The sequence below is a fragment of the Mytilus trossulus genome, chromosome 8, assembly GCF_036588685.1.
Source record: "Mytilus trossulus isolate FHL-02 chromosome 8, PNRI_Mtr1.1.1.hap1, whole genome shotgun sequence".
Classification (NCBI taxonomy): domain Eukaryota; kingdom Metazoa; phylum Mollusca; class Bivalvia; order Mytilida; family Mytilidae; genus Mytilus; species Mytilus trossulus.
In genome coordinates, this window is record NC_086380.1 from 73,110,146 (window position 1) to 73,182,234 (window position 72,089).

The following is a 72,089-nucleotide window of genomic DNA, read 5'->3' on the forward strand; positions in this document are numbered from 1 at the left end:
TGCTTGTTAGACCTGAAAAATGATGGTCTGGAAGTTCAAGAAATTACCACTGACCCTGACAGCAGTGCATTTAGAGCTGCAGAGTCTCTCTTTAAAGCTGGTACAACCAATACTCAGCCAATTCATTTTCTAGATACGAGACATGTGTCCGCAAATCATAGAAATTTTATTAAAAAAATGTCAGGTCTGAAGGAAATAATGCCGGCACGATTAGTTTCAGAGAAAGATAAAATGCTAAAAAGGTTTGCATTAGATATGGCAGCACGTTGTCAGGCAGAGTACAATGCTGCCTTTGATAAATTCAATATGGACTCTGTACGGGTAAAAGTTCACCTATCATATGCATGTCATGCTATAGTTTCTTGCTATCAGGGCGATCATAATGGTTGTACAAAATATTCCCTTGTTTGTTCAAATAGGAACAGTTTGAAGACATGGACTGAAAAATCAGCTTATCTGAAAAATAACTTTAAATTAAATAAATCAGAGAACACAGCAGCATTGTTACGTGAATGCGTAAAATATCGCCTTGGACCTACCATGCTAAACTGTACATGCAAAAACACTAACACACAAAAAGCTGAAGCAACTAACCGTGCAATACGTGCAACTGTACCTAGCAATGTAACATTTACCAGAAACTATAAAGGAAGGGTACATACAGCTATACATAACGTAAATAATGGCCCTGGAGAATCCATCGTGAAACTCTGTCAAGCGGCTGGGGTTCCCATCGAACCAGGAAGTCGTGCTGCCCATGGTCTGAAAAATATTCAACAACATAATGAAAAACATAAATCATATAAGCAGTCAAAGAAGTACACAGATCAGAGATGCTCAAAAAAACATGAACTGTATAAAATATATGATGAGCATCAAGAGGAAAAAGACTATGAGAAAAACAAACTTTTACCGACAAAACGACTGGCCGCAAAACAACCTCAAGAGTATTCGTTTGCCAAAAAACTCCGATCAAGACATGTTAAAAATAAATAAATTACCTGCATCAGATAAGACAACACGGTAAATGATTATTTGTACACTGTTTTGCCCGTCTACAGAAAATTCTCTCTATGTTTATACTGTGCGACTCTAAGATCAGGTGCTCCGGTTTAATACATTTGGGGTTATGGCAAAGGTGTGAAATATCTAAAGGATCACCGTTTGGAGAGAAACGGGGAAGATTTTCTTTTAATATTCTTTTATCTAGCATATAAGATAATCTGTGAGCTCTTTCAAGAGTTCTAGTGCCATCAGGCCAATTCATAACTTTTTTCCCATAGACCCCATGCTCCAAAGCTCCAACCCACACTGTACAGTCATAATTTCCATGATTTTTTTCACTTTTCTTAGACAAAGCTAAAGCCAATGCATTCCAAAATGATTCCATGTTGTTTCTGTAAAATGAAAACCCAAAAGGGGTCCGAAATTGGGATCCCAGGGAGGCTGAGGGGTGAATTCCCATTATTTACCTTATAGGTTGCACTTGTGTAAAACCAGCAATGCAATTTTCCATAGGAACTGCCTAAATTGCATATGCAGTCACTCTTCATTCAGGAAGTTTTGAGGAGAATGTTAGATTTCCCTGGAAAGGAGACATGCACTACTTTTTTTTGCACTAATAAAAACATATAGCTGTGCGGCATATTTTCAAGTTTTACTGCCCTCCATTTATAAACATTGCAGGTTCGCACTGAATTTTTCCATTAAATTTGACTCAACACCCAAATGTCTTCCAGTCCTCCTGAAAAATAAGTTAAATAAATAGACATTTTTATTTATATCCATTTAATTCTCCAATCAAGTCTTAATTAAAAAAAAAAAACTTTGCATCCATGGCAACAACTATGTAAACAGTAGCAGTATTTAGTGCACATTCAATTTCTCCCCAAAAGAGGCGTGACTTGCAAATCACACGTGATTTACAAAGTGCAACCTATACTGTACTTTCAAACCCCTTTTAGTATCAAAATATTCTTATATTCTTGTTGTTATATATGTAAGTAATAGAAAATAATAAGTTACAATGGTAGTTTTTTCATTATTGTATTTTTATAGTACTTCTAGTAACTATACCCTGTTTGCGGCAAGATGTGTTTTTTTCCTGTTCACTATTTTTTTTTTTTTTATGCAATTTATATTTTTTTTTGTCTACTTAATAAACTCATTATATATTTGTGTTTTTCTTGTACCTTTGTGTAATAGCTATTTGAATCATGGTTAGTTTTACTACAATCTGTTTATTTTGTAGAATTTTTGTTTTCTTTATGTACTATACCATAAAATGCATAAAAAGTTGTCATACAAGCTTCAAAAAACTATCCCTATAACAAAAACATACACCTTATCTTTACTTTCTGTTTATGTTATAGCACACAAGCCTGTCAGCACTGATAAAAAAATTCAATGAAGAGAGGTCAAATTATATGAACTTGTCAAATTACAAAATAATGAGATTAACCATCATGATGATTTTTATATGATTTATATAAAAAATCTTACATCTGGGGTCACCTTCAGTACCATCTGATATAAACAAAAAACTTAGTCATTCATGATTGTTTAGTTGTAAGGTCCTATATTTGTTATTTAAATATTAAAATACTGGAATAAAGTGCATTTCAAACAATTCTTACAATAACAATGGGTCTAATCCCATGGCGTCTAAGGAAATACACATTTCAGAAAGGAAACAAGCCATATAATAAGGGGAAAAAATACAGAAATAAGACTTTACCTGCTGAAAAAGGCAAATTTGTGAGACTACCAAAAGACTTGTATGACTTAGTGACTAAATCTGTTCATAATAAGAATGTTCAACTCATTCCTGCCTCTACAAAATCAGCTCGCTTTCTAAGGCCGAAGCCTCCGACAAAAACAGAAGTTGAAAAATGTGCTGAAAATGAAACAAAAACAGGGTAAGAATACTTTTTTTTGTTATTAAGCTTTCAAAAATAATTAAACTTGCTTAAAAAAGTCACTTATAAACAACTATGAAGAAAAAGGCATGTGTCTTATATGCCAATTCTTTAAATGTGACAGCTGAAGAAAATGCAAGCTAGGATAATACTTATTTTTAAATTTCTAGTCCTATATATATTTTCAAGAATTAAATAGTGCATGATTTTTATATATAATATATATAAAAACACAGGCAAAGAAAAAAATATGCACTTTTGAGAGTAAATTTGATCAAAAAGCTTATTTAAAGAAAACACTATTGTAAGGGAGGTAATTCAAAATAAAATTATTTTCACCTTTCCAAAACTTAGTTTTTACAAATAAAAAACTAATTCACTTCAATTTTGGCAACATTTTTCAACTTCAGGTCAGAGAAAAATAGTTTTCGACTCCTTCGGATCAATGAACTTGAACAGATGTGGAATGAGGTTTTCATAGAACACAGAAAAATATCCCCCATGTGTACAGGGTTCATATCATGGGATTTAAGTGCAGAACAGCAAAGAGGGGCTGCCTGGAGGGAAAAGGCAAGCTGCAATAAGTGTTCTTACCATTCAAAAATGTTCAACCTTTACAATGAGGTGATCGCAAAGAAACGTGGTCGTCGAACAGCAGCTATTAATCTATCCATACAAGTCGCACTTAATCACATAGCTATCAGCACAACTGGTCTACAGAAATTATTTCTTGGTTCTAATATACCAGCTCCTTCCACTTCAAGTATGCAACACAGTGCTAATGTTGTTTCTGAAATTATAGAAGAGTACAATCAAAAGGATTTGGTTCAGAAAAGAAAATTACTGAAGGAAATAAACATATTAAGAGGTGATAATCCTAATATTATTAACATTCAGGCCGACGGAATGTATAATAACCCTATTTATTCCGGAATGGGTAAAACACCATTTCAACCAGCTACTCAATGTACGTATAACATGTTAGAAAATAATACTTATAAGCACAGTATTGTAAGCACAAGACAAGTGTCTAAGCTTTGCTCAAATAAGAGTGAACATAAAACAAAAACAAAAGTTAAATCTCACAAAGGTCACTGTTCCGCAAACATTGAAATGCATGACAGCATAGGCAGTGAGGAGCGATGGGCTAAAGACTGCTTGTTAGACCTGAAAAATGATGGTCTGGAAGTTCAAGAAATTACCACTGACCCTGACAGCAGTGCATTTAGAGCTGCAGAGTCTCTCTTTAAAGCTGGTACAACCAATACTCAGCCAATTCATTTTCTAGATACGAGACATGTGTCCGCAAATCATAGAAATTTTATTAAAAAAATGTCAGGTCTGAAGGAAATAATGCCGGCACGATTAGTTTCAGAGAAAGATAAAATGCTAAAAAGGTTTGCATTAGATATGGCAGCACGTTGTCAGGCAGAGTACAATGCTGCCTTTGATAAATTCAATATGGACTCTGTACGGGTAAAAGTTCACCTATCATATGCATGTCATGCTATAGTTTCTTGCTATCAGGGCGATCATAATGGTTGTACAAAATATTCCCTTGTTTGTTCAAATAGGAACAGTTTGAAGACATGGACTGAAAAATCAGCTTATCTGAAAAATAACTTTAAATTAAATAAATCAGAGAACACAGCAGCATTGTTACGTGAATGCGTAAAATATCGCCTTGGACCTACCATGCTAAACTGTACATGCAAAAACACTAACACACAAAAAGCTGAAGCAACTAACCGTGCAATACGTGCAACTGTACCTAGCAATGTAACATTTACCAGAAACTATAAAGGAAGGGTACATACAGCTATACATAACGTAAATAATGGCCCTGGAGAATCCATCGTGAAACTCTGTCAAGCGGCTGGGGTTCCCATCGAACCAGGAAGTCGTGCTGCCCATGGTCTGAAAAATATTCAACAACATAATGAAAAACATAAATCATATAAGCAGTCAAAGAAGTACACAGATCAGAGATGCTCAAAAAAACATGAACTGTATAAAATATATGATGAGCATCAAGAGGAAAAAGACTATGAGAAAAACAAACTTTTACCGACAAAACGACTGGCCGCAAAACAACCTCAAGAGTATTCGTTTGCCAAAAAACTCCGATCAAGACATGTTAAAAATAAATAAATTACCTGCATCAGATAAGACAACACGGTAAATGATTATTTGTACACTGTTTTGCCCGTCTACAGAAAATTCTCTCTATGTTTATACTGTGCGACTCTAAGATCAGGTGCTCCGGTTTAATACATTTGGGGTTATGGCAAAGGTGTGAAATATCTAAAGGATCACCGTTTGGAGAGAAACGGGGAAGATTTTCTTTTAATATTCTTTTATCTAGCATATAAGATAATCTGTGAGCTCTTTCAAGAGTTCTAGTGCCATCAGGCCAATTCATAACTTTTTTCCCATAGACCCCATGCTCCAAAGCTCCAACCCACACTGTACAGTCATAATTTCCATGATTTTTTTCACTTTTCTTAGACAAAGCTAAAGCCAATGCATTCCAAAATGATTCCATGTTGTTTCTGTAAAATGAAAACCCAAAAGGGGTCCGAAATTGGGATCCCAGGGAGGCTGAGGGGTGAATTCCCATTATTTACCTTATACTGTACTTTCAAACCCCTTTTAGTATCAAAATATTCTTATATTCTTGTTGTTATATATGTAAGTAATAGAAAATAATAAGTTACAATGGTAGTTTTTTCATTATTGTATTTTTATAGTACTTCTAGTAACTATACCCTGTTTGCGGCAAGATGTGTTTTTTTCCTGTTCACTATTTTTTTTTTTTTTATGCAATTTATATTTTTTTTTGTCTACTTAATAAACTCATTATATATTTGTGTTTTTCTTGTACCTTTGTGTAATAGCTATTTGAATCATGGTTAGTTTTACTACAATCTGTTTATTTTGTAGAATTTTTGTTTTCTTTATGTACTATACCATAAAATGCATAAAAAGTTGTCATACAAGCTTCAAAAAACTATCCCTATAACAAAAACATACACCTTATCTTTACTTTCTGTTTATGTTATAGCACACAAGCCTGTCAGCACTGATAAAAAAATTCAATGAAGAGAGGTCAAATTATATGAACTTGTCAAATTACAAAATAATGAGATTAACCATCATGATGATTTTTATATGATTTATATAAAAAATCTTACATCTGGGGTCACCTTCAGTACCATCTGATATAAACAAAAAACTTAGTCATTCATGATTGTTTAGTTGTAAGGTCCTATATTTGTTATTTAAATATTAAAATACTGGAATAAAGTGCATTTCAAACAATTCTTACAATAACAATGGGTCTAATCCCATGGCGTCTAAGGAAATACACATTTCAGAAAGGAAACAAGCCATATAATAAGGGGAAAAAATACAGAAATAAGACTTTACCTGCTGAAAAAGGCAAATTTGTGAGACTACCAAAAGACTTGTATGACTTAGTGACTAAATCTGTTCATAATAAGAATGTTCAACTCATTCCTGCCTCTACAAAATCAGCTCGCTTTCTAAGGCCGAAGCCTCCGACAAAAACAGAAGTTGAAAAATGTGCTGAAAATGAAACAAAAACAGGGTAAGAATACTTTTTTTTGTTATTAAGCTTTCAAAAATAATTAAACTTGCTTAAAAAAGTCACTTATAAACAACTATGAAGAAAAAGGCATGTGTCTTATATGCCAATTCTTTAAATGTGACAGCTGAAGAAAATGCAAGCTAGGATAATACTTATTTTTAAATTTCTAGTCCTATATATATTTTCAAGAATTAAATAGTGCATGATTTTTATATATAATATATATAAAAACACAGGCAAAGAAAAAAATATGCACTTTTGAGAGTAAATTTGATCAAAAAGCTTATTTAAAGAAAACACTATTGTAAGGGAGGTAATTCAAAATAAAATTATTTTCACCTTTCCAAAACTTAGTTTTTACAAATAAAAAACTAATTCACTTCAATTTTGGCAACATTTTTCAACTTCAGGTCAGAGAAAAATAGTTTTCGACTCCTTCGGATCAATGAACTTGAACAGATGTGGAATGAGGTTTTCATAGAACACAGAAAAATATCCCCTATGTGTACAGGGTTCATATCATGGGATTTAAGTGCAGAACAGCAAAGAGGGGCTGCCTGGAGGGAAAAGGCAAGCTGCAATAAGTGTTCTTACCATTCAAAAATGTTCAACCTTTACAATGAGGTGATCGCAAAGAAACGTGGTCGTCGAACAGCAGCTATTAATCTATCCATACAAGTCGCACTTAATCACATAGCTATCAGCACAACTGGTCTACAGAAATTATTTCTTGGTTCTAATATACCAGCTCCTTCCACTTCAAGTATGCAACACAGTGCTAATGTTGTTTCTGAAATTATAGAAGAGTACAATCAAAAGGATTTGGTTCAGAAAAGAAAATTACTGAAGGAAATAAACATATTAAGAGGTGATAATCCTAATATTATTAACATTCAGGCCGACGGAATGTATAATAACCCTATTTATTCCGGAATGGGTAAAACACCATTTCAACCAGCTACTCAATGTACGTATAACATGTTAGAAAATAATACTTATAAGCACAGTATTGTAAGCACAAGACAAGTGTCTAAGCTTTGCTCAAATAAGAGTGAACATAAAACAAAAACAAAAGTTAAATCTCACAAAGGTCACTGTTCCGCAAACATTGAAATGCATGACAGCATAGGCAGTGAGGAGCGATGGGCTAAAGACTGCTTGTTAGACCTGAAAAATGATGGTCTGGAAGTTCAAGAAATTACCACTGACCCTGACAGCAGTGCATTTAGAGCTGCAGAGTCTCTCTTTAAAGCTGGTACAACCAATACTCAGCCAATTCATTTTCTAGATACGAGACATGTGTCCGCAAATCATAGAAATTTTATTAAAAAAATGTCAGGTCTGAAGGAAATAATGCCGGCACGATTAGTTTCAGAGAAAGATAAAATGCTAAAAAGGTTTGCATTAGATATGGCAGCACGTTGTCAGGCAGAGTACAATGCTGCCTTTGATAAATTCAATATGGACTCTGTACGGGTAAAAGTTCACCTATCATATGCATGTCATGCTATAGTTTCTTGCTATCAGGGCGATCATAATGGTTGTACAAAATATTCCCTTGTTTGTTCAAATAGGAACAGTTTGAAGACATGGACTGAAAAATCAGCTTATCTGAAAAATAACTTTAAATTAAATAAATCAGAGAACACAGCAGCATTGTTACGTGAATGCGTAAAATATCGCCTTGGACCTACCATGCTAAACTGTACATGCAAAAACACTAACACACAAAAAGCTGAAGCAACTAACCGTGCAATACGTGCAACTGTACCTAGCAATGTAACATTTACCAGAAACTATAAAGGAAGGGTACATACAGCTATACATAACGTAAATAATGGCCCTGGAGAATCCATCGTGAAACTCTGTCAAGCGGCTGGGGTTCCCATCGAACCAGGAAGTCGTGCTGCCCATGGTCTGAAAAATATTCAACAACATAATGAAAAACATAAATCATATAAGCAGTCAAAGAAGTACACAGATCAGAGATGCTCAAAAAAACATGAACTGTATAAAATATATGATGAGCATCAAGAGGAAAAAGACTATGAGAAAAACAAACTTTTACCGACAAAACGACTGGCCGCAAAACAACCTCAAGAGTATTCGTTTGCCAAAAAACTCCGATCAAGACATGTTAAAAATAAATAAATTACCTGCATCAGATAAGACAACACGGTAAATGATTATTTGTACACTGTTTTGCCCGTCTACAGAAAATTCTCTCTATGTTTATACTGTGCGACTCTAAGATCAGGTGCTCCGGTTTAATACATTTGGGGTTATGGCAAAGGTGTGAAATATCTAAAGGATCACCGTTTGGAGAGAAACGGGGAAGATTTTCTTTTAATATTCTTTTATCTAGCATATAAGATAATCTGTGAGCTCTTTCAAGAGTTCTAGTGCCATCAGGCCAATTCATAACTTTTTTCCCATAGACCCCATGCTCCAAAGCTCCAACCCACACTGTACAGTCATAATTTCCATGATTTTTTTCACTTTTCTTAGACAAAGCTAAAGCCAATGCATTCCAAAATGATTCCATGTTGTTTCTGTAAAATGAAAACCCAAAAGGGGTCCGAAATTGGGATCCCAGGGAGGCTGAGGGGTGAATTCCCATTATTTACCTTATAGGTTGCACTTGTGTAAAACCAGCAATGCAATTTTCCATAGGAACTGCCTAAATTGCATATGCAGTCACTCTTCATTCAGGAAGTTTTGAGGAGAATGTTAGATTTCCCTGGAAAGGAGACATGCACTACTTTTTTTTGCACTAATAAAAACATATAGCTGTGCGGCATATTTTCAAGTTTTACTGCCCTCCATTTATAAACATTGCAGGTTCGCACTGAATTTTTCCATTAAATTTGACTCAACACCCAAATGTCTTCCAGTCCTCCTGAAAAATAAGTTAAATAAATAGACATTTTTATTTATATCCATTTAATTCTCCAATCAAGTCTTAATTAAAAAAAAAAAACTTTGCATCCATGGCAACAACTATGTAAACAGTAGCAGTATTTAGTGCACATTCAATTTCTCGCCAAAAGAGGCGTGACTTGCAAATCACACGTGATTTACAAAGTGCAACCTATAAGAAGTATATTCTTAAAAAATAACTTAGCTCATACTTGTGTTTGCTATGCTCAATATGGAATTTGTAAAGAATAAAAAAAAAGATGTATGTGAAAAAATATTGGATGAAACCCCAAATGAAAAAAAAATCTTCAAACAACAGCTTAATTCATACTTAAGAGGGGCAAGCACCAATTTTTTAACCGTTGCTAGGCAACATTTCTGTTGCCAAGGTTGTGTTTAAGCATATAATAAACAAAATCAAAGGGTATTTTCATTTGTGACTTCAAGTTCTTCTTGGACAAACAATATCATTTGCAAATATTAAAATTTTTACTGATAAAGCAATTAATATGTGATAATTTTCATTCTTCATAAAAACCGTTGCTAGGCAACCTTCCTTTCACCGGAACACAATAAAATCATTACTTTTTCAAGTGTCTACACTAAGACCATCATTGATATCAATTTAAACTTATTTGGAGAGGGGGCCAAAAATAGCCCTTATCAAAAAACGGCTATATGTCAAAAATACCTAAAATAAATAGCACAATTCATCTAAATCCAAACTTGCCTCAGGGGGTTGAAACCTTAGTTCATAATAATTTCAAATTTATATACTGACAACTTAGTTCAATAATATTTTTTTCTTGATTTGCGTTAAAGATATACGAAAGGATCAATTTCAAATTAATGAATATACACCCGAGGGTCACTTTCAAAAACATTATAAGGAGTTACTTTGTTGTTCCTATAAAATTAAATGATATCTTAAGTACACATTGATAAACATAAATAACTTATTGCAAAATACATACTTTTATATCCACAAATTCTAAAATGCGATAATTTTAACATGTTTGTAAAACAGGGACGAAAGATACCAGAGGGACATTCAAACTCATAAATCGAAAACAATTTGACAACGCCGTGGCTTAAAATGAGAAAGACAAACAAACAAATACATGCAAGTGAGCATTTTAATGAAGTATAATAATGTTTAAATTTTGCTATATTAAAGTACTTACCCGATTTGTTTTGTATAAACGAATTGTACCTCGTAACTCGAAACAATAAACAATGCTTCGAAAATGTTGAAAATAATGTGCACCATACCAAACACGGATGAATGTTTTGTTAAAGTATGCGATTGCAAAAACGTTAACACAGGGACGAAATATGTAAACAACGTACTGGTACTCTTTACATTGTTCAAATCTATAGGCCTTTATATTATATTTAGTATTCAAACAACTATACAGGTATGGTCTATCAGATGATAGATAATTTAACATTTGAAAAGGTTGAAAAGTATTAAGTAATGACCAACCCTGACATGACTATTCAGCTCTGTGTATCTTGAAATTATCATGTCTCTTATTACGCATTTTTAAAATTTATACCCTTTCATATTTAATTTTTCCAAAAAAGTAAACAAAGTTTTTTTGCACATTTCCATATAGCATTTTATAGGACGTTTCATGTAAGGTGATGGCAATATGATTTTGAAAAAAAATGTTAAGGAATATTCATTTTTTTGTGATAAGATTTTGAAATGTAAACAACTTTTCTTTTTTAATAACCCGCCACACGTATGTGCGTGGTATTATGTGATACCCTCTAAATGTGTGTGTGTCCGTCCGTCTGACTTGTCGTCTGACACAGTGTTTTAATCCTATCAACCGCTGGTCCAGTTCAATTTCCAGCTGAATCCAACAAAAGGTTTATGAATTATACTATTTTAAAGGTTTTGCCATATGATCCCCCTTTTTTGACATTTTCCAGATGACAACTGGAAAACAGATAAACCTATTATTTAAAACTTGACACAGGGCTTCAGTATTACATAACAAAGGTCTAGTTTAATTTTTATCTACATCCAACAATTATTTTTATGAATTATGCTATTTTCAAGTTTATGTGCCCACTTTTTTTAACGGAAACTTGAAAATTAATTAACATTTACATAATGTGGCTGGGTCTCATTGTTTTTGTTCATTGTTTAGAAAAATATTTGTCAAGGGACAATGTCAAGCAATTTAAAATGAACTACTTTTTCCATAGAAATATCCATATTTAAGGGCATCCGATACAGTTTCTCGATTAAATGTCATTTTTATAATTTTGTAATATGTTGTAGGCCTTGGCGAGTTATAAAATAAAACACAAAATAAAACGTAGGTCACCGTGCTTGTTTTCGAGAAAATTGAGGCTGAAAATTGGGGATTTGTGAAATTTTGAAAAAAAAAATTAGCAATGTTATAATTTTTTTGGAGCAGATATTTTTCATCGTAAATTATTAAGATCGGGTTCAATCTGAAGCTGTGATAAATGACAAAAAGGAAGAAAATAAATCACTACACGAATAACTGCATTTATTCAAGCCTTGCTTGAAATTGCAGACCAGATGCTCAAAGTGGTATTTTTTTAAACCTAAAAAATGGAAATAAACTGTTTCTGAAAATGTCATTTTTCTGCATAAACTGCATAAACTGCATTTTGTCATGCTTTCTCTAAATCTCAAATAAAAAATATAGGTCACCGTGCTTGATTCCATGATAAACGCGATTTATCCTAAAAATTGCGTCCCCCCTTTGTAACCTCAACGTTAGCGCCAAAGTGCACGACGTCGCTGGCAGACAATTCCGACGTTATCTCTGCAAATTACCGGCGACATTTTTCATATGTATAAATATTGCTTGTAAAGTAGTAACTCTAAATTGGTAATATTGTTTCCGGGGAAAAAAACATGTGAAAGATAAATACCTCTCACTGTTTGTGGTCTAAGTGAGAAACATCTCAAGAAAAACTTTTTTAAAAGTTATTACGGACTGTTGATAATTTTTACGGCTTTTGAAATTAAAGACTCGGCAATTTAGAATTTGACATACAGTTACATGTACTGTACACACTCATGTATTAATTTGATGTATTAATCTATAAAATATGGTGACCTCTAGATGTTGTTTTTTATTAGGTCTTTCCACTTTTCTGTGGAAAGCCTATTGTATTTGTTCTGATTATTATTATTATTATTATTATTTTTTTTTTTTTTTTCTTCCGCCAAATTTTGTTCTTGCGATAAATGTTTGTTTCGCAATATGTCGCTTAGATTTTTTTCATATTGTATCGTATAGTTTATGCGCTTTTAAATTTCACCCTGCTAAGCCGAACCATTTTCTTTGTAAGAGTTATCTCCCTATTCACTGTTTGTCATGTGTGTGCATCTCCTTCGTAACAAAATAAGAAAGCGACAAAATTCTTTTTACAAATTGTTCGTTACATCCTCAGGAATTTTTGGCGTATTTGGATCGAAGCGATTCGAAGAAATTTTATAGGAGTTATCTATCTTTACGGAATAAATTTGTCGGTATGTTTTTTTAACTCATAAACCGTTAACCGTATAACCCTGGAATGTTTTTATTTGAGTCCCCTGATTCCTAACTTAGAAAATTAGGTCAAGGTCAAAGGTCAAGGTCACATTTTAGATTTCCACATGTCTTTGATTTCCCTATAACTCTTGAACGGTTATAGATACAAAAAAATTAAGCAGTGAAAAATGCTTGGTACGTCAAGGGGCAACTGTTTTACATTATGACTATATTGATTTTACCATCATGTAAGGGACATAACTCCCATCGATGGTTTTTAAAAAGCCATTTTTAGGCAAAACTCTTTAACAAAAGGTCCTTGACCCTTAGGGTCTTTTGCAATGACCTTGTGGAGCAATGACCTTGACGAAAGTCACAAGGTCAAAGGTCAAGGTCATCAAATTATGTGGTTTTGGCACTATTTAAGCAGTTTTATGTGTGTTTGAATTTCAACCAACCAACCAACCAACCAACCAACCAACCAATCAACCAATCAACCAACCAACCAATCAATCAATCAATCAATCAATCAATCAATCAATCAATCAATCAATCAATCAATCAATCAATCAATCAATGTTTCCGTTTCATGTGTTTGATACGGGATTCAAGGTCTCTTTTTTTTAGCTTGTTTGAATTGAGCCTATCAAACGTTTTTAACCAACATATTTAACCAATATGTTTAACCAACGTGTTTAACCAACATGTTCAACCAACGTGTTTAACAAACCAACCAACAAATCAATGCATGTTTCCGTTTCATGTATTAAATACGGGATCCAAGATGTGTTTTTTCCCGCTTGTTTAAATTGAGCCTATCCAACGTGTTTAACCAGCCAACGTGTTTAACCAATATGTTTAACCAACATGTTTAACCAACCAACCAATCAATGCATGTTTCCGTTTCATGTGTTAAATACGGGATCCAAGATGTGTTTTTTTTTCGCTTGTTTAAATTGAGCCTATCCAACGTGTTCACCACTATGTTTAACCAACGTGTTTAACCAACGTGTTTAACCAACATGTTTAACCAACGTGTTTAACCAACATGTTTAACCAACGTGTTTAACCAACCAACCAATCAATGCATGTTTCCGTTTCATGTGTTAAATACGGGATCCAAGATGTTTTTTTTTTTCGCTTGTTTAAATTGAGCCTATCCAACGTGTTTAACCAGCCAACGTGTTTCACCAATATGTTTAACCAACGTGTTTAACCAACATGTTTAACCAACGTGTTTAATCAACGTGTTTAACCAACCAACCAACCAATCAATCAATCAATCAATACATGTTTCCGTTTCATGCGTTAAATACGGGATCCAATTTTGAGCCTATCCAATGTGTTTAACCAACGTGTTTAACCAACCAACCAACCAACCAATCAATCAATCAATCAATCGATCAATCAATCAATCAATCAATCAATCAATCAATCAATCAATCAATCATGATCATGATCAATAAATCATGTTTCATGAAAAATCGAAATTCAATATTGTTCTTGCGTCACTTCTGAAAAAAAATCCACATGTACTCTGAAACTACAAGTACAATCGACCTCAAAATTTGCAGTCAGCAGGGCATACATGTACTGAAAGTTTATAAAAAAACTTGGTGCAGATATCTCTCAAAGCTTTTCCTAGACAAAAGAAATCGCAATGCCCTAAAAATCGCTTGCTAGGTCCGTAAATCTCAGTAAAAACCTACAATAAAATGTCCGCTCCGAGATTGAAATACTAATCTGTGTTACAAACAGGTGCTGAAAAATGTACAATATCAGAAAATAATCAATAAATGTGTTTTAAAGTAACACCGGATCAATTAAATCCAAAACATGCACTGCCCGTGAACTGTCATCAAGTTGTCAATTTCCTACAATGACAAAAGAAATTACATTGTGTTTATTCCGTCTCTATACATGTTGTCTGTTCAAAGTCCCCACCTAAAAAGAAATAAAAAGACTATCTTTTCGTTATTATAAACCCGTGTCACGTGATGTGGCGCGCGCGCTGTACCTAAAATAAAAGAAAAACTTTCCAAACTAAACATGAAACTTCTCCGGTAACAATAATATAGACCCAATACAGAAACGAACAACCAAACAAACAAACAAACAAACAAACAAACAAACAAACAAACACCCCCCCCCCCCTAAATTCATTTAATTTTAAAGGGGGAAAGACCCCCTACAATTGCTTTTTTAAAGCAATTGATTTATATTTATTATTATTTTTTTTTTTTTTCTTCCGCCAAATTTTTTTCTTGCGATAAATGTTTGTTTCGCAATATGTCGCTTAGATATTTCTCATATGGTATCGTATAGTTTATGCGCTTTTAAATTTCACCCTGCTAAGCCGAACCATTTTCTTTGTGAGAGTTATCTCCCTATTCACTGTTTATCATGTGTGTGCATCTCCTTCATGACAAAAGAAGATAGCGACAAAATTCTTTTCACAAATTGTTCGTTACATCCTCAGTAATTTTTGGCGTATTTGGATCGAAGCGATTCGATGAAATTTTATAGGAGTTATCTACCTTTACGGAATAAATTTGTCGCTATATTTTTTTAACTCATAAACCGTTAACCGTATAACCCTGGAATGTTTTTATTTGAGTCCCCTGGTTCCTAACTAAGAAAATAAGGTCAAGGTCAAAGGTCAAGGTCATATTTTAGATTTTCATATGTCTTTGATTTCCCTATAATTCTTGAATGGTTATAGATACAGAAAATTTAAGCAGTGAAAAATGTTGAGTACTTCAAGGGGCAACTTTGTTACTTTATGATTGTATTGGTTTTACCATTATGTAAGGGACATAACCCCCATTGATGGTTTATAAAAAGCCATTATTGGGCAAAACTCTTAAACAAAAGGTCCTTGACCCATAGGGTCTTTTGCAATGACATTGTGAAGCAATGACCTTGACAAAGGTCACAAGGTCAAAGGTCAAGGTCATGTCCATATGTGATTTGGGGCACTACTTGAAGAGTTTTATGTGTGTTTGCCTGCCAACCAACCAACCAACCAACCAACCAATCAATCAATCAATCAATCAATCAATCAATCAATCAATCAATCAATCAATCAATCAATCAATCAATCAATCAATCAATCAATCAATCAATCATGATCATGATCAATCAACCAATAATGATCATGATCAATCAATCAATCAGAGGATTCAAGATCTTCTTTGTTTCTTTTACGCTGTTTCAACTGACCCTATCCAACGTGTTTAACCAACCAACCAACCAACCAACCAACCAACCAACTAATCAATCAATCAATCAATCAATCAATCAATCAATCAATCAATCATGATCATGATCAATCAATCATGTTTCTGTCTCATGTGTTTAATATAGGGTCCAAGATCTTTGTTTCTTTTTCGCTGTTTCAATTGACCCTATCCAACGTGTTTAACCAACCAACCAACCAACCAGCTAATCAAGTAATCAATCAATCAATCAATCATGATCATGATCAATCAATCATGTATCCGTCTCATGTGTTTAATATACGGTCCAAGATCTTCTTTGTTTCTTTTTCGCTGTTTCAATTGACCCTATCCAACGTGTTTAACCAACCAACCAACCAACCAACTAATCAATCAATCAATCAATCAATCAAGTAATCAATCAATCATAATCATGATCAATCAATCAATCAGTCAAGTAATCAATCAATCATGATGATGATCAATCAATCATGTTTCATGAAAAATTGAAATTTAATATTGTTCTTGCGTCACTTCTGAAAAAAAAATCCACATGTACTCTGAAACTACAAGTACAATCGACCTCAAAATTTGCAGTCAGCAGTGCATACATGTACTAAAAGTTTATAAAAAAACTTGGTGCAGCTACCTCTCAAGAATTTTCCTAGAGAAAATAAATGGCAATGCCGTAAAAATCGCTGGCTAGGTCCGTAAATCTCAGTAAAAACCTACAATAAAATGTCCGCTCCGAGATTGAAATACTAATCTGTGTTACAAACAAGTGCTGAAAAATGTACATTATCAGAAAATAATCAATAAATGTGTTTTAAAGTTACACCGGATCAATTAAATCCAAAACATGCACTGCCCGTGAACTGTCAACAAGATGTCAATTTCCTACAATGACAAAAGAAATTACATTGTGTACATTCCATCTCTATAGATGTTGTCTGTCCAACGTCCCGACCTAAAGAGAAATAAAAAGACTATCTTTTCGTTATTATAAACCCGTGTCACGTGATGTGGCGCGCGCGCTGTACCTAAAATAAAAGAAAAACTTTCCAAACTAAACATGAACCTTTTCCGGTAACAATAATTTAAACCCCATACAGAAACAAACAAACAAACAAACAAACAAACACCCCCCCCCCCCTCCCCAATTCAATTAATTTTAAAGGGGGAAAGACCCCCTACAATTGCTTTTTTAAAGCAATTGATTTATATTTTTGTTTGATGTGCTGCTGTTTCATTACAATACTCCTTTACATCTCTCTATTCACGTTTTAATCACTTTTTATAATTTAACATTTATTCATAAAATCTAACTTTTTTTCGAGTCATTGATTACAATTGAATAAAATTGAGAGGCTCCTAAACAGTTTAAAATTCACAGTTTGTATAGCTCAAAAACTATGCGGTATGGGCTTTGTTCATTGTTGAAGACCGTACGGTGTCCTATAGATAACTTTGTTAATTTCTGTGTCCTGTTTGTTTCTTGTGGAGAGTTATCTCATTACAGTTATGCCATATCTTGTGTTTTATGTTGTGAGAAAATATAAACAAAATCTTATAAAGGAGATTCTTCAATATGCTAAAAGATGCTTTTGTCCAGAGAGAGAAACTATACAATAATTTTGATTTTTTTTTATTCGGGAAAAACGATTGAGTTAATAGCGAGATGACTGGACAAAGGGGCCTATTACCTATGGGTAATTTCATTGGTAATTTACTATATATATTTTTTCACCACAGTGCTATACACATTGCGGGGTACATACAATATCGCACATGCTTTGCATCTGTCTGTCCTTCCGGTCCTTGTGGTTAATTAGATTTTTCAAGTGTACAATTCTTGCCAAATTTCTATGAAACAGATATCGTATGGACACGTTCGAAAATCACTGCATATCAACTATTCGTTAAAAGAGTCAGTATGCCATTCGGAAATATTAACTATATCGGAAATTGCACTGCATTTGCTGTCATTCCTTCATTTCTATAGTGTATTTGTAAAAAAAAAAGTCAAGAATAAACATCTGCGCTATAAGCTCATGATACGCCCGTAGTCTAATGAAAAAACCCATAATGCATGTTTTTAAAATAACACGGGGTGGTACAGGAAGTTATTGGAAGTATATCGTGACTCATTCCTTATCCTTATAAATAAAATTTGAATACAGATCGTTTAACCATCCTGAAAAAAGAACCATGTTAAGTTTAATGACATTAGGATAATATGATATACTGTACCATATTTACGACGGACAGCCGGACGCCGGACATTTGTATACCATACTACGTCCAATCAAAATGTTTACGGGCGTATGAAAATATTGTTGGCTATTGCCTTTAGAAATTTCCTCGGAGTTCGGTATTTTTGTGATGTTACTTTTTGTTTGATAGAATACGTGCTACGTGGAGGTAATATAAACTTTGTTCTTTTATTAAAGTTGTATCATTGTTGATATTAGCGGCATACCATTATTTATCTAACATTAATGAATTGAATAAATTGTTCAGTAATGAAGTTTACTTCTTCGTGTAAAATATTTGGTATCAGTTTTAAAATAGCATTGTTGGTTTTCTGTGCTGTAATAAATTGACAAGAAATCGGATCCGGACTAAATCATGGTTTATGAAGGATAATGATATATTTGCCACTGGACGTTAAGCCATCAAAAATCAATCAATACATAGGACATAGTCTTGGTATATAGCTGGCATTTAAGGTAGCGCCTTCCCCATATCAAAAATGATAATTGACATGCATTATATTACTAGTAACACCAAAAGGGTCAGTCATCTTGGGATTGCTTTACTATACGATATTTTGTTAAAGATCTCACAGACACAGTAATGTGTTTTATTTCTTATCATTTGATTAGCCTGTTATCCTGTTAGAATCAAATGCAACTAATATTAATGTTGTAGAAGTTAGCATGCGGGAGAAACAGAAATTGGAGCACCGATAAAATCACATTACGTTTCTTATTACGGAAAATTACACGCATTTCGTCCCGCAAAAAGTGACGTTTTACGGGAATTCAAACGCTTAACGTCGCGCCAAGAGTTAACTCCCTTGAAACTGTATCGGATTTTAATTTTATTGGGGGTTTCAATACAACCATATATTTTCTACATATACTACCATTAGTTAATTTCAAACAGTATGCAAGCAAAAACAAAATCTTTTCAACATAGACTCCCAAGGTGAATTATCTTGTTTGGTAAAATGCCAAAATTTGGGTGAAATTAAGTGTCGTTTTGAATTATGCAGAAATATTATTATCAATAGTTTTTTTTATATGATATGAAACTTAAAATACAATAGTTTCAGATAATTAACAGCACATTTCACTTTATTGCAAATAATATACTATATTGTGTTAATTAAATTGGTCAGAATTGCAATTTTTGTGTTCTTTCTCGGGAGGCCATTGTCAGTCTATCGAAGAAGCGACTCGAAAAAAACGTTTCTTACATCAAAAAGCAATATTGTCTCATATCAACGAGAGTAAGATTAAATGATACATACATGCACGATTTATCATTTTTAACATCCAATAAACATCATGTAGACTACCAACCAGTAAAAGTCTGAAATGGCCTTTACATGTACTAGACCAGATTTTTACTCGACCAGTCTAAATTGTTCTGAAATGTACTTGATAATACTCGACTGTAGTCTGAACCATACTTTACCGTCTGAATTTGTACTTGACCAGTTCTTAACCACTTTATACGAGTCTGAACCATGCTCGACCTAATCTGAACCATACTCGACCTAGTCTGCACCGTACTCGACCTAGTCTGAACCATACTCGACCTAGTCTGAACTATACTCGACCAAGTATTAACCAAGCTAGACCTATTCTTTGTATCTATCAACCGAATTTTATCAATTTAGGAAAATTTTTTAATAAAAATGAAATTTGAACAACAACTTAAAAAATGTATTCAATATAGTATTGAAATTAAAATTTCATAATAATCAATCATAATATAACTTCAACACAAAATTAATCAACAATTACTTGATAATATATATCATCTTTGAAATAAACAAAATAAGCTGATCAAAAATTCTAAAAAATGAATTGTGACTAATATTTTCAATATTATTAAAAAATTTATGAATATTTCTGAAGTATTTTATGCTAACTGGACTATTTTCACCATTAACGTAAGCCTAGTACAGATTCATGTTATCAGTTGACTTCAGTTAATAATGCAGTGAATGGGGTTTTTTTTAGTATTGATATAGTAATTTTATTTTTTCTCTTGGAATATGCTATTTGCCACAAAGTGTATCGACACGGCGGAATGATCAAGAAAACTACTTTGAAAATCCTTTACACCAAGTTTACTGTAAGCAAACGATTATACTATTAGGAAATGCGATTATTTGTGGTGATTTTAATGCTAGATGTGGATTGTACACGGATTGTATTGATGGCACTGACGATGTTATACCTAGATCGGTTACTGATTCTATCGAAAACTATAATGGAGATTTATTTAGCGATTTTTTATCAAATGTCAATTTTGCTATGCGTAATGGTCGATTAGGCGTTAACGATTATACATAAATATCACCAGCCGGAAAGTCTGTTGTGGATTACATTTGTGTGCCGTATGAGCAATTAAACCGTATTTTAGATTTTAAAGTGTTACGAATGTCAGATGTAATTGATTCTGTGAATTATCACCCCGAAAGTATCCCAGATCATTCCATCCTACTATGTGATCTTAAATGTGGTATGAAACAAAATAGTGAAAATTTCCGTTGTAAAGTTAGTAAAAAGATCAGACGCAATACCAAAAACGTTCCAAATGATTTTCTTACAGACGAAAGTGTGCAACAAATGGTTCGAGACACAATTACGAAAATAGAAAATTTTATTCACATCAACCAGGATATTCAAAGTGCTTACAATGAAATTCAAGAGTTTGTCCAACGTGAAATGAGCAATAGATTAACATTGGTGAAACAAATACAAAGCAAAAGGTCGAAATCTTTGTATAAACCGTATTGGAACGAAACACTACAGATTCAGTGGAATATTGCTTGCGAATATGAAAAACAATGGCTGAAATTTCATGGATCTCCACAACGTAAAAAACTCAAGTAAGATATATATTGCAACGAAAGGAAAACTTTCGATAAACTTGAAGTATATTAAAACTGGGTGTTGCAAACGGAAGAACAGAAAATATACCATGGGAAATCGTGAACCCGGATGGTACGGTAAATACAGACAGGGAAGCAGTTCTCAATACTTGGAAGTCCGATTTTGAAACATTGTATTGAAGAAATGATAACAGGGACGATCTCGATAATTTAGTCGATGAGGAAAACATAAATGATTTACCTGATCTTAACAATAACATAACCCGTGATGAAATATTCAAAGCCGTTGAACATACGAAATTACGAAAAGCAGCTGGATATGATGAAATTCCATCAGAGGTGCTAAAGAATGAAAGTCCAATTGACTTACTGCATGTCATATGCAGCGGTTGTTTTGAACTGGGTAACGTTCCTGAACAGCGGACATCTGGAGTTGTCAATTAAATATTAAAGCCGGGAACAAACGATAAGCGCATCCCAAAAAACTACAGGGGAATTACTATTACATCCGTACCAAGCAAAATATACTGAAGTGTCTTGAATTCACGCTTATGTAAGCAGTTAGAGGGCAACGATATATTGTGTGAGGAACAAAATGGCTTTCGTCCAACGCACAGTTGTGAAGAGCATCTATATAGCCTTACTTCAGTTATATCAAACAGAAAAATATCAAAACACTCTACATTCGTCAGTTTTATAGATATGAGGACTGCGTTTGATTCAGTCTATAGAAGCCTATTATGGTATAAACTCCGACGTGCAGGTATTCACGGAAAATTTCTTTCTGCCATACAGTCCCTTTACGAGAATGTCAAATGTACAGTCCGCGTGAATGATAGATACACTCCATGTTTTGATGTTGACTGTGGTGTGAAACAAGGGTGTTTGTTGTCATCGGCAATGTTTGCGATCTATATTAATGATTTGTTTGAACGCATTTACAATCTACAGTGCGGCATTCGAATAGGAGATGATATTTTAAGTATCCTTATTTACGCCGATGATATTACGCTTATTGCACCCGATGAAGATTGTTTGCAAAAAATGTAAGATGTTGTCTCAGATTGGTGTAGTCAGTGGAAGCTTGATGTTAATCCGTCCAAGTGTAACGTAGTGCGTTTCCGAAATCCATCTATTGATCGTAGAAACTTTAACTTTACTTGTTCCAAACAAAACATTACCTATGCTACATCATATAAATAATTAGGCATGTGGTTAGATACACATTTAACGTATGACAAAGCCGTACGCGAACTATCAAAATCAGCAAGCAGAGCACTTGGTTCGTGGTATGGCAAATTAATAAGCGCAGGTGGAATGACTAACTCTGTATATTCCAAGTTGTATTTCACTATGGTTGAACCAGTGTTATTTTACAGTTTGGGGCACAAAAATGCATTCAGTAATAAGCTCTATTCAGAACAAAGCAGCTAAATTTTTCATGTCTGTTGGAAGATTCACGGCAAATACTGCAATTCGAAGAGATATGTGTTGGACCTCGTGTTTAACGAAATAAAGAACTGCATGTATACGATTATTAAGTCGGATATTGCAAACTGATGATACGAGTTGAACTCGAAAGATTACCGAGTGGACTAAAAATCGACGTAAAGGATGGTACGTTAAAGTGAAAGATTTTGCTGAAACCGTTGATGCCACTGCTATTCTTAATGATGCATTTATTTCTACAAAAACTGTTATGCGAACAATAAAGGAACGCTTTGATGTTGTTGATAACGAAGAATTCAAACAAGAGTTGTTTGATGATTCGAACAATGTGAACAGCAATAGATTAAGGACATACCGTTTATATAAAACACACGTTAAAACTGAGCGATACCTTAAGCTACAACTCCCCAAAAATGTGAGTCGAACTGTGTCCCTGTTCTGTAGCGGGTCTCTGCCGTTGGCGATCGAAACAGGACGATATGCCCGACCGCGAACACCAGTAAATGAAAGATTGTGCCGACTATTAGTACTGCAACCAGAGTTCATATTTTAAAACTTTAATGGTCCGGAAGAACACACACCTAAATCATATATCGATGGAAAGAGGAAAACGTGTACAATAAGAAAAATTGGGTCGTAAAATCCATGGTGGTCACAATTTTGTAAAATTGAGGTCAAAGGTCAGACCCAAAAATATCAATATTTCAACCACAAGGACAAAAAGGAGAAATATTCTAATATTTATTCAATAGAATGCTACAAAAACGATTCAATTATAAGCATATGCTATTGACGATGTTAAAACGACAACTTTGACTACTTATATGAAGAGCTGCTATTACAAAATGGCGTTGATTTGGAACCTTCTGATTTTTTTCCATTTAAGACATAGCAAAAGAATAAGAAGCCTTGACCTTTTCACCTCCATAAACCTTCATATTGTGTATAGTGTTTCACTAAAGTATATTACAGAATTATTTTCTAAACTATCAAACACCAGTTTATCAAATTATTGTAATATTTTTTCTATCTTTGAAAAAAACAAAATTCAAGCACTGAAACAGTGTTTTTTAATTTTGCATCGTGAAGGTTGTGTATTTTGTTAAAATTAGTATCTAGTTAAAGATAAATACATATTGTGTATTTGCAAAGCCTGGACAGAGCAGTTATAACACAAAATATACTATAGTCACCCGAGGCGAATGCGAGGTTTAAAAAAAGGAGTGTAAAACAAAGTCAGTTTAGTGGATGAACATTTTTTTAGTGGAATAATCCTGGTAAAAATGTTAACTCATTATTTTTTTAAGGGAAGGATGAAAAGTTATACAATGCAATGCCAATTTTCTAATGTTGTTATTCAAAATCAGTCATAATCATTATATAACTTTTAAAAGCGACTCACAATAGCTCAAGTAATCATTAAATAGGGAAATGAATCAATCTCTTAGTCATCATATGCGGATACAGTACGCGTATTAGCATTATAAGACACTTCCCTTTTTTATAAGAACAAGTTCGGCGCAGGACAGAGTTTGTTCAAAGCAAACACATTTTTGTTAGTACAAATTCTATCTGGAGCGTAAATACCGTCATGATTCGGTCAAACTCGTCATATACAGTCTTACCTTTGCATAGGAAACACAAAAGCATTGTGAGTACAAAGTTTCGATCAATGTTCGTGACACATATTCCCATATGCATACGCATGATATATCTACACTGCCAATCCCAAATGTAATGGGGCGAATGTTGCTTCAGAAACGATTGATTCTGTAATAGCCATACATTTACGAATTTTTGTTATCTTTAGGGACAGTATACGGTTCAGAAGCACCTTTGTGTTATTTTTTCATCAATTAACTAACAAATGAACTTTTAAGCCTAGGCTCCGTGTTGAAGACCGGACCGTGATCTATAATGGTTTACTTTTATAAATTGTGACTTGAATGGTGTGTTGTATCATCGGCACTCATACCACATCTTTCTATATCTATTAAGAAGCTTTACAGGCATCACTTCCATAGAAATACCCAAACGAGGACATAGCTCATAAGAACACTGGTGGCAGGGTGAAGTAATTGTTCTTCTTTTAATGTATCCTTCATTTTTTCATTAACTCCTTGGTGTAATTCTGAAAGTCTTAACATAGACTTCAATTTTCCTGCAGCAGATATGGCATCCCCTATATTGAATTCAGAGCTAAACTCTATACTAGTATTTTGATATCCCTTGGCCCCCTGTGTCTGAATTGTAAGGTGTCACAATGTCTAGTTAGTTCTGGAGTTTGGCAGTTTGGTAAGCATCAGAGACAATCTTGGGTAAAAGTGATCGGTATATGTAGAGTATATGATACATGAGAAAGGCTTGTTCTTATGGAAGAACAAGTCACATTACTAACAATCGTTATTAATGAACTGACAGCAAGTTCAAATTCTATTTTTTCAGTAACTATTTTACTTAATTGCACAGGTGTTAACTTCAATAAGTACTTGGTTATGCATGAATAAATGATTTCTCACATTAATAAGCACAATAAGACTGTCAACAAGTTTAGTGGACTCAGTTTTGTGTAGTTTTCTGTTTTTTGTAAAGGTTTTTCTTTTAAAGAAAAACACTGTTTTCATATCCAAACTACAAAGAAGAAACTGAGCGCGAGATCGTATAAAAGTGTCAGGTTGTGGGGATACATGTCGATCAGTTTGATCACAGATATGAATTTCTGTTGTTTCTAATTTTAAGTTCCCCATGGGTGACTGGGGAAACGAAATATGGTCACTTGGTCTTCTTCCGACCGGCAGTAAAACGAAGTGGGACGTCCGTTTTGCTGTGCGGGATGAATCAAGTTCGCAGTAACGTCCGGTCAGAATGGGGACTTAAAATCCGATGCCTCGTGTAAAGGGAGTGCGACGTTCTTTGCACGTTAAAAACCCTTGCAACAACTCTTTGAGGGGTCCGTTGCAATGGAAAATTTCCTATAGACCATCATTTTCCAGTGGCAGTCTAAATTTTCCAGAGCATCATCCCGAATGGCCTCTATTATATGACAAAACCTACCTATTGTTTTTATTCTTAACTTGTTCTCGTTCTGAACATGCATACAATATTTGCCACTGGACGTTAAGTAACCAACAATCAATCAATTAATCAATCTAATTTAATGACGCACCAATTGTGCCTTCTGGTGCAAGTCTCATAACATCACTGATGATTCGCCAAAGGAAAGCAGAATGTTAAGAGAAGTTGGTTTTAGCATCACCTTGTCAGACTTGTCACACACCAAATCTCTGCGAAACTTATAGTATTTTTCCCCCGACAACTTGCATGCATATCAATTGCTCTGAAGTTAAACATTAACATACAATGTATTTTCACACAATATCAACTATGTCATTATCCGGAAAAAACTCTTATTTGGTTAACTTTTATAAAAAGTCAAAATTTTATAAACAAAAATATAACTTATTTACAGAAAATACACGAAGGAACTACTATATATATTCAAATCACTCAAAAATAAAATAACTTCTCCTACAAAATCTACATAATCACATCGAAACTATCAAACTGATTGTGAAGGGAAAAAAAACTGGAGTTGATTGACGGATAGGAAAGTTCCGTAGTTAAAAAATGTACAAATAATGTTTTTTTTAAAGCCAACTTTAAGTTTGAAAGTTTTACTTGGAGATGGTATTATATTTATGTCTTCATCATTCCATTGATCCTTGATGATATGTGCATAGAAAATATTTACGAAAATAAAGGTAAATTTAACCAAAAAATATATTTTGGATTTTAAGGTAACTACCCAAAACCGTAAATTGAGGGGTACCCCCATTAAAGAGATAAAATACAAAAATGTGACCATAGAAACATTTTACGACCCGACGGAAATTAAAATATAGATATTATTCAATCATATAAAACAATTTGCAGCCGTGTGCTAATCCTATATAGACCTATATAGTCTTTCCCCGTGACATCCCTCATTATTTTTCTCTAGAAGCCCTGGAATAGGCCGACCCCCCCTAATTTTTTGACATTTTTTTCAAATTTTTAGCTCTAGTTTCAAATTTTTGAACTTAGATCCCTTTGATACCTAGCGCAAAAGAAGCGCCTGTTTCTCTGCTACAAGACCTATATAGTCATATCCCGTGACACCCCCCATTATTTTTCTCTAGAACTCCTGGAATAGGCCGACCCTACCCCCATTTTTTTGACATTTTTTTCGAATTTTAAGCTCTAGTTTCAGATTTTTTAACATAGCGGCCTTTGATACCTAATGCAAAAGAAGCGCCTGTTTCTCCTCTACAAGACCTATATAGTCATACCCCGTGACACCCCTCGTTATTTTTCTCTAGAACTCCTGGAATAGGCCGACCCTACCCCCATTGTTTTGACATTTTTTTCAAATTTTGAGCTCTAGTTTCAGATTTTTAAACATAGCGCCCTTCGAAACCTAGCGCAAAAGAAGCGCCTGTTTCTCCTCTACAAGACCTATATAGTCATTCTCCATGACACCCCTCATTATTTTTCTCTAGAAGCCCTGGAATAGGCCGACCCCCCTAATTTTTTGACATTTTTTTCAAATTTTTAGCTCTAGTTTCAGATTTTTGAACTTAGCGCCCTTTGATACCTAGCGCAAAAGAAGCGCCTGTTTCTCTTCTACAAGACCTATATAGTCATATCCCGTGACACCACTCATTACTTTTCTCTAGAACTCCTGGTATAGGCCGACCCTACCCCCATTTTTTTTACATTTTTTCGAATTTTGAGCTCTAGTTTCAGATTTTTTAACATAGCGCCCTTCGAAACCTAGCGCAAAAGAAGCACCTGTTTCTCTTCTACAAGACCTATATAGTAATACTCCGTGACACCCCTCATTATTTTTCTCTAGAAGTCCTAGAATAGGCCGACCCCCCCCTAATTTTTTTACATTTTTTTCAAATTTTGAGCTCTAGTTTCAGATTTTTGAACATAGCACCCTTCGATACCTAGCGCAAAAGAAGTGCCTGTTTCTCCTCTACAAGACCTATATAGTCATTCCCCGTGACACCCCTCATTATTTTTCTCTAGAAGCCCTGGAATAGGCCGACCCCCCTAATTTTTTGACATTTTTTTTCAAATTTTTAGCTCTAGTTTCAGATTTTTGAACTTAGCGCCCTTTGATACATAGCGCAAAAGAAGCGCCCGTTTTTCTTCTACAAGACCTATAAAGTCATATCCCGTGACACTCCCCATTATTCTTCTCTAGAACTTTTGGAATAGGCCGACCCTAACCCCATTTTTTTTTACATTTTTTTCGAATTTTGAGCTCTAGTTTCAGATTTTTGAACTTAGTGCCCTTTGATACCTAGTGCAAAAGAAGCGCCTGTTTCTCCTCTACAAGACCTATATAGTCATACCCCGTGACACTCCTCATTATTTTTCTCTAGAAGTCCTAGAATAGGCCGACCCCCCTAATTTTTTGACATTTTTTTCGAATTTTGAGCTCTAGTTTCAGATTTTTGAACATAGCGCCCTTTGATACCTAATGCAAAAGAAGTGCCTGTTTCTCCTCTACAAGACCTATATAGTCATTCCCCGTGACAACCCTCATTATTTTTCTCTAGAAGCCCTGGAATAGGCCGACCCCCCTAATTTTTTGACATTTTTTTCAAATTTTGAGCTCTAGATTAAACAATGACATAAAAGGTGCTATATTTTACAGGGTAGGACTACTTTTACCATACGTTCTAAATTGAAGAGGGTGCATAGGTGGCCCTACACCTACAAATAATCCGTTGATAGATGAAGAGTTATTGTGGTACTGAATATTAGCGTAACAAGTTATGCGACTTATTAAATCAATAGATTGGATAAAAACCATTTCAAAATTGAGTTAAAATTGCTATATTTTAACTGATTTTCTGCTTTTTTGAATATTTTTTTATTTAACGGCCGTTGTTGTCTTATTCTGTTTTTTGGTTTCTCGATATATCACCTTATTGTTCGCTGGCTTATTGTTCGCTAGCTATTGTTCGCTAGCTTCAGCCTGGTCGGGGTATTTTTATGAAGTTTTCGTTTCTGTTCTCCAACTTTAGTTTGCTTTTACCAAATGTTCTAAAATGTATACTTTATGCTTTATAATGTTTCATGTTTATGTAAGAGGGGCATCATCAGTGTCCCATGGACACATTATCCATTTATTCCAGTCTCTTATAAACATATTATTTCTTTATGTAATGCATTATAATCGGAATAACATAACTGTGGTTGAAGAGAGCCACAGTCAATTTTGATTTGACGGTCGCAAAACTACAGTGTCGTTACTCCTGTGAACTTCATTGAACTGATTTTAAATTATTGAAATGTGGAAGATTTTCATATTACAGGTCTACATAACTGCATTTCGTATTTTAAATATCAACAATACAATTACGGCTGGTCATTTGTATTCCAAGGCCATTGTCTGTTTCGACTTTCATCATGTATAAGGAGCATGCAGTTTGTTCGTTTGGTCAAATACCCCGAATCTGAACATCATGTGTAACAATTGGACAAATTATACCAGTAATTTTATTTTTCTCCAACAAAGCTTTCCCCTGCTTAGTCAGAAATGTTTGATCATATTTGAAGATCATTTGTTGATGTCTAGATTTAATTGAATGGAATAAACACGGCTGCTGTAAATGACTTTACTATAGTCAAAACTGATGTCTTTTCATCCAATTGCTGCATACAAACAATTTACCAAACATGGGGCAATAAAGCAATTTTCATTACTTTTAATGGCAATTTGAATGCTTTTCTAAGATTCAAAATATTACAGTTTGAAGCACTGAAAGAATATAAGTGTTTCCTTCAAAATCAGAGTCTTGTACAAACAAATGTACATGTAGTAATACACAAGTATGACCAAATTTAAACACCTCCCCTTCCGACTGATAGTGGGCATAAAAGTTATGAGACGACATCAAAAGTTTAATGTAGGATAAAAGAAAAAAACTTAATTCACATAGTTTGTTCACTGACCACCCCACCCCTCCCCCTCATAACTTAATTTGGGAAAATTGATTAACCGATATGGCAATATGTAAAATCGATGTCAAATTAACAGAACTTGCAGCAATTTTTATCCCCCGCCCAAAAATAAGTTTTTTTGTCCTACATTGGTCTTTTGATGTCACCCTAAGTTAATCACTGTTTTCTCTCATTGATTATGGTCAATCCCAAAGTGTTACAAGACAAAATGATTCTTTATAAAAAGATGCTATTAAAGATGACTTTCTTCTTTGCAGATCAACAAAAGAAAATATGTTTGTGTTTTACAGAAATAACAGATAAGCACACATAACGACATTTTCGTAAAAACAAGTTCGGGGACATACCAATTTTATTACCTCATTATACTGCAAATAGTTAATTCCTTATGTTCACAGTTTTTTTTACAAAAACGATGGACCCGGAAAAGGGATATTTATGGCTTTTTGTTGCTATGGCAACGGTTTTTTTTTTACCCACAAATTAAAAACATCTTGTTTTTAGGATTTTTTAAAGATATTTTTAATTAAAATCTATTATTAATCTATGGGCCACCATTATTTATACATGTCTTATTTAGTTTTATTTTTTTATAGTCACTCGCATTCATTATTATTTCAGAAGAATTCAAATACAATTTTCCCTAAAAATCGTAAAAAAATCGGAATTTTGAGCTTTTCACCTAAAAAAACGGGACAGGCGATGTTCGATTTTTTTTTCATTAAATGATTGGGTAGTCCTCCCTGAACAAAATGGTGTATCATATTGATATAATATCACTAAGAAAAAAATCCAGATTTCATGCAAACCTTACCTTAAATGTTTCATGTAAACTGTGTTTTGGTATGTGTTATTCCTTAAATACATGTTCTTCTCACGGAATATGGAATAAAACAATTACTGTCTTTGATTTCGGTAAATATGGAGTTTAATTGACTTTTGAAAAACTGATATTCACTTCGGCACAAAGTTCAAATGTAGTGGATGTAAGCAATTATATATAGGCAACCATATAATCTTCAACAATGAGAAAAAACATACGGAATTGTCGGCTACAATAGTCCATGAATTGAAAAATATGAAACAGTTCAATTGAGAAAAATAACGGCCCATTTTAAAACAACATGAATTACGAAAAATACATATAAAAGACATCAACAAACGACAACCACCGAACTACATGCTCCTGAGTTGGAGCAGGCACATGTAATATATTGTAACATTTAACATGCTTGTAAACAGCTGGGACAGTTTTGTTACAGCACAGCATATGAACAAACTATCAAATCAGTGGAATAGGGCTTAACGCATGAGATCAATACAAAACAGAAGGGAAAAAAAAGGTCCAACAAAAACACATACCGAATGTGGCAGAGTATTTTTACCTCGTTTTCAAGCAATCAAACGACTGAAGTACTGAACATCGAATGACTGCAAGTTCTTTTAGATTGTCACAAGCATTTGTCTTAGAAAAAAATCATATCTCTATACCTGAAAGTGAAGTTAATGTACAGATATATATATTTTTTTAAACTTAGTACACAAATTCTATATCATAATTATGATCTTTTTTTATTTTAATGCCAAATATCGAGTTCTGACCCTCAATTCCACGGTCCAATAGACATGGAAAATTATAATGCGAGTGGGGCATTTATGTGGTATGGACACATTCTTATTCAAATCCTTTATTAAGGAAGTCAGTAAATTTACTATAGATAATACTACATTTGTAAATTAGACGAACAAATCTAAGTTAAGGTATTATAATATCTCTGATTTCGTTATACTTATCCGTCGTCGTAACTTTTACTAAAATCTTCTCCACTGAAACTACTGAGCCAAATTCAACAAAACTTGGCCACCATCATCATTGGGGTATCTAGTATAAAATATGTGTCCGGTGATCTGGCCAACTAACAAAGATGGTCGCCATGGATAAAAATAGAACATAGGTGTAAAATGTAGATTTTGGCTTATATCTCAGAAACCAAACCATTTAGAGCATATCTGACATGTGGTAGAATTGTTTATTAGGTCATTAACTATCTGCCCTGATTTTTTCAGATGATTCAGACATTCTGTAGGTAGGTTGCTGCCCCTGAATTGGTAATTTTAAGAAAATGTTGCAGTTTTTGGTTATTATCTCGATAATTGTTATAGATAGAGATAAACTGTAAACAACAATAATGTACAAATAAGTGAACATGACCAAAATGGTCAATTGATCCCGTAAGGAGTTATTGCCCTTTATAGTCAATTTTTAACAATTTTCACAAAGTACATTTTTACAAAATATTTTCCACTGAAACTACAAGGCTAAGTTCATTAAAGATAAAGATAATTGTCAGCATATTTTTTTTTTAGTAAAGTAAGATCTACGAACACATCACCATCACCATAACATCGACAAAAGTGAGCGAGACAGGCTCTTTAGAGCCTCTAGTTATATATATGTAGTTTAGACCTTATAACTTTCTATTTGATTTGAGCCAAGGATTTGTGTTGAAGAGGGTACTTTAACCTATAATTGTTTCCTTCTGCCCACTGTGACTTGGACGGAGAGTTGTCTCATTGGCACTCATACTACATCTTCTTATATATTCTTTCGATATGCTTAATTGGGGTCTGGAGCTGGAATGTCAGTTACTGCTAGTAGTTCTTTGTTAATTTATGAATCATATTCATTTTGTGTAGTTTCTTATGTTTAACTATTTTGTCATCGGACTCGGAATTCTTTTAAACTGAGTTTTTCTGTGTATATTGTTGTGTGTTTGTTTATTCTACCTGAGCTAGATATAGTTGTAAAGCGGGAGGGTCGAGATCTCACAAAGCATGTTTAGCCCCACCGTATTTTTGCGCCATTCCCAAGACAGGAGACTCTGATCTTTGTTAGTTTTTTATGTTGTTTTTTCTTATCTAATTTAAGTGTGACGTCCATTTTCACATAACTAGTATATACTTTTATTTAGAGACCAGCTGAAGCCCGCCTCTGGTTTTTGGATTTTCTCGTTGTGTTGAAGACTTATTGGTGGCCTTCGGCTGTGCTCTTTGGTTAGACTGTTGTTTCTTTAACACATTTTTTATTTCCATTCTTAATTTAATTGATTGATCAATTGATTGATTGATTGATTGATTGATTGATTGATTTTACTACAAGCAAAAAAAAAAGTCATGATCATTTGAGAATAAATTTCCTTTATTTGTATTATAGTGTTATTTTCACCAATGAAACTCTCCATTGATTTTTGTCTTAAAATTAAATTTCTTTGTTAACTCTTAAATTACCGTCGGATTATAATAAGACACGCAAGAATAAAAAAAATAATATTTGGCTTTCAATATCTCAACCTTTTTTAATGTGAGTAACTTCATTGTTCAGTTAGATTTCGATTTTGATATTGTTTTTGCAAGTTTCCATAATAGATTTCCGGTAATTGTTCTGCATAAAACCCTATGGGAAAGCACATTGACTTAATTTTGCAAACGTTTATTGGAACCCAATGATTAAGCAAGGTGTTGCAACCTGTAATGTAAAGAAATTACAGCCGATTGCATTGAGTGTGTAGCGCAAAGGTAGCATATCCTTAGTTAGCTTGCTTGTATTATAAGATTATGTTAACTACCCTCCCTGAAGAGTAGAATAGCTCGACAGATAACCAATCAATCTGTCTGTAGGACTAGGCTCATTCTACAGGATGGTGGTATACCTTACTTAGTTTCTTCATAGTTCAGCTAACAAACAAGCGATCCAAATATATTATCTTCTTTGTCTACACACTCAATATAATCGGCTGTAATGAAAATGCGAACTTTGTGAGACTAGGCTCAAGCAGCCAGTCGGTAGCAGCCAGTTTTCAAATATATAAACACAAATATTGCATCAGACTCAAACGTACTTCAAATGTTTTTATAAATGTATAACCACTATATCATCAGTTCTTAATATATAATTAAGCAGTCAAAGACACTATTCAATGAATTTTAAAATTTGATTTCAGGCTTATTTAAGAATTGAATGTTTTTTTTGTTACTTCATTGAGGTGCAAAGCGTTGACCGAAATACATTTTGTATGAAACGCGAAAGCGCTTCATTCTGAAAATGTGCGCACTGCCAACGCTTTTGCAACCCTATGAAGTTACAAAAAGAAGCAATCAATATTAATAATTACATTTTTTAGCTAGGATCATGAAAACACGATTTTTATCAAGTTTTCATTAAATTCACCTTTGCACTCTATTGTGGGACCTCGTTTCATCCCGAATGATGAATTTCATTGGCCGAGTTTACTTGAAACTCTTCAATCGACTTCAGAGTTAATAGAGTATCAAGTGAACGCACTAGAGTTGATATTCGGAACAACTCTAAGTAACTCTAGATCTGGGGTAAGGCCCTGACCAAGCATAAACAAATAAAATATTCTCATTGGTTTGACGTAATTCAAGAGTTTCTCGAGTTAACCCTGGCTCGGTGAGGGTTGGAACGAGGGTACGAAGGGTTAACTCGAGTGGTTCAAGTAAAATCGTTTTGTTGAAACCCGAGTAAGTAAAGATAACTCGAGAGTTTCAAGTGAACTCGGCCATTGTGTGATGTAATTGCGTAAGGAATACCATGAGATGTGCATTTAGCCAAATTGAATCAGAATAACGAATTATATTGAAACATAAATCTTTTGTAATTATTAGCTATATAATGGCAAAATCAATCGCTTTCGATATATTAAACAGCGTACTGCCCGCTTTACATTTCAAATAGTCAACACTTTGAGTGTTTATAGAATCGTAAATGATTATGATTTTTTTTTAAAGAGTAACTAAAACGCTTATATCAAGTTATTTTCATTATATAGTTCTAAATTACCGCATAAAAACGCAAAAAAACCGATGAAATTTGGTCAATTAATAACGGAGAAAATAGCGAGTAAAGTTAGGTTATTTTTACATGTACATGTATATATATAAAAACATATACTGGGTGCATAAAAACAAATAAGATTAGATATGTTAGAATAACTTTTTTTAGAAGTTTTTTGATGCAGGCTGTCACTATACTGGTAATATTGGTTGACAATTTTTCACATGTGTAGAAATACATAAAATTATCCATATTAAAATTGCAAGTTAAAGTTCTCTTTTATACATGTTATATATGAACAAATTCAGACAAAATATAAATCTAAGACACAATGTAATATAAGTAAGCAAACATACATTGTACATTTGTAGGTTAAGTCTTTGTTCAATTATACTTTCTGTTATGGCACCTAATAAATATGCATATAGGAAGAGGTGGTATGTGTGAGCAATGGTGAGTCAGAGTGTCAATGAGACAACTCTCCATCCAAGTAATAACTTATGAAAGTAAACCACTGTAGGTCAAGTTATGGTCTTCAACGTTAACACAGAGCCTTGACTCACAATGAACAGCAAGCTATAAAGGACCCCAAAGTTATAAGTGTGAAATCATTTAAAACAGGATCGAATATGTACATCATAAAATTGAGACTGGAAATGGGGAACAACCTGACCATAGAACAGACAACAGCAGAAAGTCACTAACAGGTTTTCAATGCATCGGGAAATTCCTGACCCGGAGGCATCCTTTAGATGGCTCTAAACAAATATATATATATAAAGACTAGTTCAGTGATTATGAACGCATACTCCATCAGCAGTTTAACGTGAAGAATTATGACGCTGTAAATTGCGTGTACGTGTATTACTTCTAAAGTATTTATGTATTCCACATAATGCCACGTCAAACTTATTCATATATGTTGCTTAGTCTCTGGTGGATTTGCATACATGTACATAGTTGTATTTTAATATCACATCTATTTTTTTTTATAAATCTGATATACATTGTACTCTATAAGTCATAGTGTACAACAGATGCAATAGACATGCGTTAAAGTAATATGCTTATTATAGAAAAGGGGTGGCTTCAAAAAATAAATGCTACTATAATGCTGGTTTGTTCTTTTACTTTAAGAATAAAAATGCAGCACTTTTCTGCTTTTATGCTGTACTTTAAATAAACTTACCCTGGCCTTCTCTCTTTTCTGTAATGCTTTAGAAGTTTTGAGCTTCTTCTTGGGTTCACAAAGAAATCCATCATTAAGAACATCTGATGACCTTTTTGGATAATTGCTTGGCACTGAACCTGGCAAAAGCCTCTTGCTGTTATGAGCAGATAAACCAAATAACTCCTTGAATCTCAACCTGTCAACCTCATAGCATTCTTCTGAGAAGTGTTCTGAACATATGGCTGAGTGTTTAGTTGGCACAGTAAAATCCACACGGGTAAGTTTTACAAAACGAACCCACAAGTTACGTTGTCTGTCATCTTTTGGAAAAGCGTGTTGAGTATGTCCCGTTTTTGCCGAGTTGTTGCATCCAGCAACTGCACAATTCCTTCCCATTGTTGAATTGTAGATTTAAAGTAAAGGAAGAAAATTGCCGGTGAATATATAAAAAGCACTGTCAATCGATAACTGTCAACAATAACGTATAAACGATCCACTGCTATTCTGCTTTCACTTTGTAAATGACCTGTTGTCTATTTCACAGGTACTTGAGGACAGGACCCTATAGGAGCCTTGTGATGCCCCCCTCCCCCTTTTTTTTTTTTTTTTTAATCGAGCAAAAATATCATTATTTTCGCTTATATTCAGCTCTCTGTATGCTATTTATCACTTCAAATGCAAGGAATACTATCAAATACCAGTTTCTAAAATTTGGGGTTTCTGATATATGTATAGGCGGCACAGGTACTTGAGGACAGGACCCTATAGGAGCCTTGTGATGCCCCCCTCCCCCTTTTTTTTTTTTTTTTTAATCGAGCAAAAATATCATTATTTTCGCTTATATTCAGCTCTCTGTATGCTATTTATCACTTCAAATGCAAGGAATACTATCAAATACCAGTTTCTAAAATTTGGGGTTTCTGATATACATATATCAGAAACCCCAAATTTTAGAAACTGGTATTTGATAGTATTCCTTGCATTTGAAGTGATAAATAGCATACAGAGAGCTGAATATAAGCGAAAATAATGATATTTTTGCTCGATTAAAAAAAAAAAAAAAAAGGGGGAGGGGGGCATCACAAGGCTCCTATAGGGTCCTGTCCTCAAGTACCTGTGGTCTATTTATGTACATGATCTGACCCGCACTGTACGTCACTTCCGGCGAGTATTAATATTAGAATAAGTGGCAAGTTTTGTAACAAATCATTCAGGTGTTCAAATGGCGATCGGCCAGTATTTTGCAAATATCTCGATAACTAATGAACCAAATGTCATCGGGTTTTTTGCGTTTTTATATGGTAATTTAGTACTATTAAATGAAAGTAACTTAATAAAAGCGTTTTAGTTACTCTTTAAGGATGGCAAAATTGCACTATTGGGTGGAATAGCTTTCATTATTATCGGCATCCTTTCAAGTAGTTCATGAAAAGTAATAATAATTCTGCATTAAAACAAAAGAAAGTTGCACTCGAGCTTTAACTTTTTTTTCTAACACAAAACTGTTTTTACAAAACATTCTTCCTCTCAACTAGTGGATTTCGCTTAAATATCATATGACAGGACAAAAGGTTTATTTTTTGTATTCAAAGTATGGTGGGCAAGTAAACTATATATAAGTTTAAAAAAAGATTGATCCGTGCTATAAATTAACTTATAATTTTGATCAAGTAGGCCCTAGATCTCTTGCTTACGTTCTCACCTAGTGCAGATAAAAGTATTACCGCAGAATTTGTTATTAACTGTCCGGTAAGGGTTGAGTAGGGTATACGAAAAAAAAACTATGCAGAACAACACACTGGATTTTTCTCCTATAGACCCCAGCTACCCAGCTTCCATTGGCACCTAGTGATTTTTATTACATTTTTGGTAAGGGTGGGATTGGGTGTTCGACCCCAACTTAGGACTTATCTTTGAAAAAAAATAAGCTAAACAGAAACCTTGATTTTTTTCTCCAGCAGACATCAGCTACACTGCTCCCCTTTACACATGGTGCGGACAGAAGTATGTCGGTAGACATTTGTTTATTAACTTTTATGTAATGATGGTGTAGGATGGGTGACTGAGGTCCACTTGAAAAAAATTACAGGGACTCCAATGTGGTGTGGTCTATCATATGCAGAACAATTACCGGAAATCTATGGTAGTTTGCAAAATAATTAATAGTCTTTTTTTATAATGTGATATGTGAAATGTTTGCAAATAATCAAAGCACGCTTCTTAATTAATAGACATATGATAGAAATAAAGATAAACCGTATGATAACCAATGAAAATCTCCCAGAGACAAACTAACGTTCATTAAGGCAACTAGTATGATGGTCTGGATTCGGGGTTCTCAATTTCTGTATTTTTTGATATTTTAGGCCATATTTCTCTATTCTTTATACTTTTTGACAATTATTCTCTTATCATTACATTTTAACACCATTACTCTAGCTATTTTATTTATTTCTTGGTCCATTGTCTCTATTATTTATATTTTTTGTCCACTATTCTCAATTCCATAATTCCCCATCAACAGCCTTTAGTTAATGTCACCTTATACATGTTATAGTCTTCACAAATAAGCAAAATTAATACCTTATAGGCTCACAATGACAAACCAATTGAAGGCTTTTATATCCCAGTTTGAATTGTGAAATAGCGGAAATTTTGAAAATTTGATCAAGCAAAATACATTATCGTCCTCGTAGTTCGTAAAATACTGGCAGATGAACCTTGGTCATCAATTCTAATAATCTTGGATCCACCTTTCTAAACTTAAAAGTAATAAAGTTCACGCAACCATGTTGTTTCGATTGCTAAAGACTTTTACATCCGTCGACATTATCTTCGATTAAAGTAGTATTGATCAGACAACCGCTGTGCACGTATACTTTAACGACCGTTAAATGAATGACAAATGACAACATTGTAATTTTTTGAATGACAATTAAACAGTGTTGGAAAGATAAAATCAATTCACTTTCGTTTTTCGTTTTTTGTTTTTGTGAAATGAAAAATGAAAACACTTCCATTTTTCGATTTTAGTTTTTGAGAATGAAAAAGGAAAAAGGAAAATTCTTTTATGATATTTCAAAACGAAAAACGATTGGACGCAGATATACACGGACCGTGGGGCCAAATAATCTCCAAGGTAAGGAGAAGGGCCAATACTAATACAAATGCATACCAAATATCTTTGACTTACCACTAGTGGTTCACCATAAACTAGACCTAACCACAAACTAATACATTGTTGACGCCGCCGTAGCCACCGACGCCGTAACAGCATACCTATGTCTCGCTTTTTGACTCCGTCAAGCGAGACAAAAATCGAAACGTTTGATAGGTATTTGAATCTTTAAATTTTGTACGTTGTGTACCTAATTATTTGGACGTGTCCAAAATACAAACAACAAATCCCAACTAGTGTTATATCGAAAATTTTGGTATGTTGAGTATATTGAACTGACACACATTTGCCCTTGTTCCTACATCCCCTCTAAACATGTTATTAAGGTGAAGAGAAAATGTAACTTTACGTGTATACAATGCATCGTTTTAACAAACTTATTCCTACTGGACTTGGCAATTATAGGATCTCAAAAGTCTTCGAAAGTTAAAATTTCTATACCAAAGTCATTTCTTTAGGTAATTATTTTAAACATTTCATGCAACAAAACAATTTCGTTGCAAATAATAACATTAAAATTATGATGGCCTTTCTATTGATGAGGTCACTCATTGTGAACATCAGTATTATATGATCCTCTCACGTCGTCAGCTGAAAAATATTAAAAGTGGATTATCTTAGTCGTATTTGGCACAACTTTAAAAGAATTTTGGATCCTCAATGCTCTTCAACTTTTTACTTGTTTGGCTATATTACTAGTTTGATATGAGCGTCACTGATGAGTCTTATGTAGACGAAACTCGCGTTTGACGAACTAAAATATATTCATGGTACTTAAAAGTCTTTTAATAATTATTTACAAATATTGCAAGGAGATCTTTAATCTAATTAATGAACACACGTCTTAATAGGTTTTACTTCATTTCCTATCTTTATATGTGTACTGGGTTCTAAGTATAACTTTATCATGAATTATCCTAACAAAAATCCTGAAACAATCTCACTGAAGCAACATCTATTTTAAGCAAACCCTCACATCGGGTACAATGTGACGTACTATTTAAACAGTTATCTTCATAACATAAAAGAAGATGTGGTATGACCGCAATGAGACAACCCTCTACAAGATACCAAAATGTCACAGAAACTTACAACTATAGGTCACCGTATCGCCTTCAACAATACATGGCTTACTTTATCTAGTATCGAAGCTAAGTAATCAATAAACTGTTCTCTAGTTTTCACTTTGTGAATACCGAATCATACAAAATGTTAAAAAATATACAATCAACCAATTATCTTATACTGTACAGTATTCGCAACGTTGACTTTTAAGGGCATACGATACAGTTTTGATCTCGTACTTACAGTTTGATAAAAATTTCTATATAGGCTATTTTTTGCCTGATTAAATCAAATATGTAATAAAAAATAAACCTTCATGTGCTACTTTAAGAGTTAAATGAGGTCGAAGTTTGTTATATTTGCAAAAAAATCGGATTTCTGGCCGTATTTTCCCTTTCGAAAGAAATTCATAACTTTTTTGTTTTTTAGAAAAGATAAACACATTTTTTGTCTTGTGAAATAAATTGCAATTTATGCATTTTTCATTCAAAAATAAGTCAAATTTATCAAATGATGAATTGAGAAAAATAAACGTAATTGGTTGCTAAACATTTATCAAAATTCCAAAAAATGCACTGTTTACAGTTTTATAGAATTTGCTCCACAAGATGTGGTTAGAAAAAATAGGGGTCTATGCGTTCGTTTTTAAATTAAATTAGTTTGAACGATAAAACTCAGACGAAAATACATCTTTTCCCGATATGTCACAGGTTGAAGTTGATAGATTTCATATTTCAGCTGTAACGAGTTTACATTTCTGTTTTGTTTTAAGGTTTTTTATCACTAATAACTTCACAATAAAAAAAAACTTACTTCTTTAAATTTTTAAAATTATTTGGCATTCCATGATATTTTTGTCTTGATCATTGCATTCGCAGTCTTGTGTAAAAACAATTATTTTATAATGAACTAGTTTTAACCTTTTGCATTATATGTTGGTCAGTTGACTAGGTAATGATTTATCTTTATACGTTTTGATAGATATTGACTGCAACTCAATAGACCACTTTCGAGTTCATCCGTCACCCGAAAAAAACTCGTCAATTAGGCGCGCCTTAGTGACGTTATTTACCAGATAGAGGGGATCGCTTGTATCCCTTCACTATCACCGTTCATCAAACGTCTTAGTGATGGTCATTGTGCAGGATAAACTAGAAATAATTTTTGTTTCGTAGGTACTTAATCATATTTCCCTAATGACAGCATTGCTTAATTGTCAATTATGAGAATTTAGTTTGCCGAATAAATCGTGCAATATAGTATTATATTTTGCAAACCACTCACTCAACATTGGAACGGAAGTGACGACGCTCCTGAACGTACGAATGATGTTCACTTAAACCAGAGTTTTTGACGGAAATGCATCGAACTCGAAAGTTGTCTATTGAGGAAACATGCTGATTTAAAGTTACATTTAACAATTCTCAACGTGTATTGTCGATTTAAATTTTAAAAAAAGCAGCACACCACTGACCGCGTGCTTTACACATTATATGTTATTCAGGTCTCAAACAGGGTATATACTGTGACATTCCCGGCGTAGTCTATGTTATATCCCCTGAGACAAAGGCGAAAGAGATATATGCCCTAATCCGGGAATGTCACAGTATATACATGTCCGAGACCTGAATTACAAATATATTACGAAATTACCTCTTACTAAATGTTAGTTTCCAGTGCAGGTATTTGTTTAACATTCACAATGCAGCATGTATATCTTTAAATTTTGAGTAATCCATTTAAATGCATTTTTTATCTTGAAAATTTTTTTCACGTTGAAAAATAGTTTCAATAATTTTTAAATATTATATTTTGGGTTTGTTTGTGTGTGGATTTGATTTTTACAACACATATATTGAAAAATTCTACCTGATATCTGATACATGAAGGATTTTCTAATTTGCTGTGAACTTAATTTATTGTGTATGCAATTATTTATAATAACACTTTTAACATTTAATGTAATATTAAAAGTGTAAATTGCGTGATTTTGTACCTAAAATGTATTATTGACTGAAGCACGTCATTAATTTCCCTCTGTGAGCCTCTGATATTCCTTAGAGGGTTGTACAGCTTTTGACTACGTCACATAGTAACCGGTGTTATGCTGACGTTTTGGAGGTTGAAATTTGAATTAAAAACTTCGTAACTATATACATCTGCAGTTTCCTGGATTTATACTTACATCTCTGTGTTATTCAACCAGAAACCTCGACAAATTTGTAATCCGTAATATACGTAAATATATATATATATATATATATAAAACGTCTGAATAATAGTCAACGATTTTTCCCACGAGGGCGCTGGATCGTTACAAGTAACGATACATGTACACAATAAAATAAATTATATAAACGCCTAAAAAGTGTACATAACAACACCAATAACACAAAAAGGAACTATAAATGTAATTATTTATAAATATTTCGGATAACAGATATCCTTCGTCAGTCAGATTCTGATGTGAAATGAATCATCTTTGAGTCTCGTTAGATTGAACTTTTACTAAATCTTGAATTATATACAATAAAAAAAGTCAAACCGAACATCAGTTAAGACGCTTGCATCATTGCAAAAAAATGTTGAATATGAAATAGGTTATATGACTAATTACATCAGAGAGTTCAAATAAATGTTTTAAATAAAAATAATAATGTGCGATATGAACTAGCACAATTCTAAAGCTTTCACAGTGTCGATAATTATGATGTTACAAGAAAGATTGCGTCAATAAGAATTCCAAATAAACAGCATTGCACGGTCTTATTTCTAAATAAACAGCACTGAACGGTCTAAATTTCTAAATATTTCAGATTTGACAACTGTAGTGTAGTAACATTAGAGTCTGCGATGTTTAAAACAAACGGCCGTTTAAAAATAATAACACATTTTGACTAAAGTAAAATAGTTGGACGTGGCTTGGTACTTATACATCCCTAAAAAAATTGAGCAATTTAGATTGTTATATTCAACAGATATATTTTAGAGATGAGTAAGGTAAAGAAATAAAAACGGGGACTGTAATAATAAGTAATATAACCCAGATGTGAAGCACTGCATGGTGTCGAATTACATCTTTTCATTTATCCCATTTGGTGCCAAAGTTGTTAATTTTCTTATCCAAAATCTTTCCCGAGTAAGTCTATCCTCCCTAGACCAAGCAGAGTTGTGGTCAATGATAGTAATGGTCAGTCGATTGAGATCTGCCTTAGTGTGGCCAGGGGATCTCAAATGTCGACTAAGAGGGAGGTCTGGCTTGCATTGGTAGTCGCTACGATGACCGTTCATTCGTTTGTGAAACTCGCCAACATACTGTTTACCACATTTACACTGTAGGAGATACACAACATTAGTAGTCTTGCAATTAACATTGCAAAATATGGTGTATTCTGTACCAGTGGAGTGACTGTTAAAAGTCTGGGTATCCAGTATTTGTTTGCAAGTCAGACAACGTTTGTTTCCACAACCCTTACAAGAGCCCACTGACGAAGAGCCTGCTTGAGAGCATAACTCAGCTCTCACCAGCAAGTCTTTAAGGCTTTTGGGCCTGCGGAAAGCCAGTACAGGTGGCTCGGGAAAGATCTTGGATAGTTTAGGATGTTTTTCGATATCTTTCCAACTTTCGCGGATAAGGTGAGACAAGTTGTCAAATTTTGGATGGTAATTCAACACAAAAGACACCCTCCTGTTGACCTTTTTGACTTTATATTGTAAAAGTTCATCTCGGCTGATGTTGCTAGCACGAGAAAAACCTTTATCAATGTCTTTGCTTTTGTAGCCCCGATGTTTTAGGTGACCGCGAAGTTCTTGCAGTCGTTTTTTGGCAACATCGTTGGTGGAGCAAATCCTTTTTATTCGTATGGCCTGGCTGTAGGGTATGCTCATGGTGCAATGTTTAGGGTGACAACTTGAAGGAGACAGATATTGATGTTTGTCTGTGGGCTTGCAATACAGATCTGTAAATATGTTTCCATCCCTCAATTGCGTTGTAGTGTCAAGAAATGTGATCTTAGAGTCAGAGATTTCATATGTGAATTTTATTGAGGGGTGGGCATCGTTGGCATGTTGAATAAACAAATCTAGTTCTTGTTCAGTATTATCCCACTTCATGTCAATATCGTCAATAAATCGGAGCCAAGAGAGGGGTTGATAAAGAAAAGAATTGAGAATTCTCTGTTCTAATTTCCCCATAAAAATATTGGCATAAGACGGGGCCATCTTTGTTCCCATTGCTGTTCCATTAACTTGGAGAAAGTGCTCACCATTGAATGTGAAGTTATTGCATTTTAATACCAAAGAAAGAAGCTGGATGAGACATTCAGTTGGTGGATGTAAGGTGTTACGAGAGTTCCAGACTTCCCTACAGGCTTCTATACCATCGTCATGGGGGATATTAGTATAGAGGGAGGTAACATCAAGCGAGACAAGGATCGTTTCAGGTGGGAGAGGGTTCAAAGATTCCATTTTTGTAAGATAATGTGTTGTGTCTTGAATATATGATGGTAAATTTTCTACGTGTGGTCGGAGATGAAAGTCAATAAATTCTGATATTTTTTCTGTAGGGTGGTCATTGGCGGAAACAATTGGTCTACCTGGATTATTGACTTTAGGTAGCACTCCACAGTTAGAAAATAAAATTAAAAATGAGCCCCAAAATGTTTTATCATCTCCTATTCCTGGATTTCTAATACATTAACCTAACTGTTTGTGTTGTACATGTGCATATGTATGTAATCAGTTTCTTCCATAGATTCAATTTTCATAAGTTAAAAGGATGAAAATTAATTCCTTTTAAGTGTATCCATGGTAACATTCTGCATTTATTTACCATAAAATATTGCAAAAAGGGGGGTGAACATGTCATTTATCCCCCCAAAATTTGGATCAAACTAGAATTTCAATGCCTTTGAGTGATACCTTTTTAGAAACTGTTTTCTTAAATCTTCATAATGATCAAATAAAAAATGGGTGTCTTTCGCCTCATTTTTTCGTAAAATCCAATCACAAAGTTCGTGCGATAAAAAGTTGGAAATTAACATTACAATAATTGCCGGACCAATGTATGGTATTGACATGCAAATACGGACTGTCATACAGAAAACAGCCTATATTACATACATTACATAACCTTGATGTGCATATAAACCCAATACAAAGGCTATTTTAATACTCAGCTATCCAAAAATTAATTTTATTGCACACTAGCTCTCATATTTGAAAAATCCACAGGGGCCAAAATGCGAAACTACACACCTAACTGTGGAGTGCTACCTTAAGGTGAATTTTTTCCCCTTCTGTCTCAATTTTTGTTATGTTTTCTGTGTTCTACTAGCTGTTACGATGAAAATGGTACCTTAGTTTTTAAAATTGGTTCAGTAATAAAGATTTTATGAAGGTTAGCAGTATATGTTGAAACGCGACAAAAAGTGATTTAAAAATAAATGTTGGATCATAGTGAAAAACTTCAAGTCTGTCTCATTTTTGGGGTAAATTTCAAAAACTGTTCCCTTTTTTTTATTTGAAATTATAAAATTACCTTAAAAGAGTACAAATTGTACAAGTTTTAGGTATTTGAAAGCACTTATAGGTAATTTTTGCTGTAAATAGCATACCTAACCTTGGTTTAGAAGCTCTCAAGCAGGGTATAAATTTCTAACAGTACTGGCATCATTTAACTTAATTTATGCCAAATTATAATATAAAGTCCTGCTAAAAATGTTTATTTGACTTATTCGCATTCAAAAATATAAAGCGATACATTCTGAGATCATCATATAAAGCGCAATCTTTGGTTACAAGGGCAAAGCTTACGGAGTACAAATTTAAGACCGCATCATGTCTAAGTGTCAAAATGTGTATATTTGGTTGCTAAGGACAGTAAACAATAAAATAAACATAAATTGCATTCCTAGCAGTTTTTTTACCTTCAGAACTAAAACAAGAACATAAATGACTAAAGATTTGAGGTCAATTTTATCTTAAAAAGTGCATTTCTGTGCTTTCTGATGTGCCATAAGGTAGCACTCCACAGTTAGAAAATAAAATTAAAAATGAGCCCCAAAATGTTTTATCATCTCCTATTCCTGGATTTCTAATACATTAACCTAACTGTTTGTGTTGTACATGTGCATATGTATGTAATCAGTATCTTCCATAGATTCAATTTTCATAAGTTAAAAGGATGAAAATTAATTCCTTTTAAGTGTATCCATGGTAACATTCTGCATTTATTTACCATAAAATATTGCAAAAAGGGGGGTGAACATGTCATTTATCCCCCCAAAATTTGGATCAAACTAGAATTTCAATGCCTTTGAGTGATACCTTTTTAGAAACTGTTTTCTTAAATCTTCTAATGATCAAATAAAAAATGGGTGTCTTTCGCCTCATTTTTTCGTAAAATCCAATCACAAAGTTCGTGCGATAAAAAGTTGGAAATTAACATTACAATAATTGCCGGACCAATGTATGGTATTGACATGCAAATACGGACTGTCATACAGAAAACAGCCTATATTACATACATTACATAACCTTGATGTGCATATAAACCCAATACAAAGGCTATTTTAATACTCAGCTATCCAAAAATTAATTTTATTGCACACTAGCTCTCATATTTGAAAAATCCACAGGGGCCAAAATGCGAAACTACACACCTAACTGTGGAGTGCTACCTTAAGGTGAATTTTTTCCCCTTCTGTCTCAATTTTTGTTATGTTTTCTGTGTTCTACTAGCTGTTACGATGAAAATGGTACCTTAGTTTTTAAAATTGGTTCAGTAATAAAGATTTTATGAAGGTTAGCAGTATATGTTGAAACGCGACAAAAAGTGATTTAAAAATAAATGTTGGATCATAGTGAAAAACTTCAAGTCTGTCTCATTTTTGGGGTAAATTTCAAAAACTGTTCCCTTTTTTTTATTTGAAATTATAAAATTACCTTAAAAGAGTACAAATTGTACAAGTTTTAGGTATTTGAAAGCACTTATAGGTAATTTTTGCTGTAAATAGCATACCTAACCTTGGTTTAGAAGCTCTCAAGCAGGGTATAAATTTCTAACAGTACTGGCATCATTTAACTTAATTTATGCCAAATTATAATATAAAGTCCTGCTAAAAATGTTTATTTGACTTATTCGCATTCAAAAATATAAAGCGATACATTCTGAGATCATCATATAAAGCGCAATCTTTGGTTACAAGGGCAAAGCTTACGGAGTACAAATTTAAGACCGCATCATGTCTAAGTGTCAAAATGTGTATATTTGGTTGCTAAGGACAGTAAACAATAAAATAAACATAAATTGCATTCCTAGCAGTTTTTTTACCTTCAGAACTAAAACAAGAACATAAATGACTAAAGATTTGAGGTCAATTTTATCTTAAAAAGTGCATTTCTGTGCTTTCTGATGTGCCATAAGGTAGCACTCCACAGTTAGAAAATAAAATTAAAAATGAGCCCCAAAATGTTTTATCATCTCCTATTCCTGGATTTCTAATACATTAACCTAACTGTTTGTGTTGTACATGTGCATATGTATGTAATCAGTATCTTCCATAGATTCAATTTTCATAAGTTAAAAGGATGAAAATTAATTCCTTTTAAGTGTATCCATGGTAACATTCTGCATTTATTTACCATAAAATATTGCAAAAAGGGGGGTGAACATGTCATTTATCCCCCCAAAATTTGGATCAAACTAGAATTTCAATGCCTTTGAGTGATACCTTTTTAGAAACTGTTTTCTTAAATCTTCTAATGATCAAATAAAAAATGGGTGTCTTTCGCCTCATTTTTTCGTAAAATCCAATCACAAAGTTCGTGCGATAAAAAGTTGGAAATTAACATTACAATAATTGCCGGACCAATGTATGGTATTGACATGCAAATACGGACTGTCATACAGAAAACAGCCTATATTACATACATTACATAACCTTGATGTGCATATAAACCCAATACAAAGGCTATTTTAATACTCAGCTATCCAAAAATTAATTTTATTGCACACTAGCTCTCATATTTGAAAAATCCACAGGGGCCAAAATGCGAAACTACACACCTAACTGTGGAGTGCTACCTTAATGTATTTTGGGCAGTAGATAGAAACGCCCCGGCTTTGATTTTTCCGGTTTTAGATATTTAAATGTGGTTTCATCAATGTGTCCCTGTTCACACATGTTTTTCAGGTTTGTGGTGATCTCTGTGTTAAATTGAGGGGTGGGGTCAGAGTCTAATTTCTTATAGAATCTCTCATCAGAGAGTTGACGTTCCGCCTCTTGAATGTAGTCACATCTGTCCATGACGACAACAGCGCTACCTTTATCTGCTGGTTTAATTATAATGTCGTCTCTGTTTTTAAGTAACCGCACAGCTTCGTTTTCTTCAGAAGATAAATTGTTGAATGTTTGGGAAGTAGCAGTGGACAGATTTGTTACGTCGGATTTAATTTTGTCAATAATATGTTCTAAAGTAGCACATTTACTTGGTTTAGGAATCCATGAACTTTTTTTCCTGAATCTGGGAATATCGACATCTTCTTGGTCGTCATCTGAGTCGAGATCACTTGTGTCACTATCAGTGGAACTTTTTGTGGTGTCTTTAGAAAAATATTCCTTAATTCTGAGGGATCTTGCTAACTTGTCTAGGTCATCTTCCAAGAGTATAGAATCTATTTTGCCCGGCGTGGGACAAAAATTAAGACCTTTTGACAGTACCTTTGTTTCGGTCTCCGACAAAACTACTGAAGACAAATTGACTACAGTGTTTGTGGAGTTCATGCAGCCTTGTTTTTTTCTCCTGAATCGGCGATTCCGGGATTTTTTTCCGGTTATGATGGTACGATTGAGAGTTAAGGTTGTCTGCTCTCTTACTACAGGGTCTACATGTACGCCGTCTCTTTTAAATTTATTAACTTGTTTTTTGTGTAGTTTCCGGGATTCAATGCGCAAGATGTCATGGAGGCGCTCGTTGATGGTGAGCAATTCAGGACCGGAAAGTTCTTGGCATGATTTATTGTAAAGATGGTTATAACTAGTTTGTAAATTTAAGTGTTTATGAGACGCCTCAGCGTGTAATAGATCCATCAATTTCACGGAACTACTGTGGAGAATATTGTTCCATCTATCCATAAATCTGATAGTTTTTTCACCGGTGGTAAGGGGTGAAGCTTTCAAAATAAGCCCAATCGGAACAATACCCTGAGAAAGATAAGTTTTTAAATTTGATACATGATGTTCGGTTTTAACTATTTTAAGACTCAAAGCTCTTAGCTTTTTAAAAAAAGACATAGTTTGCCTGATGATAAGGCTGTAAGAAAAATCGGATCGCGAGATAAATCACTCGATACAGACTAATAATAAAAATATATATAAAACGTCTGAATAATAGTCAACGATTTTTCCCACGAGGGCGCTGGATCGTTACAAGTAACGATACATGTACACAATAAAATAAATTATATAAACGCCTAAAAAGTGTACATAACAACACCAATAACACAAAAAGGAACTATAAATGTAATTATTTATAAATATTTCGGATAACAGATATCCTTCGTCAGTCAGATTCTGATGTGAAATGAATCATCTTTGAGTCTCGTTAGATTGAACTTTTACTAAATCTTGAATTATATACAATAAAAAAAGTCAAACCGAACATCAGTTAAGACGCTTGCATCATTGCAAAAAAATGTTGAATATGAAATAGGTTATATGACTAATTACATCAGAGAGTTCAAATAAATGTTTTAAATAAAAATAATAATGTGCGATATGAACTAGCACAATTCTAAAGCTTTCACAGTGTCGATAATTATGATGTTACAAGAAAGATTGCGTCAATAAGAATTCCAAATAAACAGCATTGCACGGTCTTATTTCTAAATAAACAGCACTGAACGGTCTAAATTTCTAAATATTTCAGATTTGACAACTGTAGTGTAGTAACATTAGAGTCTGCGATGTTTAAAACAAACGGCCGTTTAAAAATAATAACACATTTTGACTAAAGTAAAATAGTTGGACGTGGCTTGGTACTTATACATCCCTAAAAAAATTGAGCAATTTAGATTGTTATATTCAACAGATATATTTTAGAGATGAGTAAGGTAAAGAAATAAAAACGGGGACTGTAATAATAAGTAATATAACCCAGATGTGAAGCACTGCATGGTGCCGAATTACATCTTTTCATTTATCCCATTTGGTGCCAAAGTTGTTAATTTTCTTATCCAAAATCTTTCCGACTACCAATGCAAGCCAGACCTCCCTCTTAGTCGACATTTGAGATCCCCTGGCCACACTAAGGCAGATCTCAATCGACTGACCATTACTATCATTGACCACAACTCTGCTTGGTCTAGGGAGGATAGACTTACTCGGGAAAGATTTTGGATAAGAAAATTAACAACTTTGGCACCAAATGGGATAAATGAAAAGATGTAATTCGACACCATGCAGTGCTTCACATCTGGGTTATATTACTTATTATTACAGTCCCCGTTTTTATTTCTTTACCTTACTCATCTCTAAAATATATCTGTTGAATATAACAATCTAAATTGCTCAATTTTTTTAGGAATGTATAAGTACCAAGCCACGTCCAACTATTTTACTTTAGTCAAAATGTGTTATTATTTTTAAACGGCCGTTTGTTTTAAACATCGCAGACTCTAATGTTACTACACTACAGTTGTCAAATCTGAAATATTTAGAAATTTAGACCGTTCAGTGCTGTTTATTTAGAAATAAGACCGTGCAATGCTGTTTATTTGGAATTCTTATTGACGCAATCTTTCTTGTAACATCATAATTATCGACACTGTGAAAGCTTTAGAATTGTGCTAGTTCATATCGCACATTATTATTTTTATTTAAAACATTTATTTGAACTCTCTGATGTAATTAGTCATATAACCTATTTCATATTCAACATTTTTTTGCAATGATGCAAGCGTCTTAACTGATGTTCGGTTTGACTTTTTTTATTGTATATAATTCAAGATTTAGTAAAAGTTCAATCTAACGAGACTCAAAGATGATTCATTTCACATCAGAATCTGACTGACGAAGGATATCTGTTATCCGAAATATTTATAAATAATTACATTTATAGTTCCTTTTTGTGTTATTGGTGTTGTTATGTACACTTTTTATATATATATATGTATTTATGTCATACATCGTTAATGTAGAGATTCATAAGTTTTATCATTTTTGTTGGTCTCACTGACAGCATTAAGGCAAATTGTATGAGCAAAATAAGACTGAAGACACCATAGTATCATTGTAAATTTATTGGATACAACAGATACCATTAAGATAATGTTTCAAATTTGAAAAGGTGCAATGATAACAGCTTGTTTAATGTTTAACAAACTATGATACGATTCAACTGCTTAGTGTATCTCCTTGACACTTTGAATTATCATTATATGCTAATAGGCTGACACGAAGCTTAACAATGATGTTACAGATACTTTGTTGAATTTTAAATCGGAAATCATGTTCTCTTCTTAACCACATCTACAAAGAATAATGTGGTATACTTGTCGATCTATTACCTCCATTTCGTTCGATTTTTTTTTATTTGAGCATTCCTTTTGAAGATTTATCCCCAACAGCGCTTTGACACCACAACATTTATCGAGGGAACTTTGCAAAATGAAAGTTTAATTATGAATATATAAGTATCAATGTCATAAATACATAATGGTCTGGTCATGATGACAAGTTTTTTTTCAATGTTGTAAACCTTCAAAATAAATATTCTTATTATAATTTAATGACTTGACCTCAGCATGTACTATTTGTGATGCTATTCATCATTACCATGTGGAATATTGATTCAATAACAAATATATAGTGACATTATTTATTCCTTTCACATGCACTTCACAAGTAGCTGAAATAACTAAACATCACATGTTTATTGCAAGCACAAAAAAGTTGGTTATACTAATATACATGAAAATAAATATAATTATATTGCTGATGTAATATGTAAGTTGTTTATCCCTAATGATAATCGAACGTTGTGGGCTGAGTCCAATCTTCTTCACGAAGTCCGTATAACATACAATAAACTCATCATAGATACCAGGACTAAATGTTGTATATACGCCAGACGCGCGTTCGTCTACAAAAGACACATCAGTGACGCTCAAATCCAAAAATATTAAAAAGCCTTATAAAGTACGAAGTTGAAGAGCATTGAGGACCAAAATTCCTAAATGTTTTGCCAAATCCAGCTTAGGTAATCTATGCCTGACATATGACAAACGATCAAAGGAAATGTATTTTTCAAGTATATTAACGGATTTTTCACTAATCATTACCCCCCCCCCCCCCCCAGCTTTGTTCGATTTCTTGCAACAACAACGATACTGTCTCCAATGTCAATGTTCCTAAAAAGCATCATTTTAAAGCAGTATGACTAAGTTGTTCACAAAATAAACCAAAATAATGACGCCTGTTAGTTTCGAATTACCAGAAAGGCATTTTCAACAAAGTGTGGGATAAATCCTCAAAGCAAATTATATGTTTGAATAACCATATGAATATAGCTATAAAGTTATCGTATTCAAATGCTTATGATAAATTACAAACAGTTTTTATTATAATGTTAATGATTCCGGTGTTGCAGGAAAAATTAAGATATAATTTTTCATCACTCTTAAAAAAACAATCTAAGAAAAATCCAGATGATAGTCCGATACTTGATTAGTTAGATGCAAGTATCGATCCCTTTTTCGTGAACAACATATTCTAAAAATTTAAAAAATTCGGGTGCGAGAATTGACGCTACATTAAAGACCCATCGGTGTCCTTCAGATATCGTATGCTCTTTGGTCGGGTTGTTGACTGTTTGAAAACTTCCCAATTTCTATTCTCAATTTTATAATTCAACATTATTAAGTACACACATTGAACATTTAACACAAATGAAGTTGAACTAAACTCTCAAATATAACATCCGTATCCGTTTTTTAACAAAGGTTACACATCTATGTGAGTGCTGTTATAAGAATATATGAGTATATGAACATCAGAATATATAATATATGAATACAAATACATGCTAGTTAAGTCAGGACACCGTGTTATGTTAATTTTGCAAGCTCTATGATGAAACAGCTAAATCTAGTTTTGACAGATTGTACAATGACTACTAAATATAAATTATTCTGTAATACAAGTCAAGTGCGAGTACCTAAAATATTACATATTTTAATAAGATGTGTCTCCTTGAAAATGGAAACACTGTCAAGTAAACAACATTGAGTTATGCATGAACTGCTAACCGATCTTAAACACATAACATATATGAACAAGACATAATATTACAGAGGCTTAATGAACCGTAAACTATATCGTGTTGTCATCTTTCTCACTGATACAGTAGGTCAAATATAATGCCTGTTCTTGTTATGAAAATCATGTAAACTGTAAACAAGGTTCGATACGATAACAACTAAAGTTATCATAGGCAATTGTTGATTACCATTGGCTAATTGTCATTTACTCCATTCTTTGAAATAACTGAATTAAAGCGTCCTTAGTAATTTGTATTATTCATAGCAATTCTGATTTTAGGTATTCTGATTTCAAAACAGTTGCACTATATTAGATTGCATATGTTCATTGTTCGTTACCAAACTGTCATTTTTTTTCTTTTCGAAGAGGATATCTAACTTTTTATAATTCGCAAATAAAAATTAAAATCACAACAGTACTGAACCCTTTGAAAATTCAAAACGGAAAGTTCCTAATCAAATGTCAAAATTAAAAGCTCAAACAGAACAATTAAATGGGTAACAACTGTCATATTACTGGCTTGATACAGACAATTTATTATGTAGAAAATGGTGGATAACAACTAATTCTGTAGCTAGCTAAATCTCTCACTTGTTTGACAGTTGCATCAAATAACATTATATTTACAACGATTTGTGAACAAAACAAACAGAAATAGCAGATAAATATGTCAAAAGTAGGGGTACATCAGTCAACATTGTGTTATAATATTAAAAACTATATAAACAAACAAATATGTAATAAAGGAGCACAAACAGACATATAGATAACGCACATTAACAAAAACGATAGACAAGAACACAAAACTTTACATTAACACAATAACACTAATGGAATGTATAAGTACAAAGCCGTGTCATATGACATGAATCAAAGAAACACAAAAAGGGCATAAAGACAAAGCACATGAGCAAAAAAGAAACTTAGTAGTGCAAATATACCCTCGAGTAGAATTCATGTGTATGCAGATCCGATTCAAAGAAAATTTAAACAATAAATAAAATACAGGGCACATGTTTGAAATAAAAGTTGAATAAATTTGCATATAAAGACGAATTCAAAGGCTAGTGACACCCTATATAATTTATTTAGATTTGAAATAAAACAATGATTAATTCTTGTTAATTATTTGGTTAATGAAATACAAATAAGATGGTCAGAAATATGAAGTCAATTTATGTTTATTGTAAATTGGTAACAATACACTAATATTCGAACCTCATTCGAGTATAATTACATATTTAATATTTTTTGTTTATATTGACTTGTCATTACCAATATTTTGATCAGTGACATCACGGGAGAAGTACTATTTGTTCCAGTGGTTTGTGGCCTAGGAACATAAGTACAGTAAAAGTTACATGCAATTTTAAGAAATAGATTTTTTTAATTTTATACACATATACTATCCTTGTATAATCTGAAATCTATGAATTATGTGCAAATGTTTATTTTAGTTATATGAAGACCACCTTGAAATACACAGACATACTGTTATCGATTTGATCAGCTCTTATTTTTCAATACAGAGGTATCTTTACAAAAATGAACTATTATTAGTTATGTTACTTGTACACATGATTGACTTAAATTCAATGCCCTAGATTGAATTTTTCAACTTGATTCATTGTTAATTAATCTGGGTTTTAGCATATTATATAGACAATAATAGTGCATTGACCTGACATATCAACGATATAAGAATGAGGCTAAGAAACGGGGAAATATGAGGCTATGCCGAGCTATTTCCCAGTTTCGGGCCGAATCCTTACATCGTTGATATGTCAGGTCAATGCACTGTTATTGTCTTTATACTGCAATGTAAATTTAACATTTTCAATTGTTGTTTAATGCGTTAGGATTATTTATTTGATTTAAATATTTGGGAAAATCCCCTTTGAAAAGGCCTCATATTATGCTCTTAGAGAAATATACAACAAAATAAAATGTACATTTACCTGTTCAAACCTACGCTCGATGATGAATAAAATCGTTAAGTATGGACTAAAATATCAACCATAAGCAAGCATAAAACATAATGATTTATAGGTTACAAACAAAAAATATTAACAAATACAATATGTTTTTTTCAACGATTGCAAAAGAAACAAAGTTTAGTCGTTCCATGCATCGTCGTATGCATTGGAAACAAGAACAGGTTGGAGAGGTCGTATGAATGATTAAATATTATTCCGGTAACTTCTAATTAAATTTCCATGAGGATAAGTGATATCGGGTCAGTAACTGTATATGACATAGAGATATACAGTCAACGCATTTTGACTGCTCAAATACAACGAGCGCAGTATAAATAAATATCAAAAGTACCAGGATTATAATGTTGTACGACAGGCGCGCGTTTCGTCTACATAAGACTCATCAGTGACGCTCAAATCAAAATAGTTAAAAAGCAAAATAAATACAAAGTAAATATTGTTATTATTGATATAACAATTTTTACATATTTTTTTTAGAAGTTTACGATTTATTAAACCTTTTGATCAATACTTATTCTCCTAAAAACGTAACCAGCCTCCTAAAAACGTAAACAGCTATAATACATGGTAAAGTAGAGATAATATGCTTCTACTGTTCATTATCTGCAAAATATGGAAGACAAATTATTGTCCCAGATAAACACCCTGTAGATATTTCAAACCTCCAATATGTACACGTTCCAGAGCAAGCATCAACCTATATATTGTAGGTTTTACCTCACACGAACATTTCCATTTCCTGAGGATGTCATAAATCTGATTGTACATATCCTGGTGATGCCGAACCATTGTCTCTTCTATTGAACTCATAGTAATTCCGAGCTCAATTCCGAGCTGTATGGCGCAGTTACCAAGGTTCATGGGCAGACCATTCAAAACATCATCGCTTGGAACTTTTTGTAGCCGGACATCTGCAATATCTGTCAAAATATATGTAAAGCTTTATTGTATCGGCAGATATCTGTTTCCTTATATTTGGAAAAGTTCTAGCTGCTGAAAGTCAATTACAGCAGCATATTGAAGGTTTGATATTTGTCATAATATATTATAGATGATCAATTGGAAATAAAAACCGCCGAAGAAAAACTTAACAAAATTAAAAAAGAAGATGTGGTATGATTGCAAATGAGACAACTGTCCACAAGAGACCAAAATGACACAGACATTAACAACTAAAGGTCACCCACCGAACGGCCTTCAACAATTAGCACAGCTCATACTGCACAGTCACCTATTAAAAGCCTCGATAAGATAATGTAAAACAATTCAAACGAGAAAACTAACGGCCTTATTTAAATAAAAAAATGAACGAAAAAAAATGTAACACATAAACTAACGACAACCACTGAATTACAGGCTCCTGACTCAAGACAGGCACATACATAAATAATGTGGCGGGGTTAAACGTGTTATCGGGATCCCAACCCTCCCCTAACGTCGGACAGTCGTATAATAGTACAACATAAGAACGAACTATAAAAATCAGTTGAAAAGGGCTTACCTCATCAGATGGACACAAATACAAGTGAACAAGGCCGGGTACTTATACATCCCGACACAAAAATACTCAATAAACAGGTTGGAGAGTACTATTTTTTTTAAATAGAGAAAAAGGTATTCAACAAGTAACATTAGGCAAAAACAGTGGGGCGAAAACATCACGTTTAGCAACACACAAAAACCAAGTAAAAAAAAGTCTGAAACACGTATGGGGAGAACACCCAAGTTTTAAGGAGTAACTAGTTGTTTTGTTATACTCATGACATGTTAATTCAGGAAATAACAAGGATATGATACTAAAGGTTGTATTAAAAACCTATTATTGAAGAAAAACTAGATAACGGACAAAATCATCGCAAACATCACATCGTATAATTGAAACCTGTTGTTTTACGGAATGGTTTACTGCGTTGAAATATTTTGTTGTATTTAAAATGGATTGGGTCTAAAATTAGAAAAAAATGTTCCGAAAAATAAATTTTGTATTGCATTTGAGAGGAGCGACAGTCAGTACATAATTTCTTTTGTGTGCACCCTTACACAGACTACGCTATATATCATTTGAAAATACACAGAAAAAAATTAACAAATGATACTAAACATATTGAACATTTTACCAGAAAAAACAACCATTTTCAATTTCTCTTAAACATGAACCTATATACTACGTATTACATTTCTCAAATTGTTTGTGACGGCCGGATATCAAATTTGCGTTCAGGTCTATTTTGTCAAATTTTAGACCAAATTTGAGCATAAATTTCTGAAATTGTCCCCATTAATTTTTGTAGTTAAAATTTAAAAAAAGATATGTTCCAAACTCTTTCAGGTAAAGTAACTCCAAATTATCTAAACGTTATTATTTGTTAACCCCGTTTTGGTATTATAGCTCAGGATCATACAATATTTTTGAAAGATTTGTAAGCCTAGCAGTTTTTCGAATACAAACTTGCAACTGGAACTTTTGGTAAAGTTCAACAAACACATATATTTTCTGAGTTTTTTTTGTTATGTTGGTTCAATGAAGTCATTTTGAGGTCAAAGGGCCTGTACAAATGAGCACACATTGTCATACCTAGTCGTTGCCCGTCGTAACAATTCAACAAGGGAGTACTGATTTATCAAATACTGTTTGACTATCTGTTTGCTTCACTTAAAAATGTCACATATCCAGGATGGAGTATTTATATTTTGAGATGTTGACAAATTATTAAAACTGTATATATGAAAAATGTATACGTATTGCTTCAACTGTATACAAATCTATGGTTGTGATAAAAAGTGCCTGCGTTATCTCTTGACTGTCATATTCCGATTTCGTTATTTCCCGCCCAGTAATTCTATTTTCACCTTGTCTTTAATGAACCAACGCTCAAAAGTGTCTGGTAAGCTTCCATTGGCTGGGTTTTAATCGATTTTTATCGGTCTGGCTATAGGAATTGACAATGAGGGTTGATTGGAAACAAAAATTGACGACACAAGAGATGATTTTAGTGTTCTAATTGTGAAATTTCCATTCATATATAGCATCATTCCAGCAGCGGTCTATCTCTTTCTAAGTTTTATGGAAGGCATCACGAGGTTGTTGACCATTATGTAATATCCTTTTCACAGATGATAACGGATATGTTCCTGATATCGTGACTTCAATCTCGTACCCGGCCTTTCCCGAAATCTCACCTACGACTTATTATCGGGTTTGTTCTAACATAAGCAACATGATGAGTGTCACATGTAGAACAGGATCGACATACCCTTCCAGAGCATCTGATATCAACCCCAGTTTTTGTTAAGTTTTGTTTTCATACTTAGTACCATTGTTTGTCTTTTCTTTTTCAGCCATACGGTTTATTTTTTAATCAAAAGTTTGAATGTTCCTTTGGTTTCTTTCGACTCTCTTGTTCATCAATAAAATCGCATTTGAATTGAATTGTTAGGATAAGACAACTGTATCTTATGGAACGCCACAGCTGTCTTATGTGGAACTCTGATATTACATTATGTTGTTTTATCATTACTTAATAATAGTTTGTCTTTATTTGATATGGGTTTGACATAACGTAATGATTTTTTTATATAAATCAATATGGAATAGTCATTACTTAATTATATTTCAATATTACACGATATTGTTTCGTATTGACTTGATATATTTTTGTCATTAATCAATATGGTTTTGTCATAACTTGATGTTGTTTCACCATTATTTGATATGGTTGTGTCATTAGTCAATGTGGTCTTTACATTACTTGATGTCTATGTGACCTAACTGTAATTGTTTCATTACATGATGTGATTTTGTTATTTCGTAATGATGATTTGTCTATTGTTTATATGGTTTTAACATTAAATAATGATGTTTTAACATTTGACCATTTTACACTACTTGATGTGTTTGTTTCATTATTTGATATGGTCTTGTCATTCTTTGATGTGGTCCTGTCATTCTTTGATGTGGTCCTGTCATTCTTTGATGTGGTTATCTCATTACTTAATGAGGTAAAACCACGTGACCAATTCGGAAAAACCTGTTCTATTTTGAGATAGATTTTCATGTTGTATGTGCCTTTAATGTGTTTGGCCATCCATCTAACTTGTTTTCGAATTCAAGTCATACTTATAATTAAATCTAGTTAGAACAGATTTTCGAGTTCGACTTCGAGTTTGAGTCACATTTAAAGGCAGAGTTCTTGTTACAACTTTGAATTTGAGTCACTTCTTGAGGTAAAGTTTCAGTTGGATTCGAATTTATGTCTCATTTAGATTTGTTAAGATCTCAAGTTGAAATCCGAGCTATTTTATATGTCTCTTCGAGTAATTAAACTTTCCTTCGCGGAACAAGGGCTTTTGCTCGGGCTTCCGAAAAGAGGGCTAAACGGCGGAAACCAAAAATAAAACATTTATATGGAAATCAATAGATCCTGTCTTGCTGGTAATTTTTGCTATTAAAAGTTTTTATCATCTATTTTTCATATATTTCAATATTTAACAGGCGAACATACTGGTAAGATAATTCGTCATATAAGGTAACTCCTATAATTGACCGTTTTGACGTGAATGGACATTAGGAAAAGCTTAATATTCTAATGAAATTGAGAATGAATACGAGGGATATGTCAAAGAGGCAACAACCCGACCAAAGAGCAGGCAACACCTAAAGGGCAACAATGGGTCTTCAACGCAGCGAGAAAATCCGGTAGCTGGTCCCCTAATAAAAATGATGTACTGGTTCAGTAAAAACGGGCGTAACACTTAACTCCAAAACATATAAATGAGATTAGATTAAAAAAAATATAAGAGCTACAAGGGCCAGAGGTTCCTGACTTGGGCCAGGCGCAAAAAGCGGAGGGGTTAAACATGTTTTGTAAGATCCCCCTAAACCTTTAGCCAATGCAGAATAAAGAAAAACATATGAAACAATACACACAGTATAAAACTCATTTTAAAAGAAGACCGAGTTCGATGTCAGATTAGACATTTTTTTCACGTCAGGTTTTCGTTATTCATAACGTTTTTGAATAGGCAGCACTTGCATTTTATCCCTATGTTTTAATTTAAGCCATGTCGGCTAACTTGGCTGACAGACAGGGTTATCCAACACAGTTTTTAAAAACTTAATACACTAGGTATTAGATGCAAAGTTTAACCAAAACTATCAGGTGACTCCCTAAAAACATGTGTTCAATAACATTTGGGCAAGTAGTTTCAGAGACTTAGAAGTTTTGTAAAAGTCAAGAAAGACGAAATCGGACAACTATTGCCAAGTGACCAGAAAAGCTCACGTAGCAGGGCCAGGTCAGATAAAAAAGAACTCTCTCAAAGTTTACCACTTAAGACTAAAGCAGGTCTTAGTACCAACAGAAAACGACCATAACAGAGCAAAATCATTGAGTGAACATTTCCCTATATAATAATAGTATCAACTAAGAAGACATCAACTAAATATGTACCACTAAATAAACCGTTACATCCGAATTGGAAAGACATAATAACTTAAGCATGGACGAGAACAAAATTGAAATATGGATTCAATACATAAAAAGTATGAGGGTCAGAGGAACAATAGACCAAAAAATAGACCAAAAACATTTTAAATGATTTTGCTGCTATCATATTATTATTCACTATTTTTTTAAAACCAGCGTGATGCCTGATGAATGGATAAAAGGGGACATTTGTGCATTTCCGCTAATTTAGTATCTAAAAGATGGATTGTCTGCAAGATAATGCAACACATAATATAGTCTAACATAATGCGTTACCGTGTAGATTAGTATAATATCATCAATGCCTTACGTCTTAGATGCATGATTTTTTTATTAGTTGTTAGTGGCTTTTAACTTGCTGTCAGTTGACTGTGAGTACCCTCAGATCTGTACCTAGTGTCTTTTTGTTGTTGAGATGTACAAGTACCCGGCCACGTCCACTTGCATTTTTATCAATCTGATAAGTTAAGCCTATATTCCGTTTTTATGTTGTACTGTTATACCACTGTACCAGGTGAGAAGGAGAGTTGGGATCCCGCGTACATGTTTAACCCCTTCACATTATGTATGTTTGTGCCTGTCCCAAGTAGGGAGCCTGTAATTCAGTGGTTGTCGTTGGTTTATGTGTTACACATTTGTTTTTCGTTCATAATTTGTATATAATGAGGCCGTTAGTTTTCTCGTTTGAATTGTTTTACATTGCCAATTTGGGGCCTTTTATAGCTGACGTTACGGTATGGACTTTGCTGATTGTTGGAGGCCGTACTGTGACTGATAGTTGTTGATTTCTGTGTCATTTTGTTCTTTTGTGGAGAGTTATGAGGTCTCATAGGCAAACATACCACATCTTCTTTTTTATGTTTGTATAGTGAGAGATTTTGTCTTTTTTTTCAAAAAATAAAGTATATTCAAATTCCTATTCTAGTTCCCTGTTTTCCATATCGGATTTCGTCCATACAACATTGTCCTGTTATGTTTCTTTTACGTTTCCTTTCCATTATACAAGAAAAGATACAACGAAAATCACAAGTGCAGTAAAACGCAACAAAATACACCACATCACTAATCTTTATTCAAGGCTATTAAAAAAATAAACAAAGAAAACAATTAGGTAGTGAATTTCCCGCAAAGTTTGTTACTTCACAACCTATTTTAAGAATCGAGGCCGATGTCAATCTTTTTTTAGGCCTATAGAGATTATTTTTGTGTGTTGTTGGGTAGCTATCTTAATGACATTGATCAACCTTTTTTTCAAAAAAGAAAAGTCGAACATATCATCGATTTCTATGTTGTGATGTTATGCTATTGTTTCAGAAAAAGGGAGAAGGTTTGGTATCATTAAAACGTTTAATCCCGCTGCAAAGTCAGAAACCAGACGTACAGTAGTTGTCATTTATTTATGTTTTTTATACGTGTTTCTCGTTATCGTCTTTTATATAGATTAGACCGTTGCTTTTCTTGTTTGAATGGTTTTACAATAGTAATTTTGGGGCCCTTTATAGCTTTTTGGTCGGTGTGAGCCAAGGCTCCGTGAAGGCCTTTAATGGTTTACTTTTATAAACTGTTATTTTGATGGAGAGTTGTCTCATTGGCACTCACACAACACCTATATCTATCCTAAATCGCACGAACGACGTACACATGATCTTATCAAATAGTTCAAAAACATAGTCTCTTTATCTTCTGGTAATGATTTCAATACTATTTGTTTTAAAATCTTTTATTTGAAATTCATTCCTCTTTGGTCTTTTTCTTGCGAACATGTGATATACTATGAAACATGCCTACGTACCCGTTTTCCGTTTCGTATTCCGTTCCGATTTCCGCCGTTTAGCAACACCCATATGCGTACTAAATAAACAATGTTGCAGTATACAAAACGCAACATAGGAGTTAAAATAAAGTGAGATGTGGTGTAATTGCCAATGAGACAACTATCCACAATAGTTTAAATGCAGTGGATGTAAGATATCATAGATCGGCAACTGTACAGCCTTCAAAAATCCGTATAGTAAGCTACAAAATGCCACCATGCACTATGTGAAAAAATATACAAACGAAAAAACTAACTGTCTTTTTTTACAAAAAAAAACAAGTATGACACATATGTATACAACGACAACAATTGAACTTCGTGCTCCTGACTTGGGTCAGGTATATAAAGAAAGTGAACATGGCGGAGTTAACATGTATGTAAGAGAACATCGAACTGTGACAGTAGTGTAACAGCACAACATGAGAAAAAAATGTTAACTAGACAAATCGATGCCCCGCAATCCACTCATTTCACCGTTTATATCCCAAAAAGGACAAAGTTCAATTTTCTCCCAAAAAAGAAAAAATGATAAAAAGAAAACCCCTGACCACATGCACATGATCAATACATGTAAAAACAGCTAGCAGAGTGATAAATTCCTAGCATTCAATCTGTAGGAGGAGTTTTGTGGAAACGCCCTACTTATGCAAGTAACGTGATTTTCCCAAAATGCCAAAGTTCAACTTTCTCCCGAAGAGCACATATTAATAAAAATCAAACCCTTACCATATGCAGCACGCCTTCAATATATGAACAAACAGACAGTATAGAGAAAGTTTCCTAGGATTCAAACTGTTGGAGGAGTTATGCAGAATAACTATATACCCATAATTAGACGGAAAGACGGACGGAAGGACAAATGTTAAACACTATTCCCCCAACTTTCAGTTGCTGTAATTTGCGGTGGCTAAAAAAACATTTCAATTGACTGGCTCAAAAGATCGGTATGACTAGGTAATATAAATCCATCGGGGTGATATCTGGTTCCCAAGAAAGGTAAGGACATTCTGCTCAACGATGAAGGCATTATGGTAACGACAACTGGAACATGTTCGCCGTCACATGTGAAACAGATATTCCAAAATGTTTATTTTTCAATTAGTGCGAGGTAGATCAGAGAATTTGATTGATTAAAAGTAAAAGATTGATATTCGTATATATGTTCAAATTATATTTTTTTTAGACAGAATTCTTATTTTATAGTATTGATGCTTAGTCCGAGCACCCCCCCCTCCCCCCCCCCCCCCCCCCCACCCTTTCCTCCGGTTTTCCTGTGACTTAAGTGTGATTTGATTTGAAGTGTTTCATTTTTATAACAAACAAGTATTAGTCTTTTGATTTGTGTCGATCCTGCGATAGTGAGACACAACCATGCCATCGAAAGTGGCGTCATTTCGGGACCATTTATAGTTTACTATGGGGTATATATTTTGCTAATTATTGAAAACCATACAGTTTTGTTTTAGTAACAGACACCCGAACTTTAATTCGAACACTAATTAGATGGATTGCCAAACGCATCCAAGGCACATACAATAAGGAAATCTATCTAAAAATAGAACAGGTTTTTTCCGAATTGGTCACGTGGTTTTACCTCATCAAGTAATGGGATCATCACATCAAAGATTGACATGACCACATCAAAGAATGACAAGACCACATCATATAATGAAACAAACACATTACGTTAAGTCACATACACATCAAGTAATGGTAAAACCACATTGACTTTATATGACACAACCATATTAAATAATGGTGAAACCACATCGGAAAATGACAAAACCGTATTGAGTAATGACAAAACTATATCAAGTCAATACGAAACCATATCGTGTAATATAGAAATATCATTAAGTAATGACTATTCTATATTGAGTTATATAAAAACATCAGTACGTAATGTCATAAAACCATATCAAATAAAGACAAACTATTATTAAGTAATGATAAAACAACATAAAGTAATATCATAGTTCCACATAAGACAGTTGTGGCGTTCCATAGTATTTCTCATGTTTAACTCGACTTTAAAAGTCTGTCGAAGGAAGATGGACACCACCATGGCAAATGAAAAAGCTTCACATAGACAATGGTTCACATAACTCCATCAAAACACATGTTGTTCTTATGAGCTCTAGACGGGAAGACACAGGTTGTTCTTATAAGAAATGTATGTATATAATATATTATAGTCTAATATTAAAAAAGCAAATGTGATATGATTGCCACTGAGAGAACTCTCCACAAGATACAAAAACGACACCGAAAATAACAACTACATGTTTGATATTTGTCATAATATATTATAGATGATCAATTTGAAATAAAAACGTCGAAAAAATACTTCACAATATAAAAAAGAAGATGTGGTATGATTGCCAATGAGACAACTGTCCACAACAGACCAACATGACACAGACATTAACAACTATAGGTGACCGTACAGCCTTCGACAATGAGCAAAGACAATACCGCTATAAAAGTCAGCTATAAAAGGCCCCGAAATACCAATGAAAAACAATTCAAACGAGAAAACTAACGGCCTAATGTATGTACAAAAAATAAATAAAAAACAAATATGTAACATATAAACGAGCGACAACCATTGATTTACAAGGTACTGACATGGGACAGACACAGACATAGAGAATGTGACGGGGTTTAATATGTTAGCGGGATCCCAACCGTCCTCCTAACCTGGTACAGTGGTGTAACAGTACTACATAAGAACAAACTATATAATCAGTTGAAAAAGGCTTATCTCATCAGATGGATAAAAATACAAATACTACAAAACAAGTGGACATTGACGGGTTCTTGTTCATCCAAACAACAACAAAACACTAACAAAAAGTACATATCTGTGAGTACTTGTCTTTATTGACAGCTAGTTCGAAGCCAATCACAACAAATAAAAAAAACATGCATCTAAGACTAAATTATCAATCAATACACATCCAACATCCAATGGATTTAGCATAAACAGTCAGAGAAAAATATGTGCTTGTGCAATGCCAGATTCGGGTAACTACATATTGTAAATCCATGAACGTGTATATGTATACAACAATAATATTCAGTTGGATTTTAATTTACTGATAACAAAATCAATATTAATACCAATAAAAATAATATTCAGTGATCCATTTACAGTGTTGAATTTGTAACCTTTAAGAATAAGTTTATTTAAACGATCGATACGTTTACCAGGATCGTTACTACATTTCCACCACGGTAAACAACATTTCCGTAAAAATGGGGATATGCTCTACTGTTTGAAATCCATAGGTAAAACCAAACTTCAAAACCAAATCTTGTTAACCAACAATCAATAAAGTTGAACCAGATCTCTCTATAGGTTGTGTTGTAATTCCCTAGACTTCAAGAGAACGTGAAACTTTGATGTGAACTTTTATAATTGCAGTAGGTATCTGGTTGAATAATGGAATATAAGAATTTTTAGGATTGAGATTATTTGCAGACTTTATCAAAATGTAAGTAAATCGGTATGTGTTTTGTTTTTAATGATACTTCTTTACCATATGCTATTAATGTTCTACAACTATCCGAGACCCATGGTTCAACGATAGTACGTTGTGATATATAGCTGACTACTTTAACTACTATGCATATGTTACCTATCAACTCTGTGTCTTCTCTGAACACCTAAAACAAAACAAGTATCGTTAACGTTATTACCGTTTTTCCATCAATGTAGACAAGAATTGAAAAACATATATTTACGTTATAACCAATGACCGCTATTGAAAGTTTAAGTTTCATTAAAAAGATAGAGATAAGGCTGCCCAAATTTTAAGTGGGGTTTGTGTTGCTTAGTCTATGAGAGTGACTTTCACTCTGGTATCTTTTGTCTCTCTTTTGTATAGTTTCATGTATTAATATTCTAGCAGATTCTCGATACTGCAATTCACAGGTAGGTGTATTCTATTCTACGGTAATTTGATTATTCAATTACAAAAAAGCAAAAACATAAATTTATGGCTTGTAATACACGAATGATGTCAAACAAAAAACTTTATCATTTAAATTCCTGAATGTTTTTATAAATCTTAAAAGGAGCACAGTTAATACGAATTTAATAAGGGGGAAAGTCAGGAGACCTTTAAGCCACCCTATACTTTGTAAGGGATTTCGGAACCTCATGTTTGTTTTAACTCTGACTACTCTCAATAGAATAAGCTTTCTTGTTTAATCAATATCAATTCTCGTCTGATGTTAATAATGACATGAGGATGACGAACGGAAAGAGTGTATTTCGAAAACAAAATATTTCTTCGGATAAAAGCATATTTAACAAGACATACAGTAATATGACACATTTTCAACTGAATTCTGCATGTTTTTTGATAAATGTTAACCTCTTCACACAGTGTAAGCTCCACTGACATTAACGTATTGATAAGAAAACCGTCACATGTGTACATGTTTTTTCTAGGTACAATATCTGCGTTGAGCTAAAATTTCTATATGTTAATTAATCGGACCTGCATCATATATGCAGTGCAGTTTCTTCAGTATAGAACATGTAGAACATATAAATCAATCAATTTGAAGCAAAGTCCTATTGGATTACAACCAGGAATGATTATATTACTAACAGAATAATTTTCGATAAAATATTTCGTAAAAAAGAAAAAAAGACTGAAAATATTAGTTTTTTTTGCGCAACAGGTATATATGTGGAAGCCATAATTTCCTATGGTAACCTTTAATAACTATTTTACACAACTGGGTCGATGCCACTGCTGGTGGACGTTTCGTCGCAGAGGGCATCACCAGTACAGTAGTCAGCACTTTGGTGTTGACATGAATATCAATTTGATCAAGATTGCATTTTTATAAATTTCCTGTTTACAAGACTTTGAATTTTTCGAAAAACTAAGATTTTTTTGTATCCCAGAAGTACATTTTGTTGTAGATTACCTTAGCTGTATTTGGCATAACTTTGTACTTGTTTGCCTTTTTAACTGTTTTGATATGAGCGTCACTGAGTCTTATGTACACGAAAAACCTCTGATAATTTTGCATCATTTCGAATATCAACAGACAACTAATTGTCAACATAAAGTCTTATAAATTACATTTAAATACGAAACAACAAAAACACTGTATGAATAAAAAGAATTATTGATGCATGGATGAAGGAAAAATTCTCCAAATTCATACAAAACATACTCTTATTGAAACAATATGTAATTCAAACCTTGCAGAGTAAATGCCGGTGGTCACCAATTGCTGTCAGTGCATCAAGCAAATTACCGAATGACTTTGTTGGTTTTCCCTTTATCCATTTTGTTTTCCAGTTATGTAACGCCATGATTCTCCTAATAAGGGGTAATGTGTAGCTATCTTCAATATCTTTCCAATCCTTCTGTTGTAAACCAAGATGAATCATCAACTCTCTACAACTATTGTTGTCAAGCTGATCGGCAAGTCTTGAAAGTTGCTTCTCGCTTGGGGTAGTTGTCAGGCGCTTTGTCTCAAGACCTGAATAATTCAAAAGATCAGCATTGCAACAAAATGGTAATATACCACCAAATGATAGTACATCCGGTTGAAAAAGGACAGAACAAAATACTCCCATGCAATTGACAATTATAGAAAATTCATCCTTCATTACATATTGCAGCTACAGATTTCTGTCTTAAAAAAAATATATCTTGTGGTTTTCAAAGCATCATTATTTATAAGTTGGTGTTTCTTTAAAAAGAATTTGGAAACTTAAGGTTACATGATAACTTAAGATTGCACACAGATACAAAAAAAACTGCCTCGCATAGCGTAGTTGGATACAACCGCAGATGTCTAACCCTGAATAAATGTGGCAAAAAATGGCCATAAAGACATGCTTAATATAGGCCTCAATTTGGATTGTATTTAAATCTTTGACACACTATAGTTTTTTGACACAGAATAAATGTAGTCAACGCCTTAAAATTGGTTATATAATTTTGATGTATATTCAAGTGAGGATATCTTTCTTTTGTTCAATACAATGACGACTGTGCATACTGCTGCTGCGCATTACTTAGAATGTGTTTCAGACTATAAACAAAAACGTAAAAATCATTTTTTACGCCCTTTTTAAAAAAAAAAAAAAAAATTTGGTTCCAATTTTTGACTAGTAGTGAGCCTTTAACGTTGAAACGTTGATCATTACACAAGAGCGTGCAAATGTCAATTACGCTCTTTCAATCATAAATTGCAATTCAAATTTATGCTCTCTCTAATTCCTGAACGGTTTAGACAATTCTCCCTAACCTTTGACTTATGGTATTAAACCTTTCGGTACAAATTCAGAGCAATCAAAATACGTATAAACAAGTATTGTTCTGAAACTAGAAATGTTTGTTATGTGTCCCTTTTTAGCTCCTAATTCTTGATCAGTTGGGACCATCGCCGCTCTAAAACTAATCCCAATTTTTGTTATGATATATCGAAACTACTGAAATTTGTTAGCAATTCAATATTTAGAATATAAAGAGGACATGCTGTCATTTGAATTATACTATCCATCGTGATCGGTTGTTGTCTGCTCTTTGGTCGGGTTGTTGTCGCTTTGACACCTTTCGCCATTTCCTTTCTCAATTTTATAAGTGATTTACTATGCAGCTATATAATTATCTATATATTAAGATGTACATAATAAAGTGTAAATATGGTCAGTTTTGGTTGCTGCAGACACACAATTTTGTTATACCAGTCTGTCTTCGGTATGAAAACTACTGAAATTTGTTTATGATGCAATATTTTGATTAAAAAGAGGACACGCTGACACTGTTAATTTATGCAAAAGAAATTAGGTGTTCCAATATTTCTATCATTTGTATTATACAATCAATTCTTACATAACAATATACATGTAACAGATTTACTATGCAACTAAAAGAGTTAACGGTACATAAAAAAGAGGAAGTATGGTCAGTTTTGGCTGATGTAGTCATATACATGTATGGTCAGTTTTGGTTGATGCTGTCAAATATGGTCAGGTTTGATTGATGCAGACAAATACTTTCAGATATGAAATCTAACGATGTTTGTTTCTGATGCGATATTTTGAATAAAAGTAGGAAATGCTGGCACTCTCAATCGATGAAATTTTTTTTGGTGGTCTTTAATTTCCAGTAATGCAGTTATTTATATACTACAGTCCCTCTTGACCTAAAATTATAACTGAAGTACTGTGCAGCTATATAGACTTGCATAAAAAAAGAAAATATGGTCAGTTTTGGTTGATGCGGTCAGTAGATTTTATTACACAACTCAGTCTAAAGTATGAAAACTACTGATATTTTTTTACGATTAAATACTTTGAATAAAAAGAGGACATGCTGGCACTATAAATTCATGCGAACAAAGTTTTGATGTAATTTTTTTCCAATATTGCTGTAACTTGTATATTCCAGTCCCTCTTGACCTAAAATTATATCTGAATTACTGTGCAGCTATATAGATTTGCAGAAAAAAAGAGCAAATAAGGTCAGTTTAGATTGATGTGGTCAAAAGATTTTATTACATGACTCAGTCTGAAGTATGAACACTACTGATATTTGTTTACGATTCAATACTTTGAATAAAAAGAGGACATGCTGGCACTTTAAATTCATGCGAACAAAATTTTGAGGTCATTGTTTTCCAATATTGCTGTAACTTGTATATTACAGTCCCTCTTGACCTAAAATTATAACTGAATTACTGTGCAGCTATATAGCTTTGCAGAAAGAAAGAGCTAATAAGGTCAGTTTATATATAAAAAAGAAGATGTGGTATGATTGCCAATGAGACAACTATCCACAAAAGACCAAAATGACACAAACATTAACAACTATAGGTCACGGTACAGCCTTCAACAATGAGCAGAGCCCATACCGCATAGTCAGCTTAGATTGATGCAGTCAAAAGATTTTATAACCTGACTCAGTCTGAAGTATGAAAACTACTGATATTTGTTAATGATTCAATACTTTGAATAAAAAGAGGACATGCTGGCACTTTAAATTCATGCGAACAAAATTCTGAGGTCATTGTTTTCCAATATTGCTGTAACTTGTACATGTATATTACAGTCCCTCTTGACCTAAAATTATAACTGAATTATATATAATTACTGTGCAGCTATATAGATTTGCAGAAAGAAAGAGCAAATAAGGTCAGTTTAGATTGATGCGGTCAAAAGATTTTATTACACGACTCAGTCTGAAGTATGAAAACTACTGATATTTGTTTAAGATTCAATACTTTGAATAAAAAGAGGACATGCTGGCACTTTAAATTCATGCGAACAAAAATTTGAAGTCATTTTTATTCCAATATTGCTGTAACTTGTATATTACAGTCCCTCTTGACCTAAAATTATAACTGAATTACTGTGCAGCTATATAGATTTGCAGATAAAAGAGCAAATAAGGTCAGTTTAGATTGATGCGGTCAAAAGATTTTTGTATAATAGGGCCATCCGAGGTATGAAAACTACTCGTAAACAGATATCACATTTGTTTAAGATTCAATATTTTAAATTAAAAGATGACATGCTAGTATTATAAATTGATTGCAAATAAAATTTTGAAATCATTAATGTTTGCCAATATAATTGGTATCCTTGCCTAAAAATAAACTGGATTCCTGCAGTGTGCAGCTAAAAGTATATAGATTTATATGAAGAAATCAAATATGGTCAGTTTAAGTTTATAGTGGATCGATGGCAGATCCAGAGGGGGTGACCCCTTTTTTGGACGATCAATGCATTTCAATGAGGACATATAGTTGAACCCCCCTTTTTTTCCTCGGTTGGGACCCCCAACCCCCACCCCCTTTTAAAACTGCTGGATTCGCCGGAACAACGTATTACATTATAGATGGTCAGATAATTTTGTTAACTCCCGGAATGACAAAGGTAAAACAGTTGAAATAATAATGCCCCCTCCCCCATATTAACGGCCTAATTTATGTTAAAAAAATGAAAGAAAAACAAATAATTTATGTTATACATCAACAAAAGAAAATCACTGAATAACAGGCTCCTGACTTGGAACAGTCACATACATGCAGAATATGGCGGGGTTAAACATGTTCTCTTGCCGACGAAAAATTTGAAATAAAACCGGCAAAATAGCAAAACTCTTTATAATATTAATCGCTATTTTGTCGAAGCCTTTATATTTAGTCAAAGATTTCTTAAAAATTATAAATCAATTCTAGCCGTAGAATTTATAAATCAATTTTAGCAGTAGGATTTATAAATCAATTCTAGCCGCGTAGAATTTATAAATCAATTTTAGCCGTAGAATTTATAAATCAATTCTAGCCGTAGAATTTGTAATCGATTCTAACCGTAGAACTGTTCTAGAAGTAGAACTGACCAAAGATTTGGTCAGTTCTAGGTA

General features: G+C 33.4%; 1 protein-coding gene across 1 annotated transcript; it reads right to left on the minus strand.

Annotated features, from left to right (window-relative positions):
* Positions 1-24,784: 24,784 nt before the first annotated feature.
* Positions 24,785-36,214, minus strand: LOC134727970 (THAP domain-containing protein 2-like). Its single transcript, XM_063592368.1, has 2 exons — positions 35,837-36,214; positions 24,785-25,015 (listed from the first exon to the last, which is right to left on the minus strand). The coding sequence occupies exons 1-2, from the start codon at positions 36,212-36,214 to the stop codon at positions 24,785-24,787; spliced, it is 609 nt and encodes a 202-aa protein (XP_063448438.1).
* Between the last annotated feature and the right edge of the window lie 35,875 nt (positions 36,215-72,089).

What these genes read in the sequence shown, in the direction of transcription:
- LOC134727970 (XM_063592368.1), bottom strand. Translation starts at nt 36,214, where the DNA reads ATGGGAAGGAATTGTGCAGTTGCTGGATGCAACAACTCGGCAAAAACG. An exon ending in AGAAAAGAGAGAAGGCCAGG is followed by an intron (nt 25,016 to 35,836) that starts GTAAGTTTATTT and finishes CTTACAATTCAG; the next exon opens with ACACAGGGGGCCAAGGGATA.